Source organism: Cryptomeria japonica, chromosome 2 (assembly GCF_030272615.1).
Source record: "Cryptomeria japonica chromosome 2, Sugi_1.0, whole genome shotgun sequence".
Classification (NCBI taxonomy): Eukaryota; Viridiplantae; Streptophyta; class Pinopsida; order Cupressales; family Cupressaceae; genus Cryptomeria; species Cryptomeria japonica.
The window spans coordinates 615,320,731-615,392,819 of record NC_081406.1 but is presented as its reverse complement, the minus strand read 5'-3'; the positions used below and the strand labels follow the sequence as shown (position 1 = coordinate 615,392,819).

The following is a 72,089-nucleotide window of genomic DNA, read 5'->3' as shown; positions in this document are numbered from 1 at the left end:
CGAATCTCTCGGGGCTCATGTAAGCACATGTTCCCACATAAGAATTGCAGCAGGAATCTATGTTGTGTGATACAATCCTGCTAACCCCAAAGTCTGCAATTTTAATTCGCTGGGAATTCTTGCTAATCAAGAGATTGGCGGGCTTAATGTCTCTGTGAACAATCCGCTGTTTATGAAGGTATTTCAATCCCTCCAGTACTTGCCGGGCAACCTTTGCGAGGGAGGACTCGCTCATCCTTGTCTTGTGCTTTAACAGATCGGCAAGGGAGCCCCCATCCATGTATTCCAGCACAAAATTAATGTTCCCTCCCTCGTGGAAGACACCCTCACATTTGACAATGTAAGGAGAATCGATTTTCCTAAGGATGTCCATCTCCCTGGTGATGTGGGAAGTGAGGGAGGAATCATGGTCTAGGCGGATAACTTTTAGGGCATAGTAGGTGGAGGATTTGAGGTGGAGGACCTTGTACACAATGCCTCCGCTACCATGCCCGAGCTTTCCCAGTCTTTCCAAATCAGAGAGCTTCTCTAGGCCCTGTGTTGAAGATACCTGCGGCGGCTCTGGAAGAGGAAGGGGAAGAGGAAGAGGAAGAGGCAGAGGCAGAGGAAGAGGCGCCCTTTGGTGTTGTGGAGGGATTGGAAGCTTCAATCCTAAGCGTTTCTTTGATGCCATTGTAGTAAAAATGATTCTTCTCGTTTATCAGAGATGGAGAAAGGTCGTTGAACCTTTAGAGCTGCTGAGACAGTTTGTAGGAGGGACGTTATTATAAAGATGAGAGGCAGGGGAGCGTCCTCTTAAGAGAAAGTGAATGGAAAGAGGAGGAAGAGGAGGAAGCGCCGACGAAGCAGCCGGTTTTGTCGTATGTGAAGGCATGCAACTTGTCTCGACGAACGTGACGTGTTGAAGATGACGTTGCATGGGCAGTTACGACACATGAAAGTGAGATGGCGTCCAAGTTGAGAGTTCCGGGGTCCCCGTGACATGACTTCCGATTCTCAAGTGGCTCGTCGTATTGTGTTTTAGAGGGATTTTGGAGTCCCAAGGAAAAATATGAAGATAAGACTCAATACATTGTCCGCGTGCAAATATGACGAGTAAAATAGTTGCATGATTAAACATTTGTTTTTGCATGATTGATTGCATGGATTTTTAAAGAAATGGTGGGCCCATGTGTGCGTTATCTTCAAAGATTGTACAACACAACGTGACAATTAAAATTACTAAGAGTGATGTTTGTTGTAATTTCAGTCACGTGCTTGTTGAGCTAGTGATTAAGAATGTATTGCTTTCTAATCACATGTGCGATTGAGTTAATTATTTATAATGGTATTGTATTTGTAAGCTTGTTTATGAGTATTTTAATTATATTTGTTACTTGAGTTCATTATTAGGATATTAGGGGAGAGGATCTATTATTTGTGCACCTTAACTACCTGTTTCTCAAAATCTTATGTGGAAATTTCAAATCACTCCCAATTTTTTACAGCAGCTTACTTGACAAGTCTCCTACTTATAACTAAAGTTTTAGGACCACATTAATAGATACGATGCCACATTAGCATGCTTTTTGCCAAGCTGTACAAAACACCCAAAAAAAGGCGAGAGCAATAGCCGTGCAAAAGGGGCCCCAATAATTGTGCAATTGATGTGGCATCACATGATTGGTTTCTTTTTACAACTAATGATACATTTAATTTAGTTATTGGTAGTCATCATCAGCAATAACAACTTTAAAGTTACAACTATTGGTGCGATGTTGTCAAAAAAATTGGACATTAAATCAACTAGTATGGGTATCAAATTAACAAGTATGGGTATTAAAACAACAACTTCTATCATGCCAATTGAAACACTTTCAACTACTGGGTCCTTTCCCCTATTCTATTTTTATGCATACGTATGAGTTATCTATTAAGATTGTACAAGATAATTTGATAATGAATAGAATACATATCATAAATAAATACCTTTGATTTATTCATATTACATGTATTTAATAATCACTTTACTTGTCTACGCCTTGAATTATGATTTGGCTTTGACCACCATTTACCTTATTAAATTTAGGTACTATTGGGCTTTTGGTGATTACCATTGTGACTAGAGCTTCACCCGTGCCATTCTTGTTTCAAAGAATTGAAATAGATTCATATTCATTTCAAATTATAAATTTATATTTGTTATTGTCTACTGATATAGCATAAACATTGAAAAACATTTTTTTAAAGTAATTTATATAAAGGAACATTAATAAAATCTTGATAAGAAGATAAATTAGTGTTGAGTGAATTAGTAGGCACAATATTAAATGTCATATTTTTTATTTTGATTGGAGTGTTAGTGGGAATTTTTGGGTCTTTATGTTATTTTCATTTGTTGAGAACTAAGAAGGAGAGCTGTGCAATTATCGTGCATTTTTGTATGGACCAATTAATTGAATAAATAGTCCTAATTTATCTAATTAATGTTACAAGAATGGTTAGATAAATTAATTAAATAATTAAAATTACTTAATAAATATAAGAACACAAATTGGGATAATTAATTAAATAAATATAGTTTATTAAGCCGATAGGCTTTTAGTATGAGGTTTTGTTTGCCGGGAAAGTGTCAGCCGTCCGGAAAAATGAATCGGAAAAGAAGGTGGTTCCGAGAAAAAAGGCGGTTGCATCGTATGCAGAGGATAGTTAATGTTCTTTAATACATTCGTGTTTGGTTTGGTGGGCACTAAAGGGCCATCCGGAAAAAAGAATCGGAAAAGAAGGCGGTTCCGGGAAAAAAGGCGGTTGCACCGTATGCAGAGGATAGTTAATGTTCTTTAATACGTTCGTGTTTGGTTTGGTGGGCACTAAAGGGACTAAAAATACGAACTGCAGGTTGTATGCATTCAGACGAAATGCAAGTTGTATGCATTCAGATTTGGGAATCGTATTTTGGGAGTGATTGTTTTTGGAGCTATTGTTGCTGGAAGTGATTAAGGTTTACCCAAAGCATTTTTCAGAATAAAACATTGGTTTCTGGCTCTTTGCCTCCAAATACGTTTCCTTGTCCACATCTCCATAGCCAGGTTGCTTTCCTTGGGTTTGAAGGGAAATGAAAAGAAAGAGGACTCTATTTGGGTGAGCTATTTGTTTCTGTTGCTAAAGAAGTTGCTGGTAAAGAAGAAATCCTCAAAAGGACTGGATTCAAAATAGGTAAGAGCAAATTCTATGTCTGAGTGGCTGTATGAATGCATATTTCGTGAGAGTTTGGGTTTCATTTTCTTGTTGTGAATGTTGAGCAGGGCTGCAAAAATGATGGGTGCGCAAATAGTTGACAAAATGACTGGTTGAAAAAACACAGACTATAAAACAACAGGCTGATCTCCCAATGAGGTATTTCACAAAATGCAACCAGAAAGAGAAAATTGAAACAAATAGTTGATTTCTTGTTTTATAGAAATTTCCTTGTGCTGATAGAGTTGAGGAATTAGCAGGCTAAACTTTCATAGTCGTATAGCTGTATGAATGCATATTTCGTGAGATTTTGGGTTTTTTTTTTCCCTAATTTTGTGGTTTTTTTGGTGACAAAGTTCAGATTTTGTAATTGATTATAGTTATCTATAAATGTAGTCTAAATTTTTTTATATTTTAAAAAAAAAACTCAGACTATCAAATTTAGGCATGGTTTTTTTTTCCCCTAATTTTGCGGTTTTTTTCCCGACAAAGTTCAGATATTGTAATTGATTATAGTTGTATGCGGGAAAAGTGGGCGAATAAAACTTAATATGTGAAAATTTAGTTAAATACTAGTCCACACACACACACAGGACTTCTTGGTGCAAGCTATGGAGTAATAACGTATTACTCAGCTTCCCAAGGAGGGTCCCATGGTTCTCTATCTCACAATGTCCCTCAAACCAATGTTTTGCTCTCAGATCACTGAGCAAAATGGTTCAGGGATGGCAAATGTGAGAACGAGAGATGCTTTGATAGATTTTAGTATGAAATGGAGGTTAAGCTATGTATGACTCTAAAAATGCAATAAACTAAATGATAAGATGACAAGGTTAGTATGAATACTATCCTAGCATACTATATTTAGTCTATGATTGAGCTAAAATGATAAAGAAATTATTCTAAACATGCATATTAGTCTAATTTCTATTCTAAAGAGAGGCTAAATGATGAGCATAAAATGATATGAGAAAGCTTGAAAGAATTTGAGCATAAGTGTAATGCTTCAAATTTGAAAGATGATTGTTTAAAATGGAGGAATGAGAGCTCTATTTATAGCACAAACAGGGCAATGGATGGTCAGGATTGAAAGGTTTAATCAAGGGCCAAGCTTGAAAGTTGGGGATCCATGTTTGTAATTGGCACCAATGAAATGGTGACAAGTGTCAACATAGGGTTGGGTTGAGAGAAGGGGTTAGAGGCATTAAAGGCCTGAGAAGACCTCATGGTTATCTAGAAGGTAAGGGTCAAGCCTAAATTAGGCTTACCCACTGGATTAAGAGTTAATCCAAAGATAAACCTTTGTGCAAATGATTAAGAGGTAATCATGGTCAAAGCATTAAAGGCTTGATGAGACCCTTGGGTTGGATAGAGGTTGAGTCAAAACAAATGTTTTAACCATGTGGGAGGGTTTGAATTAACCATTAATGGTTATTGGAGACTTTGGGGATTAAGAGGTTGAAGGTTGGAAGCCTTCAATGGTTTTCAAAGACTTTAAGGGTTTTGGTGGTTGAAGGTTGAAAACCTTTAATGGTTATCAAAGACTTTAAGGGTTTTGAGAAGTGACTTCCCTTTTGCTTAGGAATGTGACAAAGTTTAGAGGAGGGGTTAGGTTAATTAGAAGCGATTAGAAGATTCTAGAAGGGATTAGAAAGGGGTTTGGGATTTTGCAAGTGGATGGAGGGATAATTGAATTAAATGATTTAATTCAATTTGGTTGTAATTTGGGAAATTAAATAAAATAGATTTATTCAATTTGGGATAACTATTTAATTAATTTTGAATTTAATTAAAAGTGGATAGGGGGGATTTAATTGAATAAAATGATTTATTCATTAAATGGTATAGTGAATTTTATTTAAATAAATTGAGTAATTTACTTAACAAAATAGAGGAATGTGGATAATTTAATTAAATTGGATTTAATTAAATAGAGAAATGAATATAAAATATTCATTTAGGAATATGGTCATTTTTATACGTCTACAATAGTTATCTATAAATGTAGTCTAAAAATTTTTATATTTAAAAAAAAAAAGTCAGGCTATCAAATTCAGGCCTCCAAAGGATGCCTCTGCATCTGTATTGTTGTTCGCATCCTCTTCCTTGACAGGTATTAGTCGGATCTGAGATTCCTTAGGCTTGTCCCCCTTTGAAAGCTTGAATTTTTTTGATTTTTACAGCCTTGAACCCTCCCTTCTCAGGGCTGTTGGCATTATAGAAGTTTGGAGAAACAACAAAAAAGTGCTTGACAAAGCAGGGTATTGATAAGCCTGCAATGGGAGATGTGCTATGGAATTTAGAGTATGCCTTGCAGCTACAGGAGATTTCAATGCAAAATGAAACCAAATGAGATCAATACTAGTCGCATTGGACATATTTCCCTTCACTTTTCTCATCCACAACCTTCAGATAATAGTATTGTTGACAAGTTTAGTGGGAGGGGAAGTGACAATAGTAAAACTATATGAATTCTCTGTTAGTAAGGCTTGTGTTCTACGAACAACAACTGCATAGTAGTTGGTGTGATGGGTTGTGTTTATGCAAGACTAATTCTGATAGACCTCAATGGATTTGCGAATATGTTAATTTCTGAATGTGTCCTTTTGTGAACATAAATAATGAAAAGATCATTCAATTTGTTTATGTGCACTGACTAGTAACATACTGTTGGCCATATGTATGAGTAAGATGACAAAGATGCTTAGCTATGTCAATTCAATTTGATAACATAGGAAATGGCCTCCAACTAGCTACAACAAAAGGAGACTACTTTCACAGCGTGCCATGTCTCTTCATTAATAAGGGGTAGTGTTTGCCTAGTATCTAAGAGAAAAAAGGAAAGTTGGAGTTATGCAGTTATTCTGTAAAAATCCTCAAAATATCCCCATATGAGTTTCAATTCAAACCTCGTGGTTACATGATGGAGGCAATACACAATTCATTTCACGTTTTCCTCTTCTGCATCCAAATTTTCAGGCAAAAGACAAACTTTCAATGAATTTTTTTTTCCAAAACAGAGGTGAAAATCCTCTAAATATCCCCATATAAGTTTCAATCCAAACCTCGTGGTTACATGATGGAGGCAATCCACAATTCAATTTACGTTTTCCTCTTCTGCATCCAAATTTTCAGTCAAAAGACAAACTTTCAATAAAAAAAATTTCAATATTTTGTAGACTTCTGAACTCATCCATGATTGCCAGTCGCTTAAACTAAAGTGTCCCCTCATCCAAATACATGAGTGGAAAGGTTATTCACTCTCCCTCAATGTGATGCAGAAAATCTGCATGCCCTTGTTTAAAAGCATTAGTGTTTGTTCATTGGTGTTTCCAAAACAAAGCTCCAGGTTCAGATAGACAAACCCATAAATTTCACTGCAATAATAATAATAATTTGGATTGCTATTAAAGTCACATCTTTATATACATGAATATGTTTCTTTCTTAACATTATTTAAAGATTACATATTTATATTGTAGTCACATAAATCTGTCCACTTAATTAAATGAATACTTAGTATTTATTTGATTATTTAACCATCAATTAATAATTAATTAAATTAATATTTAATTAATTCATCTTAACCCTCTTCTCCTATTAATTAAATAAATTATTCAATTTATTTGATTTAATTCACTTAACCAAATTCAGACCATTAATTAGATAAATAAATCATATTTATTTAATTAAATCTTCTCTCACATTTAAATAAATTAATATTTATTTAAATCCCCCAAAATCCCACCTCTCACATTTAAATAAATTAACATTTATTTAAAATCACCTTTATCCTCTACCCACTTGCATTTTCCTACAAAAGCAAGTTGCACAATTATTTTAAATAAATAATTTATTTAAATCACCTTTATCCTCCACCCACTTGTATTTTCCTACAAAAGCAAGTTGCACAATTATTTTAAATAAATAATTTATTTAAATCACCTTTATCCTCCACCCACTTGTATTTTCCTACAAAAGCAAGTTGCACAACTATTTTAAATAAATTATTTATTTAAAATCCTATTTATCCTCACCCACTTGAAACCTTTAATGGTTTCCCTTAAAGTATTCAAACTTGATGGCTTTAAAGTCTTCAAACTTGATGGCTTCCTTCTATAATCTTCTTAAGACTTTAATGGTTTTCCTTAAAGTCTTCAAGCCTTTAATGGTTTCCCTCAAAGTCTTCAAGCATTTTAATGCTTTATCTTCATTTTTCTCATTTAAATAAATTAATATTTATTTGAATATTTATCCAAATGCAAATTACACCATTTAATTGAAATAAATGATTTTATTTTAATTGAAAATACCAAAATTTCTCCCACTTACATTTTCCTACAAAATCCACTTGTATGCCTAAACCCCTTCTAAATTCTTCTAAACCCTTCCTAATTAGCCTAATCCATCCCCTAAATATTGTCACATTCCTAAGCAAATTGGAGTCACTTCTCAAAGACTCCAAAGTCTTTGAAAAGCAATTAATGCTTTGTGTGTTCAACAAATTAACCCTCAAAGTCTTGGATAACCTTTGAAAGCTTTCAACCTTCAACCACTAAATGGCTCAAAGTCTTTGAAAACCATTGAAGGCTTTCAACCTTCAACCACTTAATCCCCAAAGTCTCCAATAACCATTAATGGTTACCTCAAACCCTCCCACATGGTTAAAACATTTGTTTTGACTCAACCTCTACCCAACCCAAAGGTCTCATCAGGCCATTAATGCTTTGACCATGATTATCTCTTAAACATTTGCACAAAGGTTTATCCTTGGATTAACTCTTAATCCAATGGGTAATCTTAATTTAGACTTGACCCTTACCTTCTAGATAACCATGAGGTCTTCTCAGGCCTTTAATGCCTCCAACCTCTTCTCTCAACCCAATCCTATGTTGACACTTGTCACCATTTTATTGGTGCCAATTGTGCACATGGATCCCCAACTTTCAAACTTGGCCCTTGATTAAACCATTCAATCTTAACCCTTCATTTCCCCATTTCTTCTATAAATAGAACCCTTCTCCTCAAGCAAAAGGAAGCATTTTAGAGTATTGTTGTTATACTGGCATTAGCATAGAGCTTTTTCATAGCATCACTATCTACTCTTGCATAGTATTTGCTTATCATATTCAACCATCTTGAATCTCCATATGGCATCCATGGCTAGTGCTAAAAGCTGAGAGCTACACTCATTTGGGACTTGGAGAGGAGAGAAACAAGGGAGAAGCATCAAAAGGCATCATGGAAGCATCTTAGGGAGGCTCTTCTCCTTTCTTTTATTTTTTTAAACTTCTTTCATGCTTTTTGAAATCTCTCTTGATATGTTTGGAATGGTTTTTAGTTCTTTGTTTTGTTTTTATGGTTGAAACTAACTTATTAACATTGAACTTTGTTGTTGCCTTGTCCCCATTTCCATGACATCATTTGGTGAACCCGACGTGAAAGGGCACTCATCAAGAAAGGACTCATCAAAATCTTTAATGAACCAAAAGATGGTCCTCGCCCGCGCTTCAATAGCGATAAACCAAACTTCTGGAACAAGAATAAAAATATCGTCAACGATGGGGTTGTGGATGCTCGAACTATCCAAAATGCACAACCTGTGGTTCGGTTTGCAGGACAAAATCCTCCACCTCAGAATAACACAAATGTTCCTCCTAATCAAGGTCGCATCACATCTCATGATGAACCAAGACCTCGTCCACAAAAACAAAAACGCACATACACTCCCTTAGGGGAACCCATTGAAACAGTGTTGCGACAACTCCTTTCTCAGAATTTGGTCACTCTACCTAAACTATCCAACTATGAGCCTCAGGTCAAACCAGCATGGTGGAGAGATACTGAACACTGTGAGTTCCATCAAGGACGAGGACACAAGACAAGTAATTGTCACCGATTGAAAGATCTCATTCAGGATCTTATTGACCGAGGAGAAATTGAAATTGAAGGGCATGACCCAAAAACAACCAATAATGATCATTAGATGTTCAAGAATCCACTTCCATCGCAAGATCAAAGGGGTCCTTCGACGTCCAGACGAGGTCCTGGTACCACTGATTATACGCAAGCTGCGTATAACTACACTGTCAATCACCTGTATGATGCCAGTGAACAAATTGCAACTATCACCTTCAAAAATCCCACCTCAAATTGCAATGTTGTTACGCGTCGCGGCAAAGTTACCATCAAGGCAGCTCCACAAGGCACCACCTCCATCCCAAAGCAGTACAATCTTGTGGAACAATTAGACAAAAAGCCTGCGCTTATATCCATTTTAGAGCTATTACACCTGTCACCATCTCATAAAACAATCTTGGATCAAGCACTCCAAGAGGCGTCAGTCCCTGCAAACCTGAACACGGACCAATTTCAAGCCATGGTTGGAAATCTAAAGTCATCACCTTGTCTCACTTTTTCCAAAAGTGACAACTCTTCATTCCAACAACCTCATAACGCCTCACTCCACATTGAAGGCTTTGTCAACCAACACAGGATCAAGCGAGTCTTGATCGATAATGGAGCAGGCCTAAACATTTGCACACTACAGTTGGTCACAGCATTGGGATATGCAATAGAATCAGTGGATCCTCGCAAGAAGATCACCATCAAGGCCTATGATGATGCAGAGCGTTCATCCAAAGGAGTTGTGGTACTACCAATCCGAGTGGGCCCTGTGGTAAAGCACATCATCTGTCAGGTTCTGGACCTTCCTCTGCCATATAATCTATTATTAGGGAGACCTTGGATACATGCCATGCAAGCCGTTCCATCTACCTACCATCAATGTATCAAGTTCCCACATAACGGTGCAGAGATCACAATCCTGGGCGATGCAAATCCCTTCGCATTTTGCCATAATATCAGCCATCAACCGGAGATTACTGTTCCTAATAATAGGGAAGCTATTTCTTCCACATCATATGTAAATCCCACCTCTCTTACCAGTTCAAACACTCCTATACCCAAGCAAGAAAAGCTTAAGATGAAAGTCGCAGAGGAAGGTCCTGGAGAATACAACTTAAGTCAGCTCTTTTGTGTGGGACAAATGCCCACTTCTCCTAGAACACATGGTAAACCACAACAGTTACTCCAGCAACCACTAATCACGCCTGCATGTGCCTTGATGCCTTTCGTCCTTGGAAGGAGTCAAGAGGAAGAAACACAAGATGAGGACCTAGCGGACTGGATCTATAAAGATCCCATCACCACTGACATACTGCGAGTTACACTTCCTACAGAACAGTATGGCAAAGGCCTCCTCATTATGCAAAGAATGGGATATGATGGTCAGAGTGCTTTGGGATACTGCAAACAAGGACGACATGAACCGCTGCTGCCAGAGTTCAAGCCCAAAGGTAATACAGGCCTAGGCTTTGAAAAAGAGATCCTTCCTAAACTCAGATTTAAAGGAAAACCTAGCAAACCATTTTGCCCACCTACTGTAAAGAGGACACCTTTCATAATCAAAGCACCATCAAGCAATATTGTCACTGCCCCATCGAGGCTCACAAACCCACCGCAACCATCATCAGTGCCAAAAATCCCACCAATCGAACTAGTAATCCCATCCACAACAGTCATCACATCAATAAAACCATTCATAGCAGCAACTATATTGGAACCCGTAGCAGCATCTATGGCACCAGCCGTTCCAATAGAAGCCACTAAATCAACACTGTCGATACTTCCAGTGACAAAACCTTTAAACCCCATCACAGTTCCTGCAGCACCGATCACCTCAAAGGTACATAAACCAATCACACCTGCAGTATTCAACTCCAGCGACATCCCAGTATGGTATAGCAATCGGATGCTGGAAAGTGATTCAAAGACCGACTCACATGAGTGGGAATTTGATTCTGTACAGCTTAACACGTCAGATGAGGAAGACACGTCACCACCTCCACCACGCAAAGACATTCCTGTTTACGGAGAAGCACAGATAAAGACCACTTGGGTACCTGAGCTGGAAACATCTTCCACAGACCCTACGTCTCATCCTACGCCGGATTCTGATAGGGAGAGTACCATCAACGACCTTCACCACACTGTCTTAACCCTCACTGATACATCTCCCGCACTTAACTTAATCGATGAAGTAATGCCCATTATCCACCCTGAACTCATCGAATGGAACCAACCAAATCCCCCATGTCTTGACCTCTTCCAAAACGATGAGGCTATCATTGACTTTTTGGAATTAAGGGATAATCTACCAAGCGGGGATCACAAAGCTGGATTCGCCATTGAACTTAATAGCGCAGCATACTTCGGGGCAGATGCCAAACCCTTCAGCTGCAAAAATATAACATTAAAACATGGATCTTCTAGTGAAAACCACACTGTGGCACTGTTTGATCCAACAAAAGTAAAAAGAAAGAGCGTATCCAACGGTGAAAACCTCTCTGAGGCACTCGAGGATGAAGGGTTTGACATTCTCCCTGCTAGTACACAACAAGAACGATCGACGATTCTCATTGAGGAGACTAAAGAATACAATGTGGGGACTCCTGAAAACCCTCATATCATACATCTGGCATCTCTTCTCACTCCAGAGGAACAGCCTCAATTTATAGAGTTCTTCCAACAGCGTCAGATCAACTTTGCATGGTCATATGCAGACATGCCTGGGCTTGATCCAGATTTAGTCATGCATCATCTCACAGTAGCAAAAGGAGCCAAACCTGTCAAGCAGAAGCTTCGTAAGATGCATCCTCAGATTGCCATGCTAGTCAAAACAGAACTCAAGAAACTCCTAGATGTTGGTTTCATTAGACTAATTGATTACGCAGAATGGATCTCCAATATTGTGCCAGTCGGCAAACCAAAAGGGGGCATCCGCATTTGTACAGACTTCAGAGATCTGAATAAGGCATGTCCTAAGGATGACTTTCCCCTACCAAATATCGACATCATAGTGGATTTGACAGCAGGACATGCCATGCTTTCACTCATGGATGGCTTTTCAGGATACAATCAAATAAAGATCGCACCAGAGGACCAACATAAGACAGCCTTCACATGTCCATGGGGCACATACTGCTGGAATGTAATGCCTTTTGGTCTAAAGAATGCAGGAGCGACCTATCAAAGAGCAATGACCACCATCTTCCATGACATGATGCATACTATGATGGAAGATTATGTGGATGATTTACTAGCAAAATCACTTACTAGAGAAGGACATCTTCACATCTTAGATAAAATCTTTGATAGACTGGAACAATACCATGTTCGACTCAACCCAAAGAAATGTGTCTTCGGAGTGACCTCCGGGAAGCTTCTAGGATACATTGTCTCAAGCAAAGGCATTGAGGTCGATCCAGCAAAGGTTAAAGCAATCATGGACATGCCACCTCCAAAGAATATCAGTCAGCTAAGAACACTACAAGGACGGCTTCAATCTATCCGCAGATTCATTGCACAATTGGCTGATAAGTGTCACCCATTCACACACTTGCTACACAAGAACATCCGCTTTCAGTGGGATGCCCGATGCCAGCAAGCATTTCAGGCACTTAAAAACTATCTCATGAATCCACCATTGCTGATGCCACCAGATCCAAGTAGACCGTTGTTACTTTATATCTCAGCGACAAGTACAGCACTGGGTGTGCTACTGGCACAACATAATGCAGAAGGAAAAGAGTGTGCTATTTACTATATCTCTCGCACACTGGTGGGCTATGAACTCAATTACACACCTATTGAGTGAGCTTGCCTAGCAGTAATCTTGGCAGCCACTAAATTGAGGCACTATCTGTTGACACACAAGGTACAACTCATTGCAAAGATTGATCCACTCAAGTATTTACTCAGCAAAGCAGCATTGACAGGTCGCTTGGCCAAATGGGTGATGATTCTAAGTGAATTTGACATTGAGTACGTGGACCGTAAAGCTATCAAAGGTCAAGTTATTGCAGATCAGTTGGTCGATGCGCCACTCATAGACGATCATCCTCTCATTTCCAATTTTCCAGATGAAGAGATATTCATGATCACAACAGCACAACCATGGAAACTATATTTTGATGGTTCATACACTAGGCACGGCTTGGGGGCAGGCATTCTGTTTATCACACCTCAGGGTGATAGCATCCCGAAGTCTTACAGGCTCACATTTCCATGCACCAACAACATAGCAGAGTATGAGGCCTTGATCACAGGACTCAGGCTAGCCATACAATGGAAATTACAAGAACTGCAAGTATATGGCGATTCCCAACTAGTCATTCGACAAGCAACCGATGAATATCAGACCAAAGATGATAAACTCATGCCATACAAGCAAATGGTGGACACTCTAAAGACATCATTTACTACTATCACTTTTGAGCAGATACCAAGAGATCAGAATCGAGCTGCTGACGCTATGGCTACCATCGCATCTCTACTAGATCTTCCACAGAATTCAACATGCTACGAGTTCTTGGTAGAACAGCTTTGGATCCCCGCTTATGATATCCCCGAATCTGAAATGATATGTTGCCTTGTTGGTTCTGAATCCCCATGGTACGGTGAGTCCTACACCTATCTCCGCGATCACACCCTTCCTCCCAACCAATCAAATAACCAACGTAAAACCTTCATTCGCCAAACTGCTCGATATACCATTATTGCCGAAACCCTATACCGACGCGGTCTTGATGGTACTCTCCTTCGATGTCTAGAACAAGGTGAGATAACAAAGGCTTTGGAAGAGGTACATGAAGGAATTTGCGGGACTCACTCAAGTGGTCCATCACTAGCCAAGAAGATCATGCGAGCTGGATACTATTGGCCATCTATGGAAAAGGATTCCTACTACTTTGTCAGGAAGTGCAAAAAATGTCAAGTTCATGGCGACCTAATACATGCACCAGCTCAAGAACTGCAACCACTCACAACACCATGGCCTTTTTGTCAATGGGGTCTTGATCTTGTGGGTAAAATCCATCCATCTTCATCCAATGGCCATAAATTCATTATTACCGCCACCGAATATTTCACCAAGTGGATCGAAGCTGTTCCACTTACCCAAGTCACCGGCAAGCAGATCGCCTCATTCATCCTCAACTACATCATCTGCCGGTATGGTGTACCCATGTCCATCATCACAGATAACGGTCTTCCTTTCAAAAATCAGGATGTCCGTGAGCTTTGTGAGAAATTTCATATCCAACACCGCTTTTCCACTCCCTATTACCCACAAGGCAATGGTCAGGCCAAAGCATCCAATAAAAACATATTGAGGATCCTAAAGAAGACAGTCAATGATGCCGGCCGTGATTGGCATGTTCAATTGAATCCAGCGCTATGGGCATATCGAACTAGCATTCGGACCCCTACAGGTGCAACTCCTTATTCATTGGTCTATGGTGCTGAAGCTATCTTACCTATTGAGGTCGAGATACCATCCTTACGAGTTTCATTGCACAATCTCATCGATGATGAAGCATACAGAGTATCCCGTCTTCAGGACTTAGAGTTACTAGATGAGAAGCGACAAGCTGCATACAATCACCTCAAAGCCTATTAGAAGCGCATGAGAAGAAGCTACAATCACCGAGTTAGATCTCGTACATTTGAGGTAGGTGATCTTGTTCTACGAGAGAATCCTCGCAACCAACCAAACAGAGAACATCAAGGCAAGTTTGAATCAAATTGGCTCGGCCCATATGTTGTCACTGCTGTGTTCGGGTCCGGGGCATATCAGTTGGCTACATCAGAAGGAGAACCGCTTGCAGATCCAATTAACAGCATGCACCTCAAACGGTTTTATACCTAAGGTGTATAGAGCATCAGGATCCCCTGCATATCAGAAAATACCAAAAACATTCAGAAAAATGTCCTAAAGAAAATACCAAAAACATTCAGAAAAATGTCCTAAAGAAAATACAAAAACATTCAAAAAAGTAAAGAAAAATCATGCATCCAAACGGTGAACAACCACTCCAGTGGCACCTTGGGTAAGTACGATGGCAAAAACCTGGCAAACAGGCACCACTCGTAAAGGCAATGGCTCCAGTATCTTTCAGGCTCGTTGCGATCACATTCATACATACACACATCCATCCATCTAACCATGGCTTGTTATTTGATATGTAATCCAAGAAAGTACTTCATGCGTCTGGCATCCCGCTTTTTCATAAATCATGTCCAACTTGGGGGCAATGCCTTCAATCTAGATGATGGAAGTGGATTCTACATTACTGGTGATTCATTGGCAAAAACATTCAAAAATGACTCACAAAATCCAAAAAACATTCAAAAACTATTACACAAAATCCAGAAACATCGAAAAACCCATCGAAAATCACACAAAAACATGGCAACACCTTGTACATATTCATTCAAGCAGATACAAAACAAACATTGACAAAATACTCACACAAATGACCACTTATCACTCGACCAACACAATCAACATCAACAATCCAAACTGTCTTAAACAAGGATGCATCCTTCCTTATCAAAACAAAGACAAGATGACATTTTCTTTGACAAGAAAATTATGTTAAGCTATCAAATACTTGGTTGATTTATGAGTACAATCATTTGTTTATCTGTATCGGGATCTTTCAGCATTGTTTTGTATCGTTTGCGCATTACTTCCGATGAAGTACTGGGGCATGTACTAATGGTGTCTACGTGGGAAGTTCACCAAGCTACATGATCTTATGCAAAATGCAGTCATAGATCATTACGGCTTGCTGACTACAACGTATACCTCGACCATATGAGCATGAACCATTACCAAGGATCCATATTCTTTATTCTTTATGTATATATTGTTTGTTTGCAGGTACAATTCTCTTTCTTTGGTTCCTCCTACCTCATCCAAACTGGATAAAGGTTTTATCTCTTATTACGGTATGCACTTGTCTCAGGATATGATCAGCCTAAGATCAAGGAGGACGTTCCAAGTCATGCATGAAAGGAGATAATCCTTATCTGTTCCGCAAGCAATACTCAGGTCAACTTGATCCATTATATCAAGTTGCTTGTATTAACTTGCTATATAAAAATCCATGTAAGAAATACTCTGGTCATCTTGAATCATTATGTCAAGATGCTTGTATTCTCTTCCAACATTTTAAAGCTCAATGATGAAAAATAAAGCACCATGGATCGTCATTCCATCTCATTTGTATATATTGCATTTCGTTGCATTCCACCCATCCATACATTCATAATAGTTTCATATCATGCATACGTAGTCATAATAATGCATACTCTATTTTACTCATCTTCTTCCATAGGACTCGATCCTAGTCCTCCATATCTTCTATCTAACATCAAATCCCCCCTCACCCTCCCTATCTTGATCATCAACATCATCCTAATCCCTTCATCGCTTCCCATCCTCACTCATCCACAAAATTAAGCCAGTTACTCTGTCTACACAGATACATCGACTCCCACACACCTAGACTATCAACAGATACTCTGATCAAGTATCTTCGGGTCTCAACAGGTAATCGATTATGGTAATCCTAGACTACATCAGGCATTTATCACAATGACCTAGTCTCAACGGGGCTACCATGATTCCCCACAACCATCCATCACACACACACACTATCAATTGATCAACCAATCAAACACAATCCAACGGACAATTACATCAATTGTCTACGTCTCAACGAGTATTTTGCTTCATATACCTTGACTTCATCGGGCAATTACATCAATTGTCTAAGTCACCATCAGGTCACTTTGATTCACTTACTCAGACTTTATCATGTCCAAGCGACCAACTGACATCAACTGTCACGCTTTGACTTGACCGGGGCAATTCAACCGATTGCACCAGATTGTCCAACCAATTTTGATCAATTGTATAGCATCAATCAAAACCCCACACTACATCTGCTATGTATGTCTTGCATGACCTCAGGGTACTCGTTGGCTTGTTGTTTCTTCATATTCACTCCATTTTCTCCCATTCTTTCATCATTAGTTCTAATTTCTTCTATTCTACCTCCCCTCCACTTTTCATTCTTTTTCGAGAGATCGCCCGATTTTTTTTTTTAAAAAAAAAAAAAAACATTCGGCCCATCTCTCGAGGGGGCATACCACCCATTAAATTTACATTTTATGGGGCATTTCTTCACACCTATTTTTCTTTCTTTGAAACGACGCGATAAACCGCACCGTCTCAAAGAGGGGCAAATGTAGTCACATAAATCTGTCCACTTAATTAAATGAATACTTAGTATTTATTTGATTATTTAACCATCAATTAATAATTAATTAAATTAATATTTAATTAATTCATCTTAACCCTCTTCTCCTATTAATTAAATAAATTATTCAATTTATTTGATTTAATTCACTTAACCAAATTCAGACCATTAATTAGATAAATAAATCATATTTATTTAATTAAATCTTCTCTCACATTTAAATAAATTAATATTTATTTAAATCCCCCAAAATCCCACCTCTCACATTTAAATAAATTAACATTTATTTAAAATCACCTTTATCCTCTACCCACTTGCATTTTCCTACAAAAGCAAGTTGCACAATTATTTTAAATAAATAATTTATTTAAATCACCTTTATCCTCCACCCACTTGTATTTTCCTACAAAAGCAAGTTGCACAATTATTTTAAATAAATAATTTATTTAAATCACCTTTATCCTCCACCCACTTGTATTTTCCTACAAAAGCAAGTTGCACAACTATTTTAAATAAATTATTTATTTAAAATCCTATTTATCCTCACCCACTTGAAACCTTTAATGGTTTCCCTTAAAGTATTCAAACTTGATGGCTTTAAAGTCTTCAAACTTGATGGCTTCCTTCTATAATCTTCTTAAGACTTTAATGGTTTTCCTTAAAGTCTTCAAGCCTTTAATGGTTTCCCTCAAAGTCTTCAAGCATTTTAATGCTTTATCTTCATTTTTCTCATTTAAATAAATTAATATTTATTTGAATATTTATCCAAATGCAAATTACACCATTTAATTGAAATAAATGATTTTATTTTAATTGAAAATACCAAAATTTCTCCCACTTACATTTTCCTACAAAATCCACTTGTATGCCTAAACCCCTTCTAAATTCTTCTAAACCCTTCCTAATTAGCCTAATCCATCCCCTAAATATTGTCACATTCCTAAGCAAATTGGAGTCACTTCTCAAAGACTCCAAAGTCTTTGAAAAGCAATTAATGCTTTGTGTGTTCAACAAATTAACCCTCAAAGTCTTGGATAACCTTTGAAAGCTTTCAACCTTCAACCACTAAATGGCTCAAAGTCTTTGAAAACCATTGAAGGCTTTCAACCTTCAACCACTTAATCCCCAAAGTCTCCAATAACCATTAATGGTTACCTCAAACCCTCCCACATGGTTAAAACATTTGTTTTGACTCAACCTCTACCCAACCCAAAGGTCTCATCAGGCCATTAATGCTTTGACCATGATTATCTCTTAAACATTTGCACAAAGGTTTATCCTTGGATTAACTCTTAATCCAATGGGTAATCTTAATTTAGACTTGACCCTTACCTTCTAGATAACCATGAGGTCTTCTCAGGCCTTTAATGCCTCCAACCTCTTCTCTCAACCCAATCCTATGTTGACACTTGTCACCATTTTATTGGTGCCAATTGTGCACATGGATCCCCAACTTTCAAACTTGGCCCTTGATTAAACCATTCAATCTTAACCCTTCATTTCCCCATTTCTTCTATAAATAGAACCCTTCTCCTCAAGCAAAAGGAAGCATTTTAGAGTATTGTTGTTATACTGGCATTAGCATAGAGCTTTTTCATAGCATCACTATCTACTCTTGCATAGTATTTGCTTATCATATTCAACCATCTTGAATCTCCATATGGCATCCATGGCTAGTGCTAAAAGCTGAGAGCTACACTCATTTGGGACTTGGAGAGGAGAGAAACAAGGGAGAAGCATCAAAAGGCATCATGGAAGCATCTTAGGGAGGCTCTTCTCCTTTCTTTTATTTTGTTAAACTTCTTTCATGCTTTTTGAAATCTCTCTTGATATGTTTGGAATGGTTTTTAGTTCTTTGTTTTGTTTTTATGGTTGAAACTAACTTATTAACATTGAACTTTGTTGTTGCCTTGTCCCCATTTCCATGACATCATATATTATCAAAATCTATGATATACCTAGATCAATCCACTAGCTAGGTATTGGTACATCTATTGATTTGAGACTAATCTCACTCTAATTTCACTTTCTCCAATAGGACTTTAGGCCTGCAACCTATATAGTGAGCTTCTTGACATCTCTCCCAATATTAACTTAATATGAGTTGATTCCAAACATGCCAACCCAACCTATATAGGGAGCTTCTTAACATGTCTCCCGATATTAACTTGATATGAGTTGATTCCAAACATGCCAACCTAATATGATCTATATTTCTATCCCTGCAACTCTTGCTGCATAGTGGCAACAACCATCCAATCCTATTAATTGATTGCAGACTCCTTGCTACTATCTTTTCTGAATGAGGAGTGTACTATTTTGTAGCCTCAACCTAGTGACCCTATTCTTTGTGCCCTTGATGCTGGCTATTGCACCTCTTTTCAGTGCAAGTCCCAGTTTAATAATACCATTTCTTCATCGTATGAAAATATGATATTCTTGAAGACCATTACTATCAAAAATTAAATAAATTAACAATTCTACTTTATGAAATAACTGAATAGATTCAATCATATCCAAGTTTTATTTGTAACATCTTTTATATATGGTCATGCATTTTATATATGAACATATTTTTATAACATTCTTAACATATATAATTCTTTAAATTCTAAATCTTAGTTAACAGTAAACAAAATGGTTTATGATTTATTATATTATGTGTGAGTGTTAACTACAATAAATACCATAGCAAATTCCATTGAGTATGTATATGGTTGTATATGTCTAGAAATATGAATTTATATTGTATATTGTGTGGTGATTGGTGCAACATAGGTGTGTATATATGTGTGTGTGTGTGCACGCGTGCATATACTGCAAGCTGTCTAAAATGAACATATATCCTATATATTCCATTTGAGAACAATTTATAATAGAGACTACTCTAAGAGTAGCATACATTGTATATTGGCTGGTGATTGGTGCAATATAGGTGTATATGTATGCATATATATTTGTGCATAGTCTTTTTGCCATCAATAAAGGCCTCTTTTGGTGATTATGTAAATACTTAGATGTATAATCTGATGCATTTCCAGACTAAGTTTTACAAGAAAAAAACACCACATTGTAAGATGGAGGCCAAAATTCTCAACAATAAATAAAAGACAGCTCGCTCTAATTCAAGTTTTCTACAAAAATAGCTTGATCAACATTTTCCATACATTGTAAGATGGAGACTAAAATTCTCAACAATAAATAGAAGGCAGCTCAGTGTAATTCACATTTTCTACAAAAAATTGCTTGATCAAAATTTTCCATACATCAGATATTAATGCTATGTGTATGTGTGCATGCGTACATATACCGCAAGCTATGTGTGTGTGTGCACGCGTGCATATACCGCAAGCTATCTAAAATGAACATATATCCTATACATTCCATTTGAGAACAATTTATAACAGAGACTATTCTAAGAGTAGCATACATTGTATATTGGCTGGTGATTGCTGCAATATAGGTGCATATTTTTTGCATAGTCTTTTAGCCATCAGTAAAGGCCTCTTTTGGTGATTATGTAAATACTTAGATGTATAATCTGATGCATTTCCAGACTAAGTTTTACAAGAAAAAAACACCACATTCTAAGATGGACGCCAAAATTCTCAACAATAAATAAAAGACAGCTCACTGTAATTCAAGTTTTCTACAAAAATAGCTTGATCAACATTTTCCATACATTGTAAGATGGAGACTAAAATTCTCAACAATAAATAGAAGGCAGCTCAGTGTGATTCAAGTTTTCTACAAAAAATGGGTTGATCAAAATTTTCCATACATCAGATATTAGTGCTTGGAGAATAAAATCTTGCTTTCCTTTGTATATATATACATATGTATAGAAAAATATGTACACTTTGCTGTGGATTCTTCTTACGATTTATTAGATATTAGTGCTTGGAGAATAAAATCTTGCTTTCCTTTGTGTATATATACATATGTATAGAAAAATATGTACACTTTGCTATGGATTCTTCTTACAATTTATTAGCCTAAAGTTGCAATTCTTTATCTCCATAACAAACAACCTGAGAATTGGCTGCCCAAAGGGAAAAATTTCCTATGTCTTGTCACCTCTTCAAGATTGCAATGTTCATTTTTGGCTTTCCCTCTTACTTTCGACATACATGTTCAAGTCAAATAGTTTGAAGATTGTATTCCAACTATTGATTATCAAAGACCATTGCTGCATTCTTTTGGGTGCCTCAGTTTATCGTAATTGCATGATGTCTCTTCCAACATTTTTAATAAATAAATCCTATTCAGAATTCTGTTGCATTCCTTGTTCTATCTGGTAGGCATATACTTTTGGGAACTCCAACTGCATTTCAGCGCTTGTTTCATTTTGGTTTTGTTATGGATTTGGTGCCCATGTCATTCAATTTCAGAGGATTGTTATTTTGTTAATTTGAATTGGGTATGTTGGTTGCACTGAAGCTTTGGTTTGGGATCTCTATGTTTGCCACATATCGAGAGGGTTCAAACTCATACACTCCAGAATTTCATACAATACAAATGAATGATTTAACAAACCATATATGCGTTCAGTCTTTTGAACCCTCCCCAGCTGCTTCATTAATAGACCATCTCCATGCTAAGGCAATATATATATATATATATATATATATATATATATATATATATATATATATATATATATATATATATATATATATATATATAAAGTGGAAAATCGCGATCGAACCCTAGTTGCTCTCCCCTCTTCCAACTCCAAGGAGAGAGAAGGGAGATTCACTAGGGTTGATGGTTTTCACTTAGGGGAGAGACTTTACATTCAAAAGAGGGGTTGAAACCCACAAGATCCAATCCCACGCAATGCAAGATTGGATGCTAAATGTGTTTCAAGGGTTAAGAAAGCAAGGCTACCCTCTTTTGTAAAGAATGTGCATAGAAGAATTGAGCTAGGAATGCATAGAAAGTGACAAAGATTCACTTATAAACTGAGATAGGGATACAGTATGAAGCTGCGGACCTGGAATTAGCAGTAAAATGTCGATACGGCGCTGTCCTGCAAATTTGAGAAAAAGTTGTCGGGACGATGGCGCCCGAGCGCCACGGTCCTCCGAAAAATCTGCGAAACGAAGGGGGATCTGTTCGTCTCTGCACAAGGATTCCAGATCTTCAATTTCAGCCGCGTACCTACAACCTACACACAGAAAAGCGAAGATGATTGGGGGGTTAGGGAGTAGGGGTTTGCCTTTAGGTCAAACCCCGGTTTTGGAATTAACCAAGAAATGAGCAATGCTGTAAATGTAAATGTCTGTAATGTAAAACAAGTACTAATACCTTGTTGTAAGGATGTTTGTATCCTTATGTGTGAAGGTATAGATGTTGTATGTTGTATGTTGTAGTAGTATGTTGTAAGTGATCTCCTCTTCAATGGTTGAATCCTTTTCTTGAATGCAAAACTTAGCCTTGAATGGAGACTTGAAATGATCAATTGCTTGAAAGAATGCTTGAATGCTTGAATGCTTGAGTATAGTTTCCACGCCTTTTCCCTCATGTGTGTCTCTCTTATCCAAACGAGAGAGGAAAATGTAGTTTATATACTTGTCATTTAGGGCTGATAGACTGATTTTCCCGACCTTAGGCCGACCAGGAAAGTTAATTTTCAAATTTGCAAACATAAAGACCCGAGACCCCTTAGGAGACCGGGCCCAAAATAGGCCCAGGGACCAGGGCGCTGGGCGCTCTGGTCCCACCTCCCGGGATAGCAGGGTGCAAGGAGGTTCAGGCCAGGGTGCTTGAAAAATGCAGTTTTCAGTGTCATAATTAGGTTTCGGGGTCTCCATTCAGGTTGCGTGTTGCGTCGCCATCGTGAAGACCGAAATGCAGTCGAAATTGCAAGTGTCGCAATTTTAGGACGCTACATTTAGCCCCCACTTTAGCGGCAGTATGTATGCTCATACTTCCGGTAAAGTACAAGGAAACAATATTGAAAGACTTTCACCATGTCAAGGAGGCAAGATACACCAAGCCCCCAGTGGAGTAAGGATCTTACGACTTCGATTGACAAGGTAAAAGGGAAGATCATGAGAGAGAACCATGACTGTCAGTAGCAAGGTTCCCTCACTATGAGTCATGCAAGAAAGATATCAAAAATTTTCAAGGCAAGGTTAAATTTGCCAAGAAATTTTCAAGTATCTTGAAAACATATGAACGGGATGTATGCCCCCCTATGTTAAAGCGATCTCACACGCCTCACCGGGGGTGATTGCTTTAAGGTAGTGATACATATAAGAATGAGAAAGGAAAGGAGTACGTTATCGCAAGGATTTAGCCCCCAAGTGTGAGATAAGCCCAAGGATAATAGACACAAAACACAAAGCACAAGGTGACTTCGCTTTCCTCGGGGTCAGTATGCTGTATGATAATTCATGTATATCATATGTATGTATGCATAATTGTTCTTCATTCCCTAATCAAGGAAGGTCACCTAGAAGAAGGGAACACATGTGTCTTTTGAGTCAACATGAGAGAGACCAAAAGAGATCTCAATGCTTTGCATCGTCCTCAAGTAGACAACACTAAGGACAACAAATAGAAGAATGAGAATAACATATAGAAGAAGTAACACAAGAGAGGAGGAGAGAATCTGCTATGCTAATGTAACTAGTCTAGCACGTCATCTACCCCCCGATCTTGCTGATCAATGTTTCGGGAAGGTAGGGAACATGCTAGAGGAGGAACATCCAACACAGCAGATGGAGCTATCACAAGATCCAAACAAGGGCTATGTTCATATCCCAAGCCACGGTGTTCTTGTCTAGGAGCTAGGATAAGTGCTTTAGAAAATTCATTAGATAAATGGTTATCAATATCAACAAGTTCATATTCACTATCAGAATGAACAGGAGTAATATTTTCATCATGAATAACATTTTCATCTATAGCATCATCAAGATTTATAAAAATAGGATCTTTAACTCGCACAGGATCAAGACCATCATGCATCTTATGTTTAGGAGATTTAGGCTCAATGTTCGGCTGAGGAGAAAATGGAATAATGCTTGTTGAAGGTGTTTTTGGAGATTGCAAAGTTTGAGAGACAGCTGCCTGAGCTCTAAGACGACGCTTTCGTTGACGTTCGTGTGCAGAATGATTTCGCCTAGTCTTAGTATGAAGTTGCGAAGATTGAGGAGGAGGAATGTTCTCATCCTTATCACTTGGGTGTTTAGGTTGTGGTCTCTTAGGCTGGATAATAGGAGAAGAAGAAGGTCTCTTCTCTCTATAGAAGGAAGGAGGAGGGACTGCTCCATACAAAGGAGGAATATTTGGTTTAGGAAGAAGACCAAGTCCATCATGACGAGGAGGTATAGGTCTACTTTTAGAAGGTTTATTAGGCATAGACATAGTCACATCCATAGGGATGGGTTGGGAATCTTCTTGAGGAAAGATATTAGTTTTATCTTTCAAAGGAAGAACTTCCTTCTCAAGAATGATAGAAATGTCAAGTTTAGGTGTTCTAGGTTCACTTAGAGATAGGATCATATCCGTTTTCCACTTTTGATAAGATTTGAAAAGATGATCACTTCGCGGAGGAAGAGATTGGAATTGTTTAGGCCAAAAGTAATCAATAGGAACGCTAGAAGTTCTTTCAGCTGGTTTAAAGAGACTATGATTGACAATAACAACTTCACCATTATGGGGAAATTTCAAACACTTATGAATAGGAGAAGCAATAGCTTTCATGGAAGATAGCCAAGGATAGCCAAGCTTCACACGAAATTGTTCGGAAGATGGAATAATAGCAAAGTTCACATCAAGAGATTTGTTATGGACCTCAATAGGCAATGTAATAGAACCAATCGCAGGAGAAGAAAATGCATCAAATAGTTTCACAATCACATCTGTTTTGTCATAAATCACTTGATTCAATTGCAAAGTAAAAAGAAATTCTTCAGTAATAACATTAATCATGCACGAAGGATCAATAAGCACTCCACGACAAGGTGTATTCTTGACTTTTGCAACTATGTATAAAGGACCATCAGGTGCCCTAATGGTTTCACTGGAATCAAATGTGATGGAAGGTTCTTTAGGGTTTTCTTGCTGCTCTACAAAGTTAATCACATTCGGAGTCATAGACACAAGACCATCAGATGAGAGAGAGGAATCATTAGCCTCAATCGCATTAGAGGTATGAGAAGGTAATGGATCAGTAAAAATCTGAAGATTTTGATTAGGAGGAGCTATAGATGTATTGCCTTTATCATTCACTCCAGAAACAGAAATAGTGTTATTATCAATCAAATCTTGAATTTTACCCTTTAAAGAAAAACATTTTTCAGTATCATGCCCAGGCTGACGATGAAATTGACAAAAAGCTTTGTTATCAAAATAAGGTGAAGTAATCTTTGCAGGATCAATTTGTCTTATAGGAGGAAGAGTAAGCACATTTTGTTCCAATAACTTATTCATAATACTATGCAATGATTCATTCAAAGGAGTATACTTTCTTTCTTTCTTGAAAAATTTAGAAATAGGAGGCACACCTGATGCTGCATTCACATTGTTGTTGATGATGTTTTCATTGAATTTGATGGAATCTCTGTTCGGTTTAAACTTCCCAAATGGTTGTTGACTGCTATCACCCTTATCACTCGGAGCCATAGGATGTGATTGTTCCATTTGACTCACAGTCAGTTGATAATTGTGAAGAGTTGCACACAACTGTTGGAAAGAAGTAAACTCAGAAAACAGAAGTTTGTCTCGAATATCTTTTTGTAAATTAGAAATAAAGATTCTTTCAATATCATTGTCAGGCACTAGAAAAGAAATTTGAGCATACAAATGCTTATATCTACCAATGAAATCAGTCACTTTTTCTTTAACACCTTGTTTACAATGCATTAAATCAATCAAAGTAACTTTAGGACTTATATTGTTTTGAAATTGTTGAATGAAAGCATTTGCAAGTTGTTCGAAAGAAGTAATAGAATAGGAAGGCAACGAGCAATACCATTGTAGGGCTTTGTCTCTTAATGTTCTAGTGAACAGTTTTGCAAGCAACCTTTGGTCATAAGCAAAATCAGTACATATTGTTTGAAAAGTCTTAACATGTGTTAGAGGATCACCTTTACCATTATAAAGCTCCAAATGCGGGATTTCAACATGTTTAGGAGGGATAGCTCGAACAATGTCAAGAGAAAGTGGGCTCGCAACATCAAATGTGGGCACACTAAACTTAGATTGATTCATAGAGGCAATTTGTTGCTGTAAAGAAGAGACAGTTTGTGCAAGATTGTTAGATTGAGATGGAGGTGTTATGTTATTGAAAGAAGGTGAAGAGTAAGGTGGTGGGACTCTATGATAATTAGTCATAGGAGATGATTGGACAGGAGGAACACTACAAGGAGGAATGGAATGGTTAAACGAATTGCCCCCTTGCGTCATTTTCATTTGTGGAGATGTAATAGGAACACTCATTGAAGGAATGAATGAAGAAGTCGGATTGAATGAAGGAAGAGGGTTAATTGAAGAAGAAGGATTGCCCCCATGACTGGTGATCACAGGAGGAATGTCTTGTGTAGAAGTAGCCATTATGTTTGATGTAAAGGTAGGTATGCTAGCAATAGAAGTCATCAAAGGAATAGAATGATTGACTTGTGTAGGAGGTTGTGTATAACCTAAAGATTCGGCACAACTCTTTATAGGCATCACGTTCGAATTCACAATGTGTGAAATACCACGCAAAATATCAATTCCATTCTTATCACTTTGAAGCATATGTTTTAGACCCTCAATTAAAGGAAGAGCTTGACTATCAGGATACTCATGAGACATCCATTGGTGAAAATCATCAAATTGGTTATCCAATTTTGAAAGTTGTTCTACAGAAACCTCATGGAGAGCTTCTTCATCATTAGGAGGATTAGAGGAATTACCCATGTCCTCGTTAAAAAGGCTATTCAAATTAGGTTCCATCTCCTCAGTAGTTAAACCTCGGAAAGATTTAATTCTACGGCTTCGTCTAATGGGAATAGTGTAAGTAGGGCTTATTGTTGTAAAACTCATGCACTAGAGAGAGAGAGAAAGTTTTGAATTTAGAGGTAGCAATTTTCAGTAAAATCAGCCAATCTTCTGGATTTAAGCTGTTAAATGCAATCACGACAGTCTCCCGAAATTTCAAAAAAAATGTCCGGGACCGTGGCGCTCGGAGTGCAACACGGTCCTTGCAACTTTTTTCGAAATTTGCAGGGATGAAAGGTATGATGATTTTAAAGCTAATCTGAAAAAATTGAGTGATTTTACGATCTGTAGATAGGCCAAATTAAAGTTGCAATCTCGAAATTGAACCCTACCAAGATTGTCGAAAAATGCAAAAATCTGAATTTTGAAAAAGAGAGGGAAACTGAAATTTTGAATGTTATGATTTTAGAGGGAATGTCAAGAGCAATGCAAATTTTGAATTTTAAAAATTGACTCAATTTCACGCAAAATTCAATTTTGAAAGCGGAAATCAAAGTTGTTGTAATTAAGCACTTAATTTCAAAAGTCACAAATTGCAAGAATTTGAATAAAGCACTGAAATTTCGAATGAATGATAACACACTTTTCAGATTTAGGACAATAAGAACACAATTTTGACACAAAATTTCAGTTTCAATGATTTTTGAATGTTTAGAAGCCTTAATCCAAGCAATCACAAGACCAACTTTGACTGTAATTTTGAAAGTGTTAGATTTGATACAATCAGCCAAAATTCTGGATTTTAGCAGGAAAATACAGTAAGATCTCGCTCCCGAAATTTCGGAAAAAATGTCGGGGACGATGGCGCTCGGAGTGCACACGGTCCTCGCAACTTTTTTCCAAATTTTCAGGGATGAAAGATATTGTGATTTTATTGCGGAATCCAAAGTTACAGCTGATTTGGAGATGTTTTGATCAGTGAAATTGTCGGACAAAGGTTGAATCAAGAGGGTTTCAAAAATTAGAGTTTTTACACTTAACCACTTAATTTTCAAAATTAAAGCACAAATATGAATTGATAATTTGTAATAGAAGGGCAGATCTGAAACAAGCATCAACAATTAAACATTTCACAAGTTTAATTACTTAAAAAGAAAATTTAGGGTTTTTATGCAATTAACCTCTAAAATTTTGCCAAAGATCAAACATGGAAATGTAATCAAGGAATCCAATTTTCAGATCTAACTATGAATAATCAGAAAGGATGTTCACGTTGGGTTCACCAAAATGTAAAGCGGAAAATCGCGATCGAACCCTAGTTGCTCTCCCCTCTTCCAACTCCAAGGAGAGAGAAGGGAGATTCACTAGGGTTGATGGTTTTCACTTAGGGGAGAGACTTTACATTCAAAAGAGGGGTTGAAACCCACAAGATCCAATCCCACGCAATGCAAGATTGGATGCTAAATGTGTTTCAAGGGTTAAGAAAGCAAGGCTACCCTCTTTTGTAAAGAATGTGCATAGAAGAATTGAGCTAGGAATGCATAGAAAGTGACAAAGATTTGCTTATAAACTGAGATAGGGATACAGTATGAAGCTGCGGACCTGGAATTAGCAGTAAAATGTCGATACGGCGCTGTCCTGCAAATTTGAGCAAAAGTTGTCGGGACGATGGCGCCCGAGCGCCACGGTCCTCCGAAAAATCTGCGAAACGAAGGGGGATCTGTTCGTCTCTGCACAAGGATTCCAGATCTTCAATTTCAGCCGCGTACCTGCAACCTACACACAGAAAAGCGAAGATGATTGGGGGGTTAGGGATTAGGGGTTTGCCTTTAGGTCAAACCCCGGTTTTGGAATTAACCAAGAAATGAGCAATGCTGTAAATGTAAATGTCTGTAATGTAAAACAAGTACTAATACCTTGTTGTAAGGATGTTTGTATCCTTATGTGCGAAGGTATAGATGTTGTATGTTGTATGTTGTAGTAGTATGTTGTAAGTGATCTCCTCTTCAATGGTTGAATCCTTGTCTTGAATGCAACACTTAGCCTTGAATGGAGACTTGAAATGATCAATTGCTTGAAAGAATGCTTGAATGCTTGAATGCTTGAGTATAGTTTCCACGCCTTTTCCCTCATGTGTGTCTCTCTTATCCAAATGAGAGAGGAAAATGTAGTTTATATACTTGCCATTTAGGGCTGATAGACTGATTTTCCCGACCTTAGGCTGACCAGGAAATTTAATTTCCAAATTTGCAAACATAAAGACCCGAGACCCCTTAGGAGACTGGGCCCAAAATAGACCCAGGGACCAGGGCGCTGGGCGCCATGGTCCTAGGGGACCAGGGCGCTGGGTGCCCTGGTCCTGAAGGACCAGGGCGCTGGGCGCTCTGGTCCCACCTCCCGGGACAGCAGGGTGCAAGGAGGTTCAGGCCAGGGTGCTTGAAAAATGCAGTTTTCAGTGTCATAATCAGGTTTCGGGGTCTCCATTCAGGTTGCGTGTTGCATCGCCATCGTGAAGACCGAAATGCAGTCGAAATTGCAAGTGTCACAATTTTAGGACGCTATAATATATATATATATATTATATGTATGTGTGCATCTATATTGATATGTATGTATTTTCAAAGGTTTCCACGTGCAATGTCTATATCCATTTTTTTACTTGTGGTTGTATATGTATGTACAAATGCTGTCTTCTACATCTATGCATTCGTGTGTGTTGCTGATCCAAATTGGTATAGCCAAAACTTCTATTGTGCTTTTTTTTTGGGTGTTGTCCTCTCTTGTCCTCAAGTGTAATATGAATTGTGCTTGTCATTAAAATATGATTGCTTATGTTTATTGTTGTGACATAGACTTTCTATTTCACCGTACAAAGCCCCATTCCTCATCTCTAGAGAATAGTGTCCACAATGTCATCCGCGACAGCCTCTCCTGATGCCTCAGAACAGCCTTCTGCAGAAACTTTGATGAGCTTATTCGTTCATATGTCTTCTCATATTCATCTTGACTACAATCATTATATCTCTATTTGTTCTTTTCTTTTGTGAAGCATTGTCATCCATCAATGTAAGTTCATATATCAACATATGTCACTGTTTCAAGTTTTTTTTTAAAAATCTGTTTATTTATTTATATATATATATAAATAAATTGATAGAGGTTCTTAGCATTGTCCTTGCACATTTGCATGAGTGAATACATCAATCTATAGTATGTCCATGCACACAAAACAACAACTATAAAGAAATGCACACATAGATAGTAATACAAATTGGAAGCTCCAAAAAAAAAAAAGGTTGTCGTATGCCTATGCATACGAATGTACATAACCTTGTGTATCTATTTGGTTTTCTTCTACTATCCTTGTAGGAAGTGCAACCACAACTACAATTGACCCTGCATGCAATCTTGTGCATCAACGCTGGGGATGATGTCCCCTCTCCAGTGCTTCAGCTTTTGTCTTTTGAAAAATTAACAGCCGAAGAAGATGACAGTGCTCGATATAGGGTTGTTTTGTCTGATGCCACGCACATGCAATTGGCGATCCTCCCGCCTAAGTACAGTGATTTGCTGCTTTCAGAGACATTAAAGATAGGCTCTATCCTATCACTGACAGCTTATGCTTGTAGAAATATTTGGAACTCAAGGTAGGGCCCTCTATGTGTTCTGATGCTTTCTCCTTGGCTTTTAAAATCTCCCTTTGCACACTATCCAGATTATTCAACCTCTTGCTTTCTTCGTTTTACAGGACTATACTAATATTCAGCCTTGCTGTCAAATTTACAAATTCTCCATTGCTTGGAAAACCTAGATATATGTTTAAAGAGCAAGAACAACAAATGTTGGGTCGGGACACACTTGCCACAACCAAACGTTCCCTTAAATTTGGAATATACCTCCCACCTGTGCAGTGCGAATCTTCTGTTAATATTAGCCCGATTAAAGCCTTGAACCCCTATCAAAATAATTGGATGATTAAGGGGCGTGTGACAAACAAGAGGAAGATGCATCAATATAGTACACCAAAGTCCATTGGACAAGTGTTTAATTTTGACATGATAGATGATGAAGGCATTGAAATTAGAATAACTTGCTTTGGTGATGTAGCAGAAATGCATTATCATAGGGTTGAAGCAGGAACATATTATACTGTATCAAAAGGTTGCATTAAAGAAGCTAACACAAAATGGAACAAGCTTAACAATCATCTTGAGATAACTTTGGACAACAATTCGGTATTGAAGCGTTGTGATGCTGTTGTTGATAACCAAGGAAATAATTCGCATTTCACACCGATTAATGAAATTACATACTGCACCAACAACATTTTAGTTGATGTTATTGGTATTGTAGTTGCTGTTGGGGAACCCTCATTGATTCGCAGAAAAGATGGCAGCGAAGTAACAAAGAGAATTGTCAAAATAAATGATATCTCAACTTTTACTATCGATGTTAACTTATGGGGAGCAACATGGCAAGGGGTGGGTGAAGATTTGAAGAACATGCATGCAACCCAAACAGTTGTTGTCCTTGCAGTCAGAAATGCCCGGGTTGGTTGTTTCAATGGAAAGGTTATTAACACAACCACTGCAACAACTCTAGCTATAAACCCTTCTATCCCTGAAACAGAGACACTTATATCAAGAGGAAAGATTCCAGATGACCTTTTAACACTGTCTTGTGTTGTTGGACAACTTAACTCACAATACAGCAGGATGACAATCACAGCTGTTTTAGAACGTACAAGTGTTCTCTCTGAAACAGTTGAAACTACTATCAGGGCTACTGTGAAAATCATTAAAACTGATTCTTTTTGCTATCCAGCCTGCCCTTTGAAAATTAATGGCAAAGAGTGTAAAAAGAAATGTGTCCAGCAAAATGATAATGTATGGTTTTGTTCAAGATGCCAAACTCATGTGCCAGAATGCAATTACAAATACTTATTGCAGATGAAGCTCCAAGATCATACAGGCACTCTTTGGGCTACTGCCTTTGATGAGGTTGGCACAAATTTGCTGCAAATATCTGCCAAGGACCTTTACATGCTGCAGTACGATTTAACTACAAAGAGAACACCTCAAACTATTATCAAGGGTGTCCTTTTATCTAGATTTGTTTTCACACTTTCTATTACAACAGGCATGTACAATTCAGAGCCCAGGCTCAAAGAAACAATTACCAAAGTCACGAATATCAATTTCTAGGCTGAATGTACTCTTCTGCTTGCAGAGATTGCTCGGATGAGCACAACTATAGTGTTCCTGACTAATTAGATAGTGATAGTTTTCATCGGCCTTTTAACCTTTATAAAATAGATAGCTTGTTAGTAGTTTTTATTGGTAATCAGCAAATAGAACTGAATTATTGATGGTTGCGTATATCACTACTATCTAAACTCATCTTTTTTTGGGTTGTCCGAAACTTTTGGTTTTCGACATTGGTTTCGATCTAATATTCTCCAATAGTTACTTCTACTTAAAGTTGTTTATGTTTGCTAGAATTATTCATCTTACCTAGTCAAACCAATTGTTGTTTTGTTCTACAATGCTTCCATGCTTCTAAAATATATCAAATACAGTTTTGCTTCTTTGCATCTTTTCTTTTATATCCTTTTGTGCCTTTTAATGTTATGCTGTTGTTGAACATCCATGTTTTCTAGATATTCTTGATTTGTATATCTGTATTTATACTATGCTGTAAAAACATAATAAGAAAGAAACCATACAGAATGGACATTCGTGCAAATATTGAAACAAAAACCAATAGCTTCAATCTATGTTGTTTTAACAAATTCCTTCGCCTCCAAATCATAATTTCTAAATTATGCTACTCCACCGCACTACATCTGTCCAATTGAAATTATAATCTGCAATGTCAATGACTTGTATGATGTTGTTTATGTTTACTGTTATTAAATATTCAAAGCATTTAGTTGACCTGTCTCTTTTTTTAATTGTACTATTTTCAATCCTTTTAGATATGTTCTAATGCTTGGTCCAACACACTTCTGCTTCTCATTATTGTTGAACTGTAAATTGAAATTACAATTTTGAGCATGCTTGCTAATTGACATACAGTTAAAACTTAGATTCGCCACCCTTTTCCTCTTTTGAAAACAACAACTTTCATATACTTTCTTTGTATTCATTAGGTTTACCAAATGTATGTTGCCTTATATGTTCTCTCAAGCATTTACTAGTATGCATAAACATTTACATCTCCATCTATGTATCGCGATATACAAAGATACATATAAATTGCTATATACATTTACAGATATTTCCATACACATACATGCATACATATGGTCCTGCACAGCTGCAAACTCGCATACATACAACCACATATGCACTTGTATACATGTACATGCAAAGGCAAACATTCACAACAGATATATATACACATGCACAACCTTATATATCTTGAAAGTTGTGTATCTACATATATAAGTAAATCTGTGTGTAACATATTTTTTATGTGCATGCATGTATCAATGCATAAATGATTATATGCATGGGTTTGTGCTCCTGTGTAGAAATACATACACATGTATGTGCATATCATAGAAATTGCTATATACATTTAAAAAAATGCATACACACACATGCATACATATAGTTTTAGATAGCTACAAACTTCCATGCATGGATAACATATGCATACATATGGTCCTGTCCAGCAACAAAATCCCATTCATACAACCACATATGCACATACATGCATGTACATAGAAAGGAAGGTAGTCACGGTGGATATATATGCACATGCTCAGTGTTCTATATCTTGAAAGTTGTGTGCCTACATATTGTAAGTAGACTTGTGACTATCCATATTCTTTTATGTGCATGCATGTATCAATACATGTATACTTATATGTATGGGTATGTTCTTAAATTTTGTGCAAAAGTATTTAACACATGCAATTCAAAGATTGCATCAAACACAAGTTTCAAACATTGTTTTTAATAGTTGTTTCTTACACAGTCAAAATCTAATATGCTTTGTTCATTTAAATTGTCTAAAATATTAATGTAGACCACAACCCAAGAATGCAATCTTAGGAAAGCGAAAAAGAGAGAACGAAATTGTCGCTATTATGCAGAACATAGAGAAGAAATCTCTAAAAAGCGTCGCCTGGAGCGAATGAACCACAAAATGCTTTTGCATGTGCCTGCACCATGCAAAACCCCACAGATGATAGATTCAGATTCACTTATTTTGGATCAGAACCTTCCTTTATCATGTGACCCAACCAACATTGTTTCGCAACAAATACAAGAACCTTCCTTGAGTAGTTGCAAACTACAACAAAAACATGCAGCACGAAACATGCAACCTCTATACCATCAGGCAATATTGCAGACTACAACAACACATCAATGCACAACAAATTGTTTCTCTTCTATAGAGTACATTCAAACATTACAATCCTTTCGTCATCGCATTGATTCATTGTCCATGCTTCAAACATGTAGTATTTGTAAGGAAAGATATATTGGAATGGTAATACGCAAGAACCAACAACATATTGTCTGTTCCAGATGCTTTTCTGAAAGTGGTGTTCATCGTTTCTCTTTGGCAAATAACTTGGACCCAGGTGAGCAACCTGCTGTGTTAAAAAAACTTACCCAAGTAGAGGAGATGCTTATAGCTAGGGTTGCTCCTGTTTTGCAAGTCAGACATGCAAGAGGTGGCCAATACAAATACACTGGTCACACTATAAGTTTTCCCCAAGATATTTCAGAAATTGCAAAGCTTTTGCCACGAAAACCAAAAGACCTTGAAGTTCTTATTGTCCAGCGAAGTAATATACAAGGCAAAAAATATGATTGTTATGTAAATAAATTCCATGTTATGGATGCATTGAGCTATAAAATTCAACATGACCAATACTATAATGATGTTGTCATAGACTTTGATGTTGTCAACTTGCTTCCTGATACTACAACAGATATATCAAATATTCTGCACTCTTTAGAAGAAGATACTGATGTGACAGCTATTCCACCAACAGAAGGCCTTCTTGACGATTGCAATGAATATGATGCAGAAAGTTCATCATCTTTTATTCCAAAACTGCCTGCTCCAACCCGTGAACTAGATACAATTAAGAGAACCTTGCAGTTAGATGCTAATATTGATAATAATGTCCCTTGGCCTGAAATAAACTTGTCTCCGGTAAATGAATATAATACGATAGGCTTGTTAAGCATGGCATTCCCAATGCTTTTCCCATCTGGAGTTGCACTTCCACTTCAGCCACGTATCAAACATGTTCATTTACATGAATATGCTCTCCACTTAATGAGATATGCTGATCAAAGATTTGGACAGCATGTCAGATTTCGATATTATATTTACAATCTAATTATGAGACAACGTGCGCAACAATCTGCAGCTATCTTCATTAGAACTAATTTGGGAGAGCCTGTCCCACCCACTATGCAAGCACTGCATGAACACTTGCAAAACATTCCTGATGATCAGTTGCCAAATCAATTGTTGCGATTTGGTGCAACACTTCGAGGCACTCGTGCATATTGGAGTAAATCTAGAAAATAGCTTACTGCAATGATCTTCCAATTGGGGACCCCAACATTGTTCTTTACATTGAGCTCGGCTGATACTAAATGGCCTGATTTACATAGGCTTTTCTCTGGAAATGATGGCCAAAACACACAGTTTACAAGAAAACAACTTATAGACCATGTGATCTGCAATCCACATATAACAGCATTGTACCTTCACAATAGATTTACCATATTTCGTGAAGAAGTTATTCAAAAGCTGTTCCAAGCAAAAGATCATTGGTATAGGTATGAATGGCAACATCGTGGCTCAGGGCATATTCATGGCTTCTTATGGCTCCCTGAAGCGCCAAATATGGAAACCATTGATTGGACAGATGATAATGAGGTCCAAATGGCAAAAGATTTCTTCGACAAATATGTTTTTGCTTGGAATCCTCGCAGCGCAGCAGACCGCATGAATGCAATGCACTACACTGCATTGGATGACCCATGTCTAGCTGATACAAAAAAAAAATTCTCCATAGACCCTGCATTGGATTATGATGCATTACTTAATACTTTACAGAGGCACACAAAATGCATAGAACATACATGCCTCAAGAAAAAAGGCCCCACACTTGAATGTCATTACAAAGCTCCATGGGTTCTACAAGAGATGTCTACATTGACAATTGACAATGACAACAACCCATGCTATAAACCTGCAAGGAATGATGATCGTTTGAATATTCATAATCCTTGGATGCTTTCACTATGGAGAGCTAATATTGATTGTCAACCAGTCACTTCAAAAAAAACTATCCTCCAATACATTTCAAAGTATGCTTCCAAATCAGAAAACAAATCGCAATCCTATATTGAAATGCTGAAAACAATAGTGAATACAACTAAATCTGAAGATAGCATCTTACTAACATATCAGAAATTTATGATGGGCATAGTAGCAGACCATGATATCAGTGCACAAGAAACTTGCCATATGTTACAGAAATTGCCTCTTGTAAGTTGTAGCCGACAATTTGTCTCTCTAAATGTTGGCAGAAAAATACTGCACCGTGTTATAAAATTGAATAATGGAACTGACCTTTCCACAACTTATATCCATGCTTATATGCAGCGCCCTTTTGAATTAAGTGCAACAAGTATGTTACAATCAGCACAAGGGTTCTCATATAATCCTCAACGCAAAAAAACAAAATGGCAAATCAGGGATAAAAAAGAAATTGTGACTGTATATCCTCAGTTTAGAGAACCTCCAGATGAAGATGCCGATGAGTTTGAGGTTTTCTGTTGGTCTGAACTGCTACTGTACAAACCGTTTCGTGACATCCCAACTGAGATAGGAACTTCAAAAGAACAAATTATAACAAATTGGAAAAACTTTAAAAAGACTAATTACAACCGTCTTCACAGCCAACAAATTATAGATGATTGCAACCCTCCAAATGAAGATGTCAGTGACAATAATGGTTCTCAAAATGAAGATGATACAAATTTATACGAATGGGAATTATTGTCATGAATGGGAGCTACAAATAACTTTGCCCAGAATGATCTACAAATGCTAGGCCGTCGTGATTACGATATTAACTACTTGTGGGGTGCAACTGTTATGGAGGATCAATTAGATTGTACTACTCTTCAATTCATAGCTGCAACCAAGCTACAATTCCAACACGCTAGCGTGCAAATCTCAACTCAGGACACACAAAAAATTGAGCTGTCGCCTAAACAAAAAGTTGCACTTGACATTGTTCTGCAACATCATAATAAACAATCTGCAACAACACCTCTACAAATGATTGTTCAAGGCACTGCAGGCACTGGTAAATCATTTTTAATAGACTGCATTAGGAAACAATTGAACATATCTACAACTGTGAAGCAAAACCCATTGCTTGTTTTGGCACCAACAGGTGTTGTTTCTTTTAATATACAAGCGACAACAATCCATGCAGGGTTACGCATACCTATAAGAGAAATGCATCCTTTGATAGGGCAGCCATTAATGACATTACAAGAACAATTGAAACATATTAAATATATCCTGATAGATGAAATGAGCTTTTTAGGCCCAAAATTACTACTAAAAATAGATAGTTGTTTGCGCCAAGCATTCCCTGACAGTCAACATGAAAGCTTTGGTGGGGTGTCCATCATTCTTGTAGGTGATCTTGCTCAGCTCCCCCCTGTAATGGATAAACCTATATATGCATCTCACTCTACAACCCTCAGTTTATGGCTCTCTTTTACTACTGTCGTAACATTGGACACTATTTTCCGGCAACAAGGTGCATCTATAAGACAACATCAATTCAAAATAGTCCTTCACAACATAAGAAATGCTCAAGCATTGCAACATGATTGGCAGTTTCTGATGTGCCAGACAAATGCAACATTAACTATTCAACAAAAGAAGGATTTCAACTCATCAATCCATTTATTTGCAACAAATGAATCTGCACGGTTGCATAACAGGAAAATGCTCAAAGAATTAAATTTGCCTATCGCTCTAAGTTTAGCTAAAGTTGGCAAGCAAACAAATACTGAATATGACAACAATGAACAACTTCCATTAGAAGTATTGCTTTCTATAAATCAGCAAGTGATGTTAATAGCTAACTTATGGATTGAAGTTGGCCTTGTCAATGGAGCTATTGGTCTCATCAAAAAAATTGTATATGAAAACAATACAAAGCCACCAGACTTGCCAAAATATGTGGTTGTGCAATTCAAGGATTATAATGGACCTCCATGGGATATAGCACATCCAAAAGACATACCCATTTTGCCAATAACACGAGGCAGGCGTACACAAGTACCTTTGACAATGTCCTGGGCCATCACTATTCACAAATCTCAAGGACTTACATTAGAAAAAGCTACAATAGACATAGGTAATACTGAAAAGCAAGGACTCACATTCACAGCTATTTCAAGAGTGAAGACAATTGATGGGATACGGATCGAACCACCATTCTCTTTTGAAAGGTATTCCAAACTGCAAAATAATGCTTATACAAGCATTAGAAAGAAAGAGGAAACTCATTTGCAGTTGCTCTCTGCACAAACAAATATCTATTCAACTTAAAATCCTCTGGTCCAGAACCATCTTTGTTACATTCCTCTGCTTTCAACCAGGTAATTACAGTTTTACATGGTCTTATCTCTTCAAAACATGTGCATTCTTAATCATCCCTGGTACTAATTCTTTTGACCTCACTGTTCATTTTAGATTGCATTCATTCTAAGACATCCTCCATGCTGCATTGAGCACTACACACAAGTGTTCGTATCTATACAGGCTGCAATGATTGTCTAAAGCTATATCAGGTATAACACAACTACAACACATTGCCTATTCACATCACTCACTGCTCCAACATAAACAACTATCTCAGGTATGATATGTAACTTTCATTGCTTCAAATATACTTTATTAACAAATTTTTATGCTCCAACATTACTTTATGTCACTTTTATCTAACTTGCCTCTTTCTAAGACAGTTACAATACATTGCCTGTCCACTTCACTTGTTGCCAATCAACCGTTCAATGCAGTTTTCTCCTACAAAATGCAAGTATGCATACCTATCAAACATAAAAAGTTTACATCTGATTCTTTTTATGTGGCCATGTAATTCTTTGAACACATATTCCTACAAAACCTTCTAATGCCCCCAAAACCTACAAAACCTTTCCAATGGCTTTTGACAACATCAATTATTCACTGCTCGAGCATATACAACTATCACAGGTATAATATTTTACTTTTATTCCTTCAAATATACTTTGTTCATGATTTTCTATGCTCCAAAACTACTTTAACCCTGTTATTTGTCATTTGTTTTGAGGTTACTAAAACATATGTTTTTTAAATGTACCCTTGGTACATATTAAATCATAGATGACCAATTTCATGTTCTTGTTCTCACTTTTGAACTTATCATTGGTTGTAGCTGAAATGTGTTGTCAATATAAATTATACAAAGTTATACACAAAAAAATCAGTAATATGCTTATTTTGTAAAACATGTCTTGCTCAACCCTCAATTTACTTTGTAACTCTTTTCACAGTAAAATGAATATATTTCTAATCAATTTTAAACTTATACTAATCAAACATTTGTGATCCAATCTAATTTGAAACATCGTCATGGTTGTGCTGCTGCTCCAACATTATATATCTATGCAAACTTTAAGAGCTTTTATTAATGCCATTGTTAGAGGAACTGTGTATTATACCTGTGATAAGTTTTGTTACAAAACTGTCTGTTACATTCAAAACTCACTGCTCCAACATAAACAACTATCTTAGGTATAATATTTACTTTTATTTCCTCGAATATACTCTGTTGATAATTATTTATACTCTAACATTACTTTATCTCAGTTTTATCTAACTTGCCTCTTTGTATGCCAGCTATAATACATTGCCTCTCCACTGCACTCATTGTCAATCAACCGTTCAATACACTTTTTTGTTACAAAATGCAAGTATACATACCTATCAAACATACAAAGTTTGCATTCTCTTCGTTTTATGCGACCATGTAATTCTTTCAAGGCATATTCATTACTCACTAGAAAATTTCTTTTCAGTTTTTCTATCTACATTAATTAATAATCATAGTTCTATTTGCCACACTGGACTTACAGTTGTTTTAGCACATGAGTTGTATATATGTTGAATTTGAGATACTGAACATATATCTTCTTTTTCTTGTAGAGATAGCTATTAACAGAAAACAACATACCCATGCTTCCATTCAGTACCAATTACACGCAAACCGTTTCAAGTCATTTCCAAATTCATAGTTCATATGTTCTTTGCAACTTTACAAAATTAATCCTTCTAATGCCCCCCCTCCTTCAATGCAAGCAAAATCTTTTGACCAACCAAACTAAATCAGTTTTTCTATTTCACCAATATCCTTTCATTTTGTTCCACATATTTTAGGTCATATTTGTTTTACTTTCTTAAAATATTTTAAACTTGCTCATTATAGTTAATTCTACACTGTTCCTATTTCGCCCTCTGCACTTTATTTTATCCCTTCCATTGACATTGTTCAGTTCTTCATCAAATTCAAAAAGCATTACATGGCGACATACACTTTTAAAAGTCTCGTATTCTCCAGGCCTCTACACCTGTAAGTATAAAACTATCTCAGGTATAACACACTTGCAACACATTACCATCCACTTCACTCACTAACTACTTTGTCTTGCTTTAATCTCAGTTACCTCGTTATAACATAGCTACAACCTATTGCCTGTCCACTTCAATCGCTGTCAATCAACTGTTCAATGCAGTTTCTTCCAGCACAATGCAAGTATACATACATATCAAACATTCATAGTTTAGACATATAATTAAATTTTACTGTGAATTCCTTATTATATGTCTTTTACTTAATTTACTTGGATTCTTATTCTGTGCATTTCATTTTATAATATTCTATTTTTAAATATATTAGCTTGCGTCTTCAGCACTAACATCTATATCCACTTTTTTTGCATGCCCTATATGTTGCTATACCAAAAAGCTCACAAACAGGATTGCTAATATATTCCATTGGTTACCTTACACTTTCAAGCCTCAGCTCTCATGCATTGTAAGTTTTCCTTGCACCTTCTTTCCTCTTGCATCATTATTTCTCTTGTCTCGTTATGATACTATACTCCTCTTCTCATTGATTATCAATTGCCTACATTCTCATCCTTGTACAGTTTGTTTTTCTGTCACTGAAATACACAAAATAGGTGCTTTCCATTTCACACGGCTGCAAACTTCACTGGCCACCTCCGTCAACATGATACTTTTACGGTAAACACTCTTCTTTTCAACTCTATTGCTTACACCTTTTTAATTATCATTACATTTCAAAACACTTTGTCTGCAACATGTACTTCATCCATCTATATCACAAACCTATGACTGTGTTGTCCTTACAAAATTTGCAGACAACAAAAAAACAACTTCAAGATGTTTTGAAACTTCACTGCATTCCAGATTTATCGCACTAATTATGTCAGTTACAAATTTCACTTAAATATTTTACATTTCTCTCATTTTCTCTCTTGTTAGCTTTCCCATTTCACTCAAACAATTAATTGCTTTCCAATTCCTTTCCTCCATTTTAAATGCTAGCATTAATTTATTTTCGCTTGTCACTGCAGGAACAATTGTCCTTGGCAAATTTTGTTAATGTAGGCTCCACGATAATTCTTTCCTGCATTCCATTCTTCCTATGCATTTTCTAAGGTCCCTCTTTTCTATTTTTTGCTATTTTTCCACCGCCTAATCTCTACAATTAGCATTTCTTACATCTCCATGTTTTTCACAGCTTTTCATATAAAACACTCTTCTCTACAGGATTGCATGTCATACACACTACAATAATTACAAATTGCCTCTTTGAATTCTATGAAGGTTGTTGTACTTGACAGGGATGACATTCCTCGCCATGATGTGAAAAATGTATGTTGTCTTTTGCCCTTTCTTGTCAGATATTACTTGTTACTCCGATTTTCGCATGTCAAATGTTTTTGGTATTTATTAAATTTTTTTATAGATTATAGTATTATAGTATCAAGTAGAAGTAACACTTGAAAGATTTCTATGTTACAAGTTTTAAACCTCCTTCTACAGTGTAGTTTTAATCTATATTTATTCTATTTTGGCAGGTCATCTATTCACTTTCTAGTTCTGAACAAGAGGTGAGAAAAAAATTTAACTCGTCATTCATTTTAATTTTTGTGCTCACTTCTGTTGATCCATGTATTATAGGTTATACACAAATCTGCAATTTTGATGGGTGTACGTTCAACAAATAACAGTTTTCACAAAGACCTCTAGACATTTCAGGAAATAAATAATTTCACTTGAGAGAAAGTTTTATTTCATGATCCCAGACCTTTTTTTTTGGGGGGGAGGGGGGGAGGGGGGGGGGAACACCACATGACTCAAAAGCATACCTATAACTATGCACTAAGGTGATAAAAACATCAAAGTGCTCTTCTATAAAAAAACATTGCTAAGATTTGAACCTTTAACATTTGGAGTAAGAGCGAAACACCTTGGCTGTTTGGTCTAAGGCTCTATCTTGTGAACAGAAACTAGCTCTAACGTAAAATCTAACCATAGAATGCATTTTTCTCACAAAGATGCCACAGATCCAATAGATTTGAAGATCACTGTATGTAAACTAAACCCCCCCTACCGCCTCACAAAGGCCATTTGCTCAAAAAGATGCCATGCATGATGCATATAGATTTACACAATGGGCATCAATCATTATCTGAAATTAAAGAAGAACAAAATACCACACCAAAATTATTAAATTCTGGTGAAATTTATTAGTACAACAACCTGCTTTTGCCATTGGAGGAGCTTCAAACCCTCAATCCTGAACTCTGTCAAGGTTGTCACAGTTGAAATACATTTGTCACAGATTTATTTTGGCCCAAATGGGTTTTAAGATCAAATCTCAAATTTAAAAATAACTAACCAGTGCTTTGGCAATATCTGTTTAAAAATTCTGCCTCCAAACTTTCTGTCCAAGTTGCAACTCATTCTTTTGAATGGCATGCAATCACCAAAATGAGATCAAAAACACAAACACAAAATACAAAACAAAACACGTTGATCACAAAATCTTGAAAAATAAACCACAAAGAAAAAGCCCATGACTCTGTTACCATGTTGGAAATTGTAATACTTTGGTGATTTATGCATGCATTCGAATGTATTTATGCAAACAAATCCACCATGTGTTTATTTTCATAAGGTGAAATAAATTAACAGACATGTTTAGCATGCAAGCATTATATGGATTTTTACCATAGTATAGTAGTTAAATTTACCACATTCTGAAATATGCAGGCTTTAAAACTGAGCAAGGGTTGTAATTTAAACAAAATTGATTGTGTTAGTTTCATGTTGTTGCTCATCAAGAAGTAAGTTGTTCTAATTTTGGTTTAAACCTTCCATATTTGGTTGACCATAACTTTTGCTATTGCTGACAAATGTAGTTGGTTGCTTTCCTTGCAGTGCAGCTTACTTGGACATAAGCCATTACATATCTTACGACTTTCAGCAGCTCTCTAAATATTTGATTCTTTAAGAAATGTTTTTTAGCATGTAAGAACAGGTTGTTCTGATACATGAAGGTGTTGATAATCATCTGGTCATTAACATTCAATTTGTTTTAGAGGAGTTGTTTAAATCTGGACTCAACCAACAACTATTTAGAATTATTAAGGTTGTGGCACTCACTTTTTTTTAGTTCTGTTTCTCTTCCATTCTTTCTACATTTAATTCATCTATATCACTAACTTCACTTGGTATGGCCTTTAACTTGGTATAATCTTTAACTTGGTATAGTCTTTTAACTGTATATATGAACGTATGGTCTTCATCTTGATATGGTCTTTTAACTACAAAAAGACACCATCAACTTCACACAAGTCACTGTTATGCTTCGCTGAACTGCACTACCTTTAACAGCTGGACCCAATGAATGGCCATAATATGTAAAAGAAAGGCATATAAAGCTTTCTCTTTTAAATCTTATTTCTTTTTCAAGCTGCAAATTTAATACAAGTTTACCTATCTTCTTAAGATTGATGTGCTCAATTTCATAGATTGTTGAAGCTTTTTCTATTTGGGTAAGCATGTTGTATAATTTATGAAATTTTAGCTCGTGCAAAAAACCTTCCCCAATGTTGTTCAATTTTAGTTGTGCTCTCAATTTATTGGGTTCAATTTGAGCAATAATTAACCATTAAGTTATAAATCTTATTAAATTTAAAAAATTTGGTGCTTTCTCCTCACCGTTTCTCAAATTTCTCATTAATTTTTTTTTATTTTGTATACATTCTTATTAATTGTTCTACAATGCATTTTCAAGCAATTTTGGTCAAACACAGGTAAAATAAATTTAACAAATTGATCTTTCCAAATGCTTCTTAAATATTGACAGCTAAATTTGATTAACCGTACTGTGAAAATTTCTATGGATATTTCTGCTTCGAGTCCGATTCATTTACCGCTTTCCAGTCCTCCAATTTTAAAGTTTTGATATTCTTCTCTTTCGTGTTGTTTGTTGACAAATATTGCTGCTTTTTATCCTTCCTTGTTATTTTCAGTGAATAGCTATCCAATCGAAATTTTCATTCGATTGGCAAAAGTCGTTTATTTTTGCATGATGTAATGTTTCACAGTTGTTTGGCTCTTTCAATTTCTGCTCTTCCAATGGTTTTGCTCAGCAAGGATGCTTTCAATTACATTGTAATTATTTTTAGCTCGCCAATTTAGCAAACCGTTGCCTATCGGCTTCCCGTTGTGCGCACAATAGCGTGCAACTGCTAGTTTTATTAATTTAGGAGTTTTGATGTGTAGTATATTGATGATGACAAAAGTTTGAAGACAATTTTGGTGTCCTTTAAGATGATGTTGTCACTTAAGATGATGAAAGACTTTAGCATTTTAGTACAATTTTTTTAGGAATGAAGCTCAAGAATACCAATAAAATAATAGTGAAAAAAACACAAATCTAAAAATCTAGTGCTTGGTTTTTTTCAATTTTATAAACCTTAATTTATGTGATCATGGTATTTCAATTTTCAATAACGTGAGTGTATTATAGCCAAAACAATTCATTTAGACACATTTTTGTATTTTTGAAATACTGATCTTTTGTAATTATTTCTACTTTTCAATAAAATAAATATATCATTATAACTAAAGCTATTTGTAAAATGTTGATCTTTTTGTTATTGAATTTGATAAATAAAATCATATCCTCTGTATGTGACATTATGTCAAATGTCCCATTCTATATGAAACGTGAAAAAGATGAGAAGGTCTCAATAGTAAATGCCAAGTGCAGACAGCTCAGTTTGTTCAAGTCCGTCCAGAGCTTTCTTGTTTTCCACGAAATAACATTGAAGTGTCCAGAGCGATTGTCGGAGAGTGAGTAGACACCATTGGTGATGGCGTGGTGGGCGTCACTCATGAACTCATGACTGTCACTTCAATTCCAAGTTTAGTGGGTTCACTATTAATATATAGGAGCCATTTTCAACTTCAACCCCAAGCTCTAATTGCATAATGATTATAACTTCCACCATAGCTCTGTGGATCGAATCTCAGGGGGCTCATGTAGGGATCCATTGTGTGTAGTAGAATCATGTTCACCCAAAAGTCTGCAATCTTGATTTGCTGGGAATTCTTGCTAATCAAGAGATTGGAGGGCTTAATGTCTTTCTCGCTTTTAAGGCATTTTGCTCCTCCATCATTTGGTGTGCAACTTTAGTCAGAAAGGACTCGCTCATTTTCTCTTGTGCTTTAGGAAATCAGCAAGGGAGCCACCATCCAGGTTTTTCAGCACAAATTTAAAGTTCCTTCCTGGTGAGGAAAATGCCCTCACGTTTTAAAATGTCCATCTCCCTAGTGATGTGGGAAGTGAGGGAGGAATTGAAGTCCAGGGCATGGAAGGAAGGGGATTTGGCGTGGAGGGTTTTGTACACAGTGGCCCAGCCTTCCCATTCTTTACAGATCTCACAACTTTTCTCGCCCTTTGTGAAAGGTGCCTGCGGCGGTTCTGGATGAGGGAGAGGCAGAGGAGCTCTTTGAAGCTTCAAACCTGGATTTCACTCTTTCTTTGATGCTAATGATTTTTCTCTTCTACCAGGTCAAGAAAACTGAAAAGTAGTTGGCTCTGCTGAGACGTGACTAAGATGGGACATTCTCAGGAAATTCTGTTCCTACACTGTGAAATGTGAGCTTTCTTCTGTCCTGAAATCCATGGATCGAGGCTTCCTTTGCCGGTCTGTTATAGCACAAGAGACATAGGAGTGAGTCCTTCCTGGCTAAGGTTGTCTGTCCAGTGACGGAGGGGTTGAAATACCTTGGCAGCGGGAGGATTGTTGGAGAGAAATTAAGCCCTTCAATCTCTTGATTCGCAAGAAATCCCTGCAAATGCAATTCCAGAGTTTGGAGTGAGCAGGATTGTAACACACACTGGAGATCCCTGCTGCAATTCCTATGTGGGAAATTGTGCTTACAATGAACTCCGGGAGATTTGATCGACAGAACTATTGTGGAAGTTATGATGGTTATCCAGGAGATATCTGGAGCTTGGGATAGAATGAATGTCTTCTGTAAATCCAAATGTGAACCAAAGAGAGTCCTCCAATGTCTTCTGATTTAATTGTTGAACCCAATTATGTTTTAAAATAATTATATAGAAAAATGTGTATATTTTATATTATCAAAAGCTAAAATGAAGTGGGTGTCAGTGTATGTTATGATATGTATAAATGTTTAGATAAGCATGTATGTTTTTTCTTGGTTATGGAATGAGATGGATCTTTGAGGAGTTGGTCAAGATGTACACATCATTAAATGTTTAGATAAGCATGTATGTTTTTTCTTGGTTATAGAATGAGATGTATCCTTGAGGAGTTGGTCAATATGTACACATCATTAAATGTTTAGATAAGCATGTATGTTTTTTCTTGGTTATAGAATGAGATGTATCCTTGAGGAGTTGGTCAAGATGTACACATCATTAAATGTTTAGATAAGCATGTATGTTTTTTCTTGGTTATGGAATGAGATGTATCCTTGAGGAGTTAGTCAAGACGTACACATTATTACACTTTTTTTGATGGAGGTCTAGACCTGCGAGCACGATACTGGCCTCATCCCTTATGATGTTGCACTCAAGGACCCATTGACTACATCATTACGCTTTTATACTTAAAAATATATAATATTTAACCAAAAAAATTAAGGGTTTAAGATCAGGTACTTTCCCTTTCTAGATTACCATTCATTACAATTTTTAAAAACCATTTTGAAATTGTTTATAAAGATAACAATAAATAAAATGTCCCATCAAAATTTGAATTTGATAATCTTAAAATCATATTTTACTATAAATTTGAAAAATATCACATAAAATCATTACAGAACGATTAAAAAAATAGATTGTAATGAATATCTGAATGACCATATATTTTTACATGTCCATATATTTTTACATTTGACAACTATCACAAAATATTGGCTTAACAGGCACTATTGAGTGTCAAAATTAGGCCGCGTTCAATTCCATGATGACCAGAAAGGGGAACACCCTACCCCTGTGTAAGAATAGCATAAGAAGGTTCAGGGGGTTGCCCGCTCCGAAAGAGGGTGTGCAGGATAGCTTCTGCCGGATCACTTGCACGCTTTACCCATTTTTAAACTCAACTGTGCCCCAGAAAACATTTCTGTTGCAACCTTTTGATTTTACCCTTTTTAGGCTTTATCCTGTTCGACCGAAGGAATGCAATGGTGGTTTAAAGCTTGTTCAATCCACTCTCCCTGAAATTTATACAGAATTCACACATTTTGTGAGATGTTGAGGGACTGGAGGGGCACTGTAAGATTGCAGGGTTGCTGAAATTGTGAAGTCCTGTTGAGGAATGGATGGTTGAGAAGCTGCGAGGCCGTCCATCTTTTGCCTGCGTCCTTTTGAAGACAACATCTGATAAAACTTTGGAATTCCGCAGATGCACTGGCGGGTGCAGAGGGAGGCTCTCCAAAACATATGGCACACATCAGCGCAGGCCAATCCGGCTGCTCTCCGGCTGCTACAAACGGAAAATGACCCACATAGCATTCCAACAGTGTCAATCCCAAACTCCAGATATCCCCTGCATATCCATTATATCTCCCACCATAGCTCTGTGGATCGAATCTCTCGGGGCTCATGTAAGCACATGTTCCCACATAGGAATTGCAGCAGGAATCTATGTTGTGTGATACAATCCTACTCACCCCAAAGTCTGCAATTTTAATTCGCTGGTAATTCTTGCTAACCAAGAGATTGGCGGGCTTGATGTCTCTGTGAACAATCCGCTCTGTATGAAGGTATTTCAATCCTTCCAGTACTTGCCGGGCAACCTTAGCCAGGCAGGACTCGCTAATCCTTTTCCTGTGCTTTAACAGATCAGCAAGGGAGCCTCCATCCATGTATTCCAGCACAAAATTCATGTTCCCTCCCTCGTGGAAGACACCCTCACATTTGACAATGTAGGGAGAATCGATTTTCCTAAGGATGTCCATCTCCCTGGTGATGTTGGAAGTGAGGGACGGCTCATGGTCCAGGCGGATAACTTTTAGGGCATAGTAAGTGGAGGATTTGGGGTGGATGACCTTGTGCACCATGCCCGCGCTACCATGCCCGAGCTTTCCCACTCTTTCCAAATCACAGAGCATCTGTATGCCCTGTCTTGAAGATGCCTTCGGCGGTTCTGGAAGAGGAAGAGGCAGAGGAAGAGGGGCTCTTTGGTGTTGTGCAGGGATTGGAAGCTTCAATCCTAACCTTTTCTTTGATGCCATCGTACTAATGATTCTTCTGGTCTATTAGAGATGGAGAAAACAATTTGGGACTGGGTGCGGGCGAGAAAGATTGCAAGAGGGACGTTATTTTAAAGATTGTAGGGGCGAGGTATTATAGAGATGAGAGGCAGGGAAGAAAGTAGATGGGGAGAGGCGGCGGCAAAGGAGGGTCCGACGAAGTAGCCGGTGTTGTCGCAAGTGAAGGCATGCAACTTGTCTAGAACGACTTGACGTGATGAAGATGACGTTGCATGGGCAGTGGGCGGAAAGTTAGATAAGACTCATGAAAGTGAGATGGAGTCGAAATCGGGGGTTCCGGGGTCCCGGGAACATGACTTCACATTATCAAGTGGCTCGTCTTACGTGTTTTGGAGGGATCTTGGCCGTTGGGAATCGGAAGTTCCAAGAAAAAATTGGAGGATAAGGAAGTCATGGGACTAAATTCATTATCCGCGTGCAAATATGAAGAGTAAACAAGTTGCCTGATTTAACCTTTTTTTTGGGGACATTGGACAGATGCATTGCATGGATGGGTTTTAAGAAACGGTGGGGCACGTGTGTGAGTTATCTACTAAGATTGTACAAGACAACGTCACAATGAAAATTAATGAGAATGATGTTTGTAATTTTAGCCACATGTGTTAGTTGAGTTAATTATTAAGAATGTATTGCTTTTTTAATCATATGTGCGAGATGAGTTAAGTATTGAGAATGGTATTGTATTTTTAAGCATATGTATGAGTCTATTGTACAAGATAATTAATAATGAAAATCATTGAAAATAGTATTGTATTTTTTATTCATGTTGTTTATGATATGTCAATCATTATTTTTAGTTTTGTGGACATTAAAGTTTATACATTTATTCAATCAAAAGTCTTTAAATATGTAAAATCTGTTAAATCACAATATTTTGTTATCATACAAAGTTGTTGTTCTTTAATGTGTGGGCAATGATTAGAAATAGTTTAAAAGAGTTTATCCTCTTCTAAGAGTTTAAATAATAGTTGTATTGCAGAAAGGTGTAGTGGATGTATGATTGAGATGTAATACATGTTAAGTGGATTATTTAAAATTTAGATGAAGAAATTCTTGTTAATTATTATTGGGGAAATGTGCTTGAATAAAAATGCGTGACAATAAAAATTAGGTAGTTGTTGAATTATATCCATTTCAAATAGTGATCAAATATTCTTTTGTCAATTTTTATTAACACACATTTAATAAAGAAAAATCATGTTTTAGTAATATGGGAGATATAGTTAATTGAATGAATAATAATCAAATAAGTAGTCTATACTTATACTACAGTAAAAATATGGTTTGCACAGTGTGAAGGGTAGAGAATACTATGAATTTTAGAAATATTCCTAAAGTCCCAAGTAAACTTGCCAAATTTCCGTAGATTTTCCTTACTATGGGATTGCCAGCTAACCTATCATAAATATAGTATTCAATTAAAACAATGCAATTAGAAAATTTCATCAATCTTCTAGAAATAAAGTAAATAAATTTAATTTTTACACCCATTGTTAGGACAATCAGTCAATAGGAAAAGAAAAAAAATGATTTTGTTTAAATTATTTAATTACAAACAGATGTTATAACTATATAATATAGATGTAAGATATGATATAACAACAAAAAGTCAACAAGTAATCAAATTTAGAGATAAATCAACAAATGGTACATTAGAGACTAAATAAGGGTGATTAAGATAAGATGAAAAGAGGATCACACAATGAATCACAAAATCCTAAAGAAGGAATACCAATAAGTTATAATCAAAGGGGATCCAGATTCTCCTAAGATGGAGAAAAAGTAAAATATGTACTCAAAGAATTAAATTTAAAAAGTCTAATAAAAGAAAGATAAAGCCCTTTGGTTTGAATTTTAAACATTTCCAAATTCATCAATCAAAATCATCTCGGTTAATTTTACAACCATAGGCGTGATCTAAAATGACACCGAATAATAGTGTAACGCTTCTCTGATCAATCAAAATCATCTTGGTTAATAGTGTAAAGCCCTCTGGTTTGAATTTTAAACATTTCCAAATTCATCAATCAAAATCATCTCGATTAATTTTACAACCATAAACGTGATTTAAAATGACACCGAATAATAGTGTAACGCTTCTCTGATCATGTCCAGAAACAAAGGAGCGTTATTATTGGCTTTTTCGGTAATAGAACGCAATTAAGATAGGGCAATACGCCTCCACCGCCACTGCCACCAGTCTTGGATTGGGCCCTCACTGACGGTAATATTCCTACTGTCTAACTCTTTGCCATTTATGGCCTTGATGGCATCCATCATAGCCTATTGAAAGTGAGGCGGATCGATCAGTTGTGACTTCGTTTTGGTGCATAACCGGTTTAAATTCAATAACGCCCTGCCCGGACACCTCACCACTTCATCATTGATTCTAGATTTTTGTCGCCCACTTTCATCAACCAATCTTCTGTTTGAATTCCACAATCCTCCGACATCAGTGCTACTCCTATTCGGAATACATCCTGCGACAGGAACCTTCGACCTACAGTTTCTCGCTTCATCACCCTTCGATCCTCCCTCGTCCAAACCATTCTTTTTACTCTTAACTGGTGGCAAATTGACGATTCCAGAATGGATACAAGGAAGAGCGGAGGAAGTGGAATCGTAGGGAGATGATTTCAGCATGGGAGAGCGACTCTTCCTCTTCGCATCACACGAAGAATCAAACAAAGAATCCTCCATGGCACAAAGCGGTGAAGACTGGGAGCAATCGAGGGAAACAACCGAGTCCCCTTTAGACACCAGCATGAATTTAACTGTAGACTGCTCCTTATCCACGTGGGCATTAGCATCGGTGGAACCAACCGGAGAAAAAAAAATTTCTTTCCCTTTTGATAAGAATTCCATGCAGAGGTGGGCGACAGTGGGATTTGAATGCCCAATATGCCACTACTGAACCTAGGGATGGAGGCCGGATCTTCGGCTTCTTCGAGCGCATATAGACAGCGGTTGGTGTCACACCCCATAACGCCCTTCTGGTTTCTTGGTGCATTAGGATCACCAAAAACATCAGGATCCACTTGTGATCTACTATCTCCAGAAACTGCCAAAGCACCAGCGACACTGACTACATTATCCCCTTTGTGGGTGGCCTCTATTGCTAACAGGGTAGCCTCCTTTTCATCCACATCCATCAAATCAGGGTGGGGAACAATATCTCCCTTCTCTGTCTGTGACACCTTAAATCACTTGGAGTGTTTCCCATTGTCCTTCACTCATGTCAAAGACCTCTTCTGCTGCAAACCAAAAAGCCATCTTTCATCTTGCACTTCTTCATCCAAGTCCATAGGCTTGTAGGCTTCTATGAAATTATCTGTGCAAATGTTTTCATCAACATGGGAGCGCCTCTTTATTTTTTCCAAGACCATGCCATCTGTAGAGCTTTCTGAAGCCAAAATTTATCCCAGGCCTCCTTTATCTACTACCTCACTCCAATATGCACCCTCCTCATCCCGAGAGTCGATAGTAGATTCAACTTGGGTCTTCGATGGCATACACTCTTCATCCCGCAATCTCTTGAGTTCATCTTCAACAACAATCTCTTTTCTAGCATCTTTCTGCTAATAAATTCCAACGTCTATACAAGGACTATCACGATGTTCAACCTTCACCACCCGAATGCCAATAACTTCCCGATCATTAACAGTTTGGTCAATAAGTACCAAGGCTGGCTCAAGAGGAGAGAAAATGAGAATCCCAACATCCTTTTCTTTTGCTAGATTCTCCTCTTCAACTGAGTCCCCCTCTTTCTTCCAGCCATCCCACCAATATACGCAGCGCTTGAAGCATAGTTTTACATGGAACGTAAAATTGCCATAGAAGTTATAAGTTTTACCTTCTCCTTCTTCCTCCATCTCTGCTCAAGACAACATGGCTTTTATACCAATTGTAAAGATTAAAATGAGCAGAGAAAACAATAACAAAAATAAAATAAAGCAATAACAAGAGACATCACATGATTTATCGTGGTTCAGAAAATTTGCCTACATCCACACTCAAAGCAGGGAATCACTTCATTAATCAACTCTCATACATGGGCTGCACACATCCATTATATAATCATATTCAAATATGAAATGAACAGTTGGGAGAACGCAAATGGTCATGTGACCGTTGTGCTTCACATTCCCAACATAATCTATGTTGTGTGATACAATCCTGCTCACTCCAAAGACTGTAATTTTAATTCACGACTAATTCTTGCTAATCAAGAGATTGGCAGGCTTAATGTCTCTATGAACAATCCACTCTCTATGAAGGTATTTCAATCCCTCCAATACTTGTCGGGCAACCTTAGCTAGGCAGGAATCGCTGATCCTTTTCCTGTGCTTTAACATATCAACAAGGGAGCCTCCATCCATGTATTCTAACACAAAATTCATGTTCCCTCCCTCGTGGAAGACACCCTCACATTTCACAATGTAGGGAGAATCGATTCTCCTAAGGATGTCCATCTCCCTGATGATGTGGGAAGTGAGGGAGGGCTCATGATCCAGGCGGATAACTTTTAGGGCATAACAAGTGGTGGATTTGCGGTGGAGGACCTTGTACACAATGCCTCCGCTACCATGCCCGAGCTTTCCCACTCTTTCCAAATTAGAGAACTTCTCTATGCGCTGTGTTGAATATACTTGCGACGGTTCTGGAAGAGGGAGAGGCAGACGCAGAGGCAAAGGAAGAGGAAGAGGGGCTCTTTGGTGTTGTGCAGGAATTGGAAGCTTCCATCCTAACTGTTTCTTTGATGCCATCGTACTAATGATTCTTCTCGTTTATTAGAGATGGAGAAAAGTAAATTGGATTCGGTGCTGGTGAGAGAGATTGTTGGAGGGACGTTACTATAAAGATGAGAGGCAGGGAAGTGTCTTGAAGAGAAAGTGGATGGAAAGAGGAGGAAGAGAAGGAAGCGCCGACGAAGGAGATGATGAAGATGACGTTGATAAAATAATGTTAACAGTGGTTGCATACAATTCAACATTGTAATAGCACCTATGTGTGTGTGGGGTTTTATACAGTCTACAATAGTATACTGTGCTTTCCTAATTCTCTACAATTGACGGATGTACACAATAAAGCAAAGCACAAGACCCACAACATATATATATATATATATATATATATAAATTATAATAGGTACAGCAAGGAAGAACATCATAGTACTGATCTATCAATTGTATATATCAAAAACAACTATGGAGAGTATCAAGATTGCTTAAAACATCAAAATATGATCGAAATAAGAACTAAACCCATCAGCCCCTCCCAACACAACTGTAACTATCATCTACCCATGCAACCCACCCGTCTGGATTATTATTCCACTTAAGGATCTTGTCACCAAGCTCAAAAACAACTGTTGGATCAATTAACTCTTCAATAGTGTGTATAGGAAGAGGGCAAACAGTCAGCTCCTGAATGTCATTATTATGATCCTTCAGATTGGGAATGGAGACAAGAGGAGTGGCAGCAATAGGAGGTGGGGATTTGGTCTGCCTGGCCATCCTACATTTGAGGTCATTCATTTTCCTTTATCCTATCGCTTTGTTCCAAAAGCTTCTTCAAGGCATTGCTGACATCCTCTTTTTCTTGGACTGATCTATTCATTATAAAACCATGTTCAATTTCTGACCTCACCATTATGGTCGAACCTTCATAGACAAGTAGACTCATTAAGACTCCTAACAATGATATATTTAACGATATATATATATATATATATAGGTTGGGTTTTATATAGTCTACAATACTATGCTTTCCTATTTTTGTATAAGGAAAAATAAGGTCAACAATGGCTGCAAAACATACAAGGCAGTATTGTTATAACACCATTCTAAAGAGAAATCTGAAATGTCAGATTATAATCCTCATCAATATAGATTTCCTCTTTACGGTCTTTCCATAGTTATCAAAATGACCGTTCAGTAAGAGATAATTTGAAACCCCCAATCCAATAGGTTGCAGTTCATATGCAAATCATTTCATTCATTTTTTTCAAAGAGAGAGTGTGAAGGGATTATGTTTGAATAAATCACTACTTAGTCGTCGGGAAGAAGAAACAAAGATAGAAAACCTAGAAAACCCTAGAATGCAAATGAATAATGACGTGTGCAACAGGATTGAGCCCGAAAACCCTAATGGGTATCTTGAAACAATATTGCAGAGCAGTATTAATTATTATGCCTGCCCTGAAACAAAATAGGTTGCAGTTCGTATGCAAATCATTTCATTCATTTTTTCAGAGAGAGTGTGAGGGGATTGTGTTTGAATAAATCGCTGCTTAGTCGCCAAGGAGAAGAAACCAAGCTAGAAAACCCTAATGCAAATGAATAAAATAGATAGAAAACTCTAATGCAAATGAATAACGACATGCAACAGGAGTGAGCCCAAAAGCTAGAAAACCCTAATGGGTTATCTTGAAACAAAATTGTAGAGGATTATCAATTATTATGCATGCCTTGAAAAAAAATAGGTTGTAGTTCATATGCAAATCATTTCATTCATTTTTTTCAGAGAGAGTGTGGGGATTGTGTTTAAATAAATCACTGCTTAGTTGCTGGGAAGAAGAAACCAAGTTAGAAAACCTAGGAAACCCTAATGCAAATCAATAAAATAGCTAGAAAACCCTAATGCAAATGAATAACGACGTGCAACAGGAGTGAGCCTGAAAGTTAGAAAACAGTAATGAAAGATCAAAAACCCTAATGGGTTATCTTGAAACAAAATTGCAGAGGATTATTAATTATTATGCCTGCCTTAAAACAAAATTGCAGAGGAATATGAAAACAAAGCCTAACCGCTACAAATTTTGTTAACAATAGAAAAGATTCGTAGGTGATCAAAATATAAAACCTCCACCCGTTGTAATGCCTTCAACAAATGCTTTGTAGGCGGTCAAACAAAAACTAACCGAAAACTTGCAGATGCTCCATAGGCGATTAAACAAAAGCTAACCGAAAACTTGCAGATGCTTCGTAGGCGGTGAAACAGAAGGTAATTGAAAACTTGCAGTGATAATAATTTAAGCACACCAAAACCGTCCAGTCAGCGACCGTCGCACACAACCACCCACCGAAACCTTAATGAGCTGAAAACTTGAACACTTAAAACTATGCACACGGAAATGACAAACGGAAACCAAAACATAAGGCCTCGCATTAGGGTTGAGCGATTTGATTGAGATGTGTGCAGGTGAGGACACATGTCACAATCAACGACAACAAGCATGAAATAGCTTTTAAAACCCGATCGCCTGAAAAACTTAGCGGTCGTCAACGCCGGAAGACTCACCCACTCACGGAAACAACCCTCCATCGTCGTCGGTGCTGGAAGACTCACCCACTGACAAAAACAACCCTCCACCATCGTTGGCGCTGGAAGGTTGACAGTTTCCCGAGCAAAAGCCCGCACTAAAGCCTATCGGCTTAAATATTTGAGAAAATGGAAGTGGGTGTCAGTGTATATTATGATATGTATAAATGTTTAAATAAGTACATATGCTTTTTCTTAGTTATGAAATGAGATGTACCTTTGAGGAGTTGGTCAAGATCTACACATCATTACACTTAAGATGATATGTTTAAATAATGAGCTTTATGTTAAAAAATATAAGATATTTAACCAAAAAATTAAGAGTTTAAAGTGTACTTTCCCTTTCTAGATTACCATTCATTACAATTTTTAAAAGCCATTTTGAAATTGTTTATAAAGATTATAATAAGTGAAATGTCCCATCAAAATTTGAATTTGATAATCTTAAGATCATATTTTACCATAAAATTTTAAAAAATATCACATAAAACCATTACAAAACGATTAAAAAAATAGAAATTTTAAAAATATCACATGAAACCATTAGAGAAGGATTAAAAAATAAGATTGTAATGAATATCTAAATGACCATATATTTTTACATTTGAAAGACAACTATCACAAAATATTGGCTCAACAGGCACTATTGAGTGTCAAAATTAGACCGCGTTCAATTCCATGGTGACCAGAAAGGGGAACACCTGACCCCTGTGTAAGAATAGCATAACAAGGTTCAGGAGTTTGCTCGCTCCGAAAGGGTGTGCAGGATAGCTTCTGCCAGATCACTTGCACGGTTTATCCCTTTTTAAACTCAACTATGCACCAGACAAAATTTCTGTTGCGACCTGTGGATTTTACCCTTTTTAGGCTTTATCCTGTTCGACCGAAGGAATGCAATGGTGGTTTAAAGCTTTTTCAATCCAGTTTCCCTGAAATCTATACAGAATTCACACATTCTGTGAGATGCTGAGGGACTGGAAAGGCACTGTAAGATTGCAGGGTTGCTGAAATTGTGGAGTCCTGTTGAGGAATGGATGCTTCAGAAGCTGCGAGGCCGTCCATCTTTTGCCTGCGTCCTTTTGTAGACAACATCTGATAAAACTTTGGAATTCCGCAGATGCACTGGCGGGTGCAGAGGGCGGCTCTCCAAAACATATTGCACACATCAGTGCAGGCCAATCCGGCTGCTCTCCGGCTGCTACAAACGGAAAATGACCCACATAGCATTCCAACAGTGTCAATCCCAAACTCCAGATATCCCCTGCATACCCATTATATCTCCCACCATAGCTCTGTGGATCAAATCTCTCGGGGCTCATGTAAGCACATGTTCCCACATAGGAATTGCAGCAGGAATCTATGTTGTGTGATACAATCCTACTCACCCCAAAGTCTGCAATTTTAATTCGCTGGTAATTCTTGCTAACCAAGAGATTGGCGGGCTTGATGTCTCTGTGAACAATCCGCTCTGTATGAAGGTATTTCAATCCCTCCAGTACTTGCCGGGCAACCTTAGCCAGGCAGGACTCGCTAATCCTTTCCCTGTGCTTTAACAGATCAGCAAGGGAGCCTCCATCCATGTATTCCAGCACAAAATTCATGTTCCCTCCCTCGTGGAAGACACCCTCACATTTGACAATGTAGGGAGAGTCGATTTTCCTAAGTATGTCCATCTCCCTGGTGATGTGGGAAGTGAGGGAGGGCTCATGGTCCATGCGGATAACTTTTAGGGCATAGCAAGTGGAGGATTTGGGATGGAGGACCTTGTACACCATGCCTGCGCTACCATGCCTGAGCTTTCCCACTCTTTCCAAATCAGACAGCTTCTCTACACCCTGTCTTGAAGATACCTTCGGCGGCTCTGGAAGAGGGAGAGGGAGAGGGAGAGGGAGAGGCAGAGGAAGAGGCGCTCTTTGGTGTTGTGGAGGGATTGGAAGCTTCAATCCTAATCTTTTCTTTGATGCCATCGTACTAATAATGATTCTTCTCGTTTATCAGAGATGGAAAAAGGTCGTTGATCCTTGGAGCTGCTGAGACAGATTGTTGGAGGGACGTTATTATAAAGATGAGAGGCAGGGGAGCGTCCTGAAGAGAAAGTGGATGGAAAGAGGAGGAAGAGAAGAAGCGCAGACGAAGCAGCCAGTTTTGTCGTATGTGAAGGCAGGCAACTTGTCTCAACCAATGTGACGTGATGAAGATGACGTTGACGTTGACGTTGCATGGGTAGTGGGGTTCCGGGGTCCCGGGGTCCCGGGAACATGACTTCCCATTGTCAAGTGGCTCGTCTTACGGCGTTTTGGAGGGACTTTGGCCGTTGGGAATCGGAAGTTCCAAGGAAAAATCTGAAGATAAGGAAGTAATGGCGACTCAATTCATTCTCCGCGTGCAAATATGAAGAGTAAACCAGTTGCCTGATTTAACATTGTTTTTGGGGACATTGGACAGATTCATTGCATGGATGGGTTTTAAGAAATGGTGGGGCACGTGTGTGAATTATCTACTAAGATTGTACAAGACAACGTCACAATGAAAACTATTGAGAATGATATTTGTAATTTTAGTCACATGTGTTAGTTGAGTTAATTATTAAGAATGGTGTTGCATTTCTAATCATATGTGGGAGATAAGTATTAAGAATGGTATTTTATTTTTAAGCGCATGTATGAGTAGATAATTAATAATGAAAATCTTTCAAAACAGTATTGTATTTTTTATTCAGGTTGTTTATTATATGTTAATCATTATTTTTAGTTTTGTGGACATTAAATTTTATACATTTATTCAATCAAAAGTCTTTAAATATATAGATAACTAATAATGAAAATCATTGAAAATAGAGTCTATTGTACAAGATAACTAATAATGAAAATCATTGAAAATAGTATTGTATTTTTACTCAGGTGGTTTATGATATGTTAATCATTATTTTTAGTTTTGTGGACATTAAATTTTATACATTTATTCAATCAAAAGTCTTTAAATGTGTAGATAACTAATAATGAAAATCATTGAAAATAGAGTGTATTGTACAAGACAACCAATAATGAAAATCATTGAAAATAGTATTGTATTTTTACTTAGGTTGTTTTTGATATGTCAATCATTATTTTTAATTTTGTGGACATTAAATTTTATACCTTTATTCAATCAAAAGTCTTTAAATATGTAAAATCTATCAAATCATAATATTTTGCTATCATACACATAATATTTTGCTATCATACACAGTTGTTCCTCTCTAATATGTGGGCACTGGTTAGAAGTAGTCAAAAAGAGTTTATCTTCTTTTAAGAGTTTAAATAGTAGTTGTATTGCAGAGAGGTGTAATGGATGTATGATTGAGATGTAATACATGTTAAATGGATTATTTATAATTTTGATGAAGAAATTTTTGTTAATTATTATTGGGAAAATGTGTGACAATAAAAATTAGGTAGTTGTTGAATTATATCCATTTCAAAAATTGATCAAATATTCTTTTGTCAATTTTTATTAACACACATTTAATAAAGAAAATTCATGTTTTAGTAATATGGAAAATATAGTTAATTGAATGAATAATAATCAAATAAGTATTCTATACTTCTACTACAAGAAAAAAAAATGGTTCGCAGATGTGCGAAGGGTGGGGAATACTGCGAAGTAATTCGTAGTCTCTTTTCAAACATTCCACCTTTCACCAGGAAGGCAAATAGGATCCCACTTGGCAAGAAGACACCAAGAGGGAGAGCAGAGCACGACAACCAAAGAGCCACATGGCAACCGTTTCCAAAGACAAAAATTGGTTGGTAACTTGGTAGTCTGATCACATGTTTCAATGCGTAAAGTGATAAGTTGTGAGAAACATAAGACACCAAGAGGGTGATTAGAGCATGACAACCAAAGAGCCACATGGCAACCCTGTCCAAAGACAAAAATGGGTTGGCAGACTGATCATAAGCTTCAATGCGTAAAGTGATAAGTTGTGAGAAACATCATCTCAATGCGTAAACATGCTCTTCTCATTGGGCTATACAATACATAAATTGTTCAACCCATATAACATGACGTCCTTTAGGCAATAAAAATAACGTAGAAATGTTTTTGTTATTTTATCACATTATCTAAAGTATGAAGAACATCATTTTCTCAACAATTACAGATGATAGGGAAAAAATAAATTATCTTTCTTTTTTAAAATGGATCTTTGATACCCAATACATTTTAGTAGTATGTGTTGCTTATGCTATGTAATATCTAGTTTATACTGCTAAGTTTATTAATTATTGTTTTGGTTTGTATGTTTGATAATAATAATGAATAAATAAATCTTAGCTATTGAGTAGATTGCCCTATTTTTGTGGAAATTGTTTTGAAGGGCTTTTTTATTTTTTTATTTTTATTTTTAATTTCATTATAACAATATAGATGGATTGGATGTAAAATAGTTTCAAGCATTTGTTTCTATGATTTTTACCCTAATGAAATGGATGTTTCTTGAAAGGCCATGCATAGAGTAAAAAAAAAATGTCTCATATTTTTTTCTAGGGTTCTTGGGATTGATCATCTTTACCAAATGTTATATATGTACTAATAGTAGAGTATTGAATTTATATATTTAAATAAAAAAATTATATTTGTAAAGATAATGAAATAAGATTTGTTGAAGACAATAAATTATAAATTTCAACATATTTTGTGTGAACTTAACGACTAGTAGTTATAGCCTTAGGATGTGTGATGGATGAGTTGGCAAGGAAATCATAGGGATGTATAGCTCGTCACATTGTGGATGTCTTTTATAATCAAACTAGTGAAATAATATATATAGAAATGAATCTCAAATTCATGGTAAATGGGTCATTAAAAAATGGAGATGAACTCAAAGGAGAGGAAAAATAAATCAAAATTTTCAAGAAAATTTTGAAGTTAAAGAAATAATGTAGTGTAAAAACCAACCATTTAAGTCATCCTAAACATTGATGAGAGTATTAAGCTAGTTGGTAATCATGATCATGGATAAATTGAGCCAAAATATATTAAGATATGTATGAACATTGCAGTTTACAACTTGATTTTTAGCTTCTAAGTTCAAATCTTGAGTGAGGTGCTTAGCATTGTATTGGGGTGTATTGAAAAATACTAGTAGAAGAACTTTTAAGAGTTGATAATGAGCTCTAGTACCCCAATATCACTTGCAAAACCAATTTATATTGTACCTTCCACAATAGAGTAGATCAAGATGATATATTGCTTGGTTATGGTACACTAATGGTACAATGACTAATCATGGATCAATGATAGTACATATATAATGTATATGAGGCCTTTCTAATATTAGAAAGGTTGAGAGATAGGAAAACACAAGATTACATATGACAAGTATCTAAATCCTACAACATGAGACAACTAGAGATAAAATGAGATTACATGTGTACTAGTGACTTCTAGAAAGATTCCTAAAGTCCTAAGTAAACTTGCCAGATTTCCATAGATTTTCCTTATAGTCTAATGGGATTGCCAACTAACCTATCATAAATATAATATTCAATTAAAACAATGCAAAAAAAGTATAAAGTTAGGAAATTTCATCAATTTTCTGTAAATAAAGTAAATAAATTTAAGTTTTACACCCATTGTTAGGACAATCAACCAATAGAAAAACAAACAAAACAAATAATTTTGTTTAAATTATTTAATTACACACAAATATTATAACTGTATAATAGAGATGTAAGATATGATATAAAAGCAAAAAGTCAACAAGTAATCAAATTTAGAGATAAATCAACAAATGGTACATTAGAGACTAAATAAGGGTGATTAAGATAAGATGAAAAGAGGATCACCCAATGAATTACAAAATCCTAAAGAAAGAATACCAATAAGTTATAATGAAAAGGGATCCAAATTCTCAGATCGAGAAAAAGTAAAATATATATTTAAAGAATCAAATTTAAAAACTCTAATAAAAGAAAGATAAAGCCCTCACATTTGAACTTGAAAAGTTCAAGTTCCAAATCAATCAATCAATCAATCAAAATCATCTTTATCAAGTTAATAACCATAGTAAAAAATTTAGGAGATGGAAATGGTTCCCTTGAATGAGCAATGATATACTGAAATACATATACCACTTATGAACTTGATATTGATAAATGACATTCTTATCAAAATGATTCCAAAATATAAAGAAAAAAAAAGTATATAAATTTCACCATTACAAATTCCTTTACTGATATTAATAAGATAAAAATGTGAAATAGTAATAAAGTATTAAATGAAAGTAAATGCAATTTTGAATGTATAATGATCAGTGTAGTTTCCTTTAAAATTATCGTTCATTATAATTTTTAAAAACCATTTTGAAACTTATTATGAAGATAATAGTCAGTGAAATGTCCCATCAAAATTTGATAATTAAAATTTTTAAAAAATATCACATAAAACCATTACACAAACGATTAAAAAAATAGATTGTATATGCATAAGCAGGCAGGTTGAGGGGCTTGCCCGCTCCGAAAGTGCGTGCAGTATAGCTTCTGCCGGATCACTTGCACGCTTTACCCCTCTTTTTTCTCAACTGCGCAACAGACAAAATTTCTGTTGCAGCTTTGCTGATTTCAGCTTTTTTCAGCTTTATCCTTTTTGAGGGGAGGAATGCAATGGTGGGTTAAAAGCTTAATCAGTCCACTTTCCCTGAAATCTATACACCATTCACACATTTTGCGAGATGTCGAGGGACTGGAAGGGCACTGTCAGATTGCAGGCTTGCTGAAATTGTGAAGTTCTGTTGAGGAATGGATGCTTCAGAAGCTGTGAGGCAGTCCATCTTTTGCCTGCGTCCTTTTGAAGACAACATCTGATAAAACTTTGGAACTCCGCAGATGCACTGGCAGGTGCAGAGGGCGGCTCTCCAAAACATATGGCACACATCAGCGCAGGCCAATCCGGCTGCTCTCCGGCTGCTACAAATGGGAAATGACCCACATAGCATTCCAACAGTGTCAATCCCAAACTCCAGATATCCCCTGCATACCCATTATATCTCCCACCATAGCTCTGTGGATCGAATCTCTCGGGGCTCATGTAAGCACATGTTCCCACATAAGAATTGCAGCAGGAATCTATGTTGTGTGATACAATCCTACTCACCCCAAAGTCTGCAATTTTAATTCGCTGGTAATTCTTGCTAACCAAGAGATTGGCGGGCTTAATGTCTCTGTGAACAATCCTCTCTGTATGAAGGTATTTCAATCCCTCCAGTACTTGCCGGGCAACCTTAGCCAGGCAGGACTCGCTAATCCTTTTCCTATGCTTTAACAGATCAGCAAGGGAGCCTCCATCCATGAATTCCAGCACAAAATTCATGTCCCCTCCCTCGTGGAAGACACCCTCACATTTGACAATGTAGGGAGAATCGATTTTCCTAAGTATGTGCATCTCCCTGGTGATGTGGGAAGTGAGGGAGGGCTCATGATCCAGGCGGATAACTTTTAGGGCATGGTAAGTGGAGGATTTGGGGTGGAGGACCTTGTACACTATGCCTCCGCTACCATGCCCCAACTTTCCCAGTCTTTCCAAATCAGAGAGCTTCTCTATGCCCTGTCTTGAAGATACCTTCGGCGGCTCTGGAAGAGGCAGAGGAAGAGGCAGAGGAAGAGGGACTCTTTGGTGTTGTGCAGGTATTGGAAGCTTCAATCCTAACCTTTTCTTTGATGCCATCGTACTAATTCTTCTGGGCTATCAGAGATGGAGAAAACTAGTTGGGATTCGGTGCTGGCGAGAAAGATTGTAGAAGGGACGTTATTATAAAGATGAGAGGCAGGGGAGAGTCCTTAAGAGGAAGTGTATGGAAAGAGGAGGCAGCAAAGGAAGCGCCGACGAAGCAGCCGGTTTTGTCGTATGTGAAGGCATGGAACTTGTGACGTGATGAAGATGACGTTGCATGGGTAGTGGGTGGGCGGAGTAGTAGATAATAGAATGTGAAAGTGAGAGGGCGTCCAAGTTGGGAGTTCCGGGGTCCCGGGAACATGACTTTGCATTGTCAAGTGGCTCAACTTACGTGTATTGGAGGGATTTTGGCCGTCGGAAATCGAAAATTCCAAGGAAAAGGGAAGTCATGGCGACTCAATGCTTTGTCCGTGTGCAAATATGAGGAGTAAATCGATTCATTGCATGGGATTTTTATTAAGAAATGGTGGGGCACGTGTGTGAGTTACCCAATAAGATTGTAGAACACAACGTGGCAATGAAAATGATATTTGTAATTTTACTCACGTGTTAGTTGAGTTAATGATTAATGGTAATGCATATTAATCAGATGTGTGAGTTGAGTTAATTATTTAGAGGTTGTAGTTATTTTGGTTTCAAAATGGCATATCTCTTCATGGTATCCCATGTCAGTACAAGTACAATAGGAGTACACAATGTCGGGAGACCGACGTAAACGAACTTACCGATGACAGGGAGACATCTTGGTATCTGATGACGTGGATGATGTTGTCATTTTTTTGTTGACGGAAAACTTTCCACGTGACTAACAATTTTTCAGTCAATCTCGTGATTATGGGCATCGTGCGGCTAAAATGTACACCTCGCTGCTCTCACGGTTACGGGCACGACTACACGTGTTGAAGAAACACAATTTTCAATATTTTGAAAAATGAAAATTCAAAACTGGTAAAAACAGTCAATAACTTGGTTGTTTGAAATTGTTTCAGATTTATTTCGTACGGTAGCTGCATGGGCGGGGGAGAGCCGAGCACTGCGAGAAGAGGGGAAACCATTTGAGAAAATCTCGACCATTCTGGTTCAATGTTCTTGGTTGAATCACAGAGTGAGGGAGCTGTGCATCTAGTGGATGTATATACACTTCTATCGATATATGTATAATTTTTTGTTAGACCTCATCAGGGTTTTTGTGAGGTGACATGTCTGCCCCCAGTTTTTTTTGTGTCCATTATTCGTATCGCAGGGTGAGCGGGAGATGTGAAAAAGGACATAGGGTTTGTGGCTGCGAAGGTGAGGTAAAAGCATGCGACATGCATAACTCGTGTTGTATGAGTTTTTTGTTATCATTGCTAACATGCAGGTTTTTGATGTGTAGGGGGGATGGATTGTAGCGCAGAGGTTGGTGGGAGGCGTCAAGATTGTTGTGTAGGGTTTGGCGGTAACGATAAGTGCAAACCCCAATAGATAACTCGAATTTTTTTTTGATTACCTATAACATTAAGGTGAAACCCTAACACAACACAAAAGAAGTAAAAAATGATCACAGTAAAATTTAAAGATGACAGTAAAATACACATAACACATAACACAACATTCTTTAGCAATGGTAAGTTGAAACCCTAACTCATAACACGACATACTTTTGTTTTCTAACATTTATTGGGGTAAGTGCACAAAGATGGTGGTCAAAAAGGGGGGTATAAGTGGACACTTTTTTTTTTGTCTGAAATCAGGTGAACTTGAACTTGGAGGCAAAATTTGAAAGTCATCCAGTCAAGATATGAAGATAATCAAAGAACAAATATTGTAGTACTCTGAATCTAGTTTCCAAACTACTAAACTTTTTCAAAATTGGATAAGATTAAGGGGGTCAAATCCTTTGCGCATGAAAAACTGACCCTGATTTTTTCTGAAAAACATAACATAGTGTCTGACGTGCGCATCAAAAAGTCATAGTTAGATTTAGTATTTTGGCAAATCCTTTGGCAGAAAGATAGTTAAGAGTGAGCACTAGAAGATGTGTATTTTTTTGTAATTTTTTGAGTATTTTTTTTTTATGATTTTTCCAATCGAGCACATCCTGAAAATTAGGTACCTGTTCATGCGCGAAGCATAAGTTGCACTAAACAAATCGAAAATACAATTTAAAAAAAAAAAATAGAATCAAGTGCACTACAATAATATATAATTTTTTTAAAATTTGGATAAGTATATCAAAAGTTATTCAAAAAATGGTGCACTTATGTCTGTGAGAACTATGAAGACATTGGTAAAAGAAACTCAATAATAATATGTTATTGTTGTTCAAATTGAAAAAAAATTATATGGTTAGAAAGCTCAGAAGATGGGTGAAAATATGGTGGCAATTTTAGAAATACCCACTTGATGAAGTGTAAATCTGATGATGACAAAGTCGATAAACCAAGTTGATAAAATAAAACACGTCAAAATTGAGAGAAATGGAGGGAAATCAAACTTCCAAACCGTAGTTTTGTCATCTAGGCCTATTTCCAAGCCTAAATAGTCAAAAGCGCGTATGGGGTACTTATGGTTTAAAAAGTGCGTACGAGGTACTTATGGTGTAAGCACCGCGTACGCGCTATTGTATAATATAATATTATATATATAATGTGTATATACATATAATTTATGTAATATATAATATGTGTATAATATGATATTGTATATATAATGTGTATATATATAATATATTAAACATATATATACACATGTAAGTGTATTGTCTCCCCCTCTCAAACGCATACAAGGTGCCCCTCTCTCTCTCTCTCTCTCCCCTTCTCCCTTCCTCCATACCCCATCCCTCTCTCTCTCCCTCCCTCTCTCCCCTTCTCCCTTCCTTCGTACCCCATCCCTCCCTCTCTCCCCTTATCCCTTCCTCCATACCCCATCCCTCTCTCTCTCTCTTGCTCTCTCTCCTTCTCCCTTCCTCCATACCCCATCCCTCTTTCTCTTCTTCTCTCCCTCCCTCCCTCCATACCCCACTGCAACTGTGTCTGCACTTCTATAGAAGTAAGTGAATTTATTTCTTGTCTGTAACTTCCTCTTTGATTTTTATCATGTATGCTCTCCTAAGAAAATTGACTGATGGATTTGTGTGTGTGCATTGAATAGGAGGAATAGGGTTTGAAATTGAACCACAAGTGTATTACTGTGACAAACAAGAAAACCTGCAGCAATATTCTTCTCGAATGTGTTTTTAATGAGCATAGTAGATGTGGAAAATAGTGTCAATAAAGCAACATGATGAGTCAGAGTACCTGCAATATGTTTTTCAGAAGGAAACAACAGGTAGGAAGAGAAAGAGGGAGAGTAACACAGATGATGTCCTATAGAATGACAGTGGTGGGTATGCAAGAGTTCCCATGTTGTTACACAACGCCTATCACCTAAAGAAATTAAAGTTTTTTGTATGCATGGTAGTGGTAGTATATGATGATCATCACTTGTCAAACAACTTGGAACGGTACATACCCATGAAAGAAATCAAGTGTGTAATTCCTATAGTCACAATCGAGATCAGTCTTATAACCTTGCAAATTTAATAGTGTAAAGCGGAAAAATCGCGATCGAACCCTAGTTGCTCTCCCCTCTTCCGACTCCGAGGAGAGAGAAGGGAGGTTCGCTAGGATTCGATGGTTTTTCACTTAGGGGAGAGGCTTTACATTCAAAAGAGGGGTTGAAACTCATAAGATCCAATCCCACGCAATGCAAGATTGGATGCTAAATGAATTTCAAGGGTTAGGAAAGCAAGGCTACCCTCTTTTGTAAAGAATGTTGTTAAGGAAATTAAGCTAGGAATGCATAGAAAATCATAAAGATTCGCTTATAAACTGAGTTCGGGTTATAGGATGAAGCTGCGGACCTGGAATTAGCAGTAAAATGTCGATACGGCGCTGTCCTGCAAATTTGAGCAAAAGTTGTCGGGACGATGGCGCCCGGCGCCACGGTCCTCCGAAAAATCTACGAAACGAAGGGGGATCTGTTCGTCTCTGCACAAGGATTCTAGATCTTCAATTTCAGCCGCGTACCTGCAACCTACACACAGAAAAGCGAAGACGATTGGGGGGTTAGGGATTAGGGGTTTGCCTTTAGGTCAAACCCCGGTTTTGGAATTAACCAAGAAATGAGCAAGAGCTGTAAATGTAAATGACTGTAAAACAAATACTAATACCTTGTTCTAAGGATGTTTGTATCCTTATGTGCGAAGGTTTAGATGTTGTATGTTGTATGTTGTATGTTGTAGCATGTAGTATGTGATCTCCTCTTCAATGGTTGAATCCTTGTCTTGAATGCAACACTTAGCCTTGAATGGAGACTTGAAATGATCAATTGCTTGAAGGAATGCTTGAATGCTTGAATATAATTTCCACGCTTTTTACACATATCCTCTTCATGCCAAATGAGAGAGAAAAATGTAGTTTATATACTTGTCATTTAGGGCTGATAGACTGATTTTCCCGACCTTAGGCCGACCAGGAAAGTTAATTTCCAAATTGCAAACAAAAAGACCCGAGCCCCTTAGGAGATCGGGCCCAAAATAGGACCCAGGGACCAGGGCACTGGGCGCCCTGGTCTTGAGGGACCAGGGCGCTGGGCGCTCTGGTCCCACCTCCCGGGACAGCAGGGTGCAAGGAGGTTCAGGCCAGGGTGCTTGAAAAATGCAGTTTTCAGTGTCGTGAGCAAGTTTTAGGGTCTCCATTCAGGTTGCGTGTTGCGTCGCCATTGTGAAGACCGAAATGCAGTCGAAATTGCAAGTGTCGCAATTTTAGGACGCTACATTTAGCCCCCACTTTAGCGGGAGTATGTATGCTCATACTTCCAGTAAAGTACAAGGAAACAACATTGAAAGACTTTCACCACGTCAAGGAGGCAAGATACACCGAGCCCCCAGTGGACTAAGGATCTTACGACTTCGATTGACAAAGTAAAAGGGAAGATCGCGAGGAAGAACCATGACTGTCAGTAGTAAGGCTCCCTCACTATGAGTCATGCAAGAAAGATATCAAAAATTTTCAAGGCAAGGCTAAATTTGCCAAGAAATTTTCAAGTATCTTGAAAAGATATGAACGGGATGTATGCCCCCCTACGTTAAAGCGATCGCACATGCCTCACCGGGGGTGATTGTTTTAACGTAGTGATACACATAAGAAATGAGAAAGGAAAGGAGCACGTTATCGCAAGGATTTAGCCCCCAAGTGTGAGATAAACCCAAGGATAATAGACACAAAACACAAAGCACAAGGTGACTTCGCTTTCCTTGGGGTCAGTATGCTGTATGATAAGTCACGTATATATATCATATGTATGTATGCATAATTGTTCTTCATTCCCCAATCAAGGAAGGTCACCTAGAAGAAGGGAACACATGTGTCTTTTGAGTCAACATGAGAGAGATCGAGAGATCTCAATGCTTTGCATCGTCCTCAAGTAGACAACACTAAGGATGACAAATAGAAGAATGAGAATAACATATAGAAGAAGTAACAAAAGAGAGGGGAAGAGAATCTGCTATGCTAATGTAACTAGTCTAGCATGTCATCTACCCCCCGATCTTGCTGATCCATGTTTCGGGAAGGCAGGGAACACGCTAGAGGAGGAACATCCAACACAGCAGATGGAGCTATCACAAGATCCAAACAAGGGCTATGTTCATGTTCCGAGCCACATTGTTCTTGTCTAGGAGCTAGGATAAGTGCTTTAGAAAATTCATTAGATAAATGGTTATCAACATCAACAAGTTCATATTCACTATCAGAAGCAAGAGGAGTAACATTTTCATTATGAATAACATTTTCATCTATATCATCATCAAGATTTATAAAAATAGGATCTTTAACTCGCACAGGACCAAGACCATCATGCATCTTATGTTTAGGAGATTTAGGCTCAATGTCCGGCTGAGGAGAAAATGGAATAATGCTTGTTGAAGGTGTTTTTGGAGATTGCAAAGTTTGAGCTCTAAGACGACGCTTTCGCCGGCGTTCACGTGCAGAACGATTTCATCTAGTCTTAGTAGGAAGTGGAGAAGACTGAGGAGGAGGAATGTTCTCATCCTTAGCACTTGGGTGTTTAGGTTGTGGTCTCTTAGGCTGGATAATAGGAGAAGAAGAAGGTCTCTTCTCTCTATAAAAAGAAGGAGGAGGAACTGCTCCATATAAAGGAGGAATTTTTGGTTTAGGGAGAAGACCAAGTCCATCATGACGAGGAGGTATAGGTCTACTCTTAGGAAGTTTATTAGGTATAGACATAGTCACATCCATAGGGATGGGTTGAGAATCTTCTTGAGGAAAGACATTAGTTTTATCTTTCAAAGGAAGAACTTCCTTCTCAAGAATGATAGGAATATCAAGTTTAGGTGCTCTAGGTTCACTTAGAGATAGGATCATATCTGTTTTCCACTTTTGATAAGATTTGAAAAGATGATCACTTTGCGGAGGAAGAGATTGGAATTGTTTAGGCCAAAAGTAATCAATAGGAACACTAGAGGTTCTTTCAGCTGGTTTAAAGAGACTATGATTGACAGTAACAACTTCACCATTATGGGGAAATTTCAAACACTTATGAATAGGAGAAGCAATAGCTTTCATGGAAGATAGCCAAGGATAGCCAAGCTTCACACGAAATTGTTCGGAAGATGGAATAATAGCAAAGTTCACATCAAGAGATTTGTTATGGACCTCAATAGGCAATGTAATAGAACCAATTGCAGGAGAAGAAAATGCATCAAATAATTTCACAATCACATCTGTTTTGTCATATATCACTTGATTCAATTGCAAAGTAAAAAGAAATTCTTCAGTAATAACATTAACCATGCACGAAGGATCAATAAGCACTCCACGGCAAGGTGTATTCTTGACTTTTGCAACTATGTATAAAGGACCATCAGGTGCCCTAATGGTTTCGCTAGAATCAAATGTGATGGAAGGTTCTTTAGGGATTTCTTGTTGCTCTACGAAGTTAATCACATTCGGAGTCATAGACACAAGACCATCAGATGAGAGAGAGGAATCATTAGCCTCAATTGCATTAGAGGTATGAGAAGGCAATGGATCAGTGAAAATCTGAAGATTTTGATTAGGAGGAGCTACAGATGTATTGCCTTTATCATTCACTCCAGAAACAGAGATAGTATTATTATCAATCAAATCTTGAATTTTACCCTTTAAAGAAAAACATTTTTCAGTATCATGCCCAGGCTGACGATGAAATTGACAAAAAGCTTTGTTATCAAAATAAGGTGAAGTAATCTTTGCAGGATCAATTTGTCTTATAGGAGGAAGAGTAAGCACATTTTGTTCCAATAACTTATTCATAATACTATGCAATGATTCATTCAAAGGAGTATACTTTCTTTCTTTCTTGAAAAATTTAGAAATAGGAGGCACACCTGATGCTGCATTCACATTGTTGTTGATGATGTTTTCATTGAATTTGATGGAATCTCTGTTCGGTTTAAACTTTCCAAATGGTTGTTGACTGCTATCACCCTTATCACTCGGAGCCATAGGATGTGATTGTTCCATTTGACTCACAGTCAGTTGATAATTGTGAAGAGTGGCGCACAACTGTTGGAAAGAAGTAAACTCAGAAAACAGAAGTTTGTCTCGAATATCTTTTTGTAAATTAGAAATAAAGATTCTTTGAATATCATTGTCAGGCACTAGAAAAGAAATTTGAGCATACAAATGCTTATATCTACCAATGAAATCAGTCACTTTTTCTTTAACACCTTGTTTA

General features: G+C 37.2%; 7 protein-coding genes across 7 annotated transcripts in view; 3 read left to right on the top strand and 4 right to left on the bottom strand.

Annotated features, from left to right (window-relative positions):
- Positions 1–784, bottom strand: part of LOC131064281 (mitogen-activated protein kinase kinase 9) — a 1,518-nt gene extending 734 nt beyond the window's left edge. Inside the window, exon 1 of the mRNA XM_057998378.2 lies at positions 1–784. This exon is cut by the window's left edge and continues 734 nt beyond it. Coding sequence (XP_057854361.2) covers positions 1–673 — 673 coding nt within the window. The 5' untranslated portion in view covers positions 674–784.
- Positions 785–30,232: 29,448 nt separating this feature from the next.
- LOC131064253 (replication protein A 70 kDa DNA-binding subunit A-like) lies at positions 30,233–32,527 on the top strand. Its single transcript, XM_059215597.1, has 3 exons — positions 30,233–30,301; positions 30,693–30,970; positions 31,072–32,527. The coding sequence occupies exons 1-3, from the start codon at positions 30,233–30,235 to the stop codon at positions 32,525–32,527; spliced, it is 1,803 nt and encodes a 600-aa protein (XP_059071580.1).
- Positions 32,528–35,894: 3,367 nt separating this feature from the next.
- LOC131064254 (uncharacterized) lies at positions 35,895–37,376 on the top strand. The gene has a single exon (XM_059215596.1). The coding sequence runs from the start codon at positions 35,895–35,897 to the stop codon at positions 37,374–37,376; it is 1,482 nt and encodes a 493-aa protein (XP_059071579.1).
- On the top strand, positions 37,377–38,945 carry LOC131064256 (ATP-dependent DNA helicase pfh1-like). Its single transcript, XM_057998352.2, has one exon. It carries the CDS (start codon positions 37,377–37,379, stop codon positions 38,943–38,945), a length of 1,569 nt encoding a protein of 522 aa, XP_057854335.2.
- An 8,897-nt stretch (positions 38,946–47,842) lies between these two features.
- Positions 47,843–49,360, bottom strand: LOC131064284 (mitogen-activated protein kinase kinase 9-like). Its single transcript, XM_057998381.2, has one exon. It carries the CDS (start codon positions 49,251–49,253, stop codon positions 48,252–48,254), a length of 1,002 nt encoding a protein of 333 aa, XP_057854364.2. The 5' UTR covers positions 49,254–49,360; the 3' UTR covers positions 47,843–48,251.
- Positions 49,361–57,169: 7,809 nt separating this feature from the next.
- Positions 57,170–58,647, bottom strand: LOC131064282 (mitogen-activated protein kinase kinase 9). Its single transcript, XM_057998379.2, has one exon. It carries the CDS (start codon positions 58,580–58,582, stop codon positions 57,563–57,565), a length of 1,020 nt encoding a protein of 339 aa, XP_057854362.2. The 5' UTR covers positions 58,583–58,647; the 3' UTR covers positions 57,170–57,562.
- Positions 58,648–62,993: 4,346 nt separating this feature from the next.
- LOC131064283 (mitogen-activated protein kinase kinase 9) lies at positions 62,994–64,406 on the bottom strand. Its single transcript, XM_057998380.2, has one exon. The coding sequence runs from the start codon at positions 64,317–64,319 to the stop codon at positions 63,312–63,314; it is 1,008 nt and encodes a 335-aa protein (XP_057854363.2). The 5' UTR covers positions 64,320–64,406; the 3' UTR covers positions 62,994–63,311.
- Between the last annotated feature and the right edge of the window lie 7,683 nt (positions 64,407–72,089).

Coding starts and splice junctions, on each gene's coding strand:
- LOC131064253 (XM_059215597.1), top strand. CDS start 30,233: ATGTCATCCGCGACAGCCTCTCCTGATGCCTCAGAACAGCCTTCTGCA. Junction 30,302..30,692: donor AAACTTTGATGAGCTTATTC/GTTCATATGTCT, acceptor CTATCCTTGTAG/GAAGTGCAACCACAACTACA. Junction 30,971..31,071: donor AGAAATATTTGGAACTCAAG/GTAGGGCCCTCT, acceptor TTCGTTTTACAG/GACTATACTAATATTCAGCC.
- LOC131064283 (XM_057998380.2), bottom strand. CDS start 64,319: ATGGCATCAAAGAAAAGGTTAGGATTGAAGCTTCCAATACCTGCACAA.
- LOC131064282 (XM_057998379.2), bottom strand. CDS start 58,582: ATGGCATCAAAGAAAAGATTAGGATTGAAGCTTCCAATCCCTCCACAA.
- LOC131064256 (XM_057998352.2), top strand. CDS start 37,377: ATGGGAGCTACAAATAACTTTGCCCAGAATGATCTACAAATGCTAGGC.
- LOC131064284 (XM_057998381.2), bottom strand. CDS start 49,253: ATGGCATCAAAGAAAAGGTTAGGATTGAAGCTTCCAATCCCTGCACAA.
- LOC131064254 (XM_059215596.1), top strand. CDS start 35,895: ATGATCTTCCAATTGGGGACCCCAACATTGTTCTTTACATTGAGCTCG.